The sequence below is a fragment of the Notamacropus eugenii genome, chromosome 2 (genome assembly GCF_028372415.1).
Source record: "Notamacropus eugenii isolate mMacEug1 chromosome 2, mMacEug1.pri_v2, whole genome shotgun sequence".
Taxonomy (NCBI): Eukaryota; Metazoa; Chordata; class Mammalia; order Diprotodontia; family Macropodidae; genus Notamacropus; species Notamacropus eugenii.
Window position 1 is genome coordinate 13,826,606 of NC_092873.1, and position 71,793 is coordinate 13,898,398.

The following is a 71,793-nucleotide window of genomic DNA, read 5'->3' on the forward strand; positions in this document are numbered from 1 at the left end:
GCTACTGAATAAATCGGTTTCAGGCTAGAGAAGGTACAGCAGAATCACTGTAACTCAACATCAAATCCATCCTATTTTACAGTGCTTGCAGATTTGCCGACTACTTTCCACACTCACAAGAGCCCTCTAAAGGAGGAAGTACCAATGTTAGCGTTTCTTTCTTATCGACTGGCTGACTGAGATTCAGAGAGGCTTCTTGCCAATGTGATAAGTCTGCAGTGAAGAGTGTTTTAGAGTAGATTCAAAACCACTTTTCCTGCCTCTGACTGCAGAACGTGTCCCTCCACATCAGGGAACAAAGAATGTGTTTGTTTGTTTCACTTCCAGGTACAAATGGCAGAATGTGAATCATGACCTGGCTTGCAGATTCTTTCGTCATGTTTTCTCCAAACTAATCCTTTGCAGTGAAATTTGACAAACCACAGAGAACCATGAAAGTTCACGCTATGAACTCAGGGACAGGGGGATCCAGTCTCTGTCCTTGCAATTCACTCTTTTGCTCCTTGGCTCCTTTTTCCTTTTGGGTTCGAAATCTACAAAACAGGTAAGATAACAGAGGCAGTAAGATGTGATGGAAAGATTCCTGGCTCTCAGGTCCAGAGCATGGGTTTAAATTTCACCCCTGGCTTAGAGATCAGTTTGACCTTACCAGACACTGAGGCTCCCCATACTTCCATTTAGTTATGTTAGATGTTGAGGATTGCATTAGATACTCTCTAGGGTCTCTTCCAATTTTTAAATCTAAGATCCTCAGAGAATTGTGGAACCTAGAACTGTTTGTTGTTCCTATATACCCAACAGAGAATCCTACCTGAGTCAGGATCTTGTGAAATCCTTCTGGGAATCCCATTAGAGAATAGAAACATCCAGAAAGAAAATGATGTATGCAGTTGGGGACAAATCACTGTTGTTCTGACACGAAAGTGAAGAGCATTTTTCTGTAACTGCGATTAAGCTTCACTACCCGTTGGGTGGTGATTCAGATGACTCTAAGGACATTTTGTAAATATACATGGTTAAATGGCAGAACTCTCCAGTTAGTAGAGGAGAAAATGGGACTTCGTTTGGTGTTGTGCAGCCTCTTCTACCTCGAAGTAGCATACGGGTAATTGCCTCAAACCCCCATTGCCATGAACTACCTGGCCTTAAACGTCCAAGGCAGAGACGTTTGCAGAACTAATACCATGAAAAGTCACTTGGATGTGAGCTGATTTCAGCCTGGGTTTCATGTCTGGAGGAGACACACTTCAATGAGCATGTCCCATGAAGTAAAGATCGAGAGGTTCCAATCTAGCGTGAAAGCTTTGAGGAAACTGAGAGTCTTAGGGATTAGTTCACTAAGAGATGTCAGGGATCGGGTTGGAGAGAGGTGGAAGGGGTGTGTGTGCAAGGCTTTATCATAACATCACATGACTCACTCCTAGGGGAGGCCTGGGCAGCCTTGCAGGGCACACATATCCCTGTGCTCTCCGGAAGTTCCAAAGCACTCCTAGCTTCCTGAAGCCCAGTACCTTAGAACCTCATTTTCTTATGGTGAGACCTTTCCTTTTTGTTTTGCTGCTAGCTAGCTTGGTAATTTACTACTGTGAAGGTGAGTCACCTTGCCTTACTTGATCCCTCCTGGGGAGGGTTGCATTCCCCACTCATTTGCCCCTGGCACCAGGGAACCTATCGGGCCATTCATTTTAGGTCTCAGGTTATTCATGCTCTGGATCACTCTACTTCAAGGAACTCCAAGTATAAGGTATGGAGAATCCATGAGAGGTCCTATAGCCCATTCCCCTGCCTCTCCAGGCCGACCTAACAAAAAAATGAGCTGCCATATTCTCTCCAATTTGTTCAGCCTTTGCTGTCTGTGCTATAGTGTCTTCAGTCAGGAATTATATCAAGGATGGAGAATGGATTAAAACCAACAATGAAAGATTTCTGTATTTCAGCCATTTCCATGGATATGGTGAGAAAGTTCACCTTGGACTTAATTGGTTTTCTGAGAGATCTCATGCTGACCATAATAGAGAAAAATGAATGTGTAAAACTACTAAGTGAGGAACAATTGAAATTCTTCAATGACTTTGTAGTAGTATCTCTTGATAATCTTGTCATAACTTGTTCATATTTAGCTGCTATTTTTGAGCGCAGTACCAGATGGAAGGAATAATGGAGTAGACGTCCTAGATTCTTAGACCAGTCCTTTTATTCCTTAGCTAGACTACAGAAACAAACACAATTTATTTTCTTGGATTCATTATCTGAGCCAGATTTTTTTCTGTGGGTTAGAAAGTTGAGCCTGGCCACTTTGTTTCAGCCAATGTTTAGAGTAGTTCCCTTTCCTGAGGCAAGATCTCTGAGCATGGCTCCTTTCCTTAGATGAGATCATGAGCTGTATTTACTTCCTTGGACCAGGACTGAGCCTGGATCCCCTTCATTACCAGTCTGACAATCAGCCTAATATGATTCCAGAGTTGGAAAAAATTATCCTGACTTCTCAAGATTTCTGTCCTTTAATCCTTGAGGTTGTCTTGGCAGGTAAACTGCCAGATAGTTGGGAGTGTCTACCCTATCTTTAAAGAGAATTTCTCTTTCTATCTCGTGCTATTGGGGTTTGTTACTGCTCTATAGAAATGCAGAAGATTTATGTGGGTTTATTTTGTAACTAGCAACTTTGCCAAACTTGTTTGTTATGTCAAGAAGTTTTTTGCTCGAATCTCTGGGATTTTCTACGTTTATCATCATATCATCTGCAAAGAGTGATAACGTAGTTTCTCCTTTGCCTATTTTTCTTCTCTTTTTAATCTGTTATTGCGATAGGTCATATTTCTAGTGTCATACTGAATAATAATGGTGATAACTGACAACCTTGTTTCACCCATTATCTTATTGGAAATGCATCTAGCTTATCTCCATTGCACTCAATGCTTACCGAAGATTTTAGGTAGATACTACTTATTGTTTTATGGAAAGTTCGCTTTGTTCATATGCTCTCCAATATTTTTAATAGGAATGGGTGTTGTATTTTGTCAAAAACTTTTTTCTGCATCTATTGAGATAATCCTGTGGTTTCTGTTATTTTTCTTGTTGATATGATGGATATTGCTAATAGTTTTTCTAATATTGAACCAGCCCTGCACTGCTGGTATGAATCCTACCTGATAATAATGTGTTATTCTCGAGATAAGTTGCTGTATTGTTTTTGTTAAATCTTATTTAACATTTTCGCATCTATATTCATGAAAGAAATTGGTCTGTATTTTTCTTTCTCTGATTTGTCTCTTCCTGGCTTAGGTATCAAAACCATATTTATATTATTAAAAGGATATTGGAGGACTCCTTCCTCTTTTTTCACAAATAGTCTATGTCGTATTGGAATTAACTGTTCTTTAGATGTTTGATAGAATTCACTGGTAAATCCGTTCAGCCCTGGAGACTTTTTCCTAGGGAGATCATTAATGGCTCTTCACTTTCTTTTTCTGAGTTGGAGTTAAGTATACGAACATATCTGCAAGACACTTTTCGCACAAATAAAGTCAGATTCTGAGTAAGAGGCAAAACATCACTTGCTTGTGGGAGGCCAAAGCAATGTAATAAAAGGGACAATTTTGCCTAGATTGGTTTACTTATTTAGTGCCATATCAATTAAAGTATGAGATAATTATTTTCTAAAGCTGGAAAAATAGTATCAAAATTCATCTGGAAAACAAAAGTTCCAGAATATCCATGACAAGAAATCCTAGGGTATGTGGCCTAGCGCTTCCAGATCTCCAAGTGTATTTGAAAGTAGCAATTATGAAAACCACTCGGTACTTAGTAAGAAAGAGAAGGGTAGAGAAGCGGAATGAGCTAGGTACTCAAGGCAGAGTAGACAGTGAATATAGCAATGTACTGTTTGATAAACCCAAGGACCCAGCTTCTGGGATAAGAAGCCACTGTTTGTCAAAAACTGCTGGGACAACTGGATAACAGTATGGACGAAACTAGGCATAGACCCATGCGTGACATCATATAGAAGAGTAAAATCCAAATGGGTACACAATCCAGGTATAAAGATTGATCCTATGGACAAGTTGATGGAGCAAGGAATAGAGTATTTCCCTGACTAAAGAAGAGATAGATAGTAGTATGAAGTGCAAGATGGGTAATTTTGATTACCTTCAACTGACAAGGTTTTGCACAACCAAACCCAATGCAACCAAAAATCGGAGAGATGTCGAAAATCGGGAAAGAATTTTTACAGAATTTTGACAGAATGTCCAGGATAAATGTCTCATTACGAGAATATATAGAGATCTGAGTCAAATTTTTACAAAAATACAAGTCATTCCCCAGTTGATAAACGGTGTAAGGATATGAACAGATAGTTTTCAGAGGAAGCAATTAAAGGTGTCTATAGCCATATGAAAAAATGTTCTAAATCACTTTTCATTAGAGAGATGCAAATCAAAACAGCTCTGAGGTACGACATCACATCTATCAGATTGGCAAAAATGACAGAACAAGGAGGCAGTAAATGTTGGAGAGGATGTAGGAGAGTTGGAACACCAATACTTTGGTGGTGGAGCTGTGAGCTCATCCAACCATTCTGCAGAGCAATTTGGAACTATGCCCAAAGGGCTACAAAAATGTGCACACCCTTTGACTCAACAATATCGCTACTAGGACTGTATCCCCAAAACATCATAAAAATGGGAAAGGGTCCCACATGTACCAAAATATTTCTAGCAATGCTCCTTGAAGTTGCCAAGAACTGGAAATCAAGGTGATGCTCCTCAATTTGGGAATGGCTGAATAAGTTGTGGTATATAAATGTCATGTAGTACGATTGTGCCATAAGAAATGATGAACAAGAAGACTTCAGAGAGGGCTGGTAGGACTTATATGATCTGATGATGGGAGAAAGGAGGAGAACCAGGAGAACTTTGTGCACAGCAACATCCACAGTGTGTGAGAGCTTTTCTGGTAGACTTGGAACTTCATAATAAAGCAAGAACTTAAAAAAAAAATAATTCTCCGTGGTTTTCTAAGACAAAATGCATTCCACACTCAGAGAAAGAACTACGAAATGCATTTACAGAATGTAGCAGATCATGTTTGTATATGTGTCTGTGTGTGTATTATATTTTGATTTGCTATATGATTTCTTCCATTTATTGTAGTTCGTCTACACAGCATGACTATAGTGAAAACGGATTCAATAAGAAAGTATATGTATATGTAGATCCTATATAGAATTGTATGACGTCTTGGGGAGGGAGGGGAGTGGTGAGGGATAGGTGGCGGTTTAAACATCTAATTTTTTTGTAGTGATTATAGAACATGAAAAAATTAAATAATTTAATTTAAAAAAAAAGAAAAATATGCTCTAAATCACTTTCGAATGGAGAGATGCAAACGAAAATAACTCTGAGATACCACATCACATCTCTCAGATTGGCAAACATGACAGAACAAGGGGACGATAAATGTTGGTGAGGATGTGGGAGAGTTGGAACACCAATGTAATGAAACACTATTGTGCTATAAGAAATGATGAACAGGAAGACTTCAGAGAGACCTGGAAAGACTTATGTGATCTGATGCTGAGTGAAAGGAGCAGAACCAGGAGAACTTTATGCACACCAATGACCACAGTGGGAGAGAGATTTTTCTGGTACGCTTGCAACTTCGTAGCAATGCGAGGACTTAAAAAAAATTCCCAATCATCTTCTAAGGAAAAATGCCTTCCATATCAGAGAAAGAACTAGGGAATTCAATAGCAGAATATAGCAGATCATTTTTTTCTGTGTATTACGTTTTGGTTTGTTCTGTGGTTTCTCCCATTCGTTATAATTCTTCTACACAGCACGACTTTAATGAAAATGTGTTTAATAGGATTGTATGTATACATCCTATATAAAATTGTTTGCCGTCTGAGGGAGGGAGGAGGGACGTAGAGGTGAGGTAGGAGAAAGAAATCTAAGTTCTATGGTAGTGAATAGAAAGTTAATAAAATTAGTATAAAAAGAAAAAAAAAAAGATGTGTCCTTTGTTCTTGGATTTTGCCAAATTCTCCTTCCTTCCTCCTCTCCCTGAACACTGAATATTGAATTAACGTTGGATCCGTAATCTCTGGCTGCTCAGATCCCTGTTTTCTGTGGAAAGGCTGGAGTAACAAGGATGTAAGCATTTGTGCTAACTCAATTCTCAAAGAAAGGGCTGAACCACAGTCACATATTTCTGTCTCTTTTTAGGAAAAATGGAAGACCACTAAAAAAAATGTTGCCCCCTAGAAGCTTGTTGGAACCAAATGCACATCTTGTCAACCAAGGGCCCACTCACTGTGGAACCTAAGCCTCAACATTGCCTGTGATCCTGAGCATCCACTGCAAAGCTTCCCCTCGATAAAGCAAATGCAGTTCGTTCCTGAATGTGTCCTCATACTTAGTTAGCTCTGTCTGAGATTAGGTGGTGGTACTTAATAGAATCAAAAAGGACCAAGTGAGTGAAAGGGTACAATTGTTGGAATGACGTTTATAGCATGCCACTTGATTGTTCTCTAAGGCCTGGAGGCTGCAAACAATGAGCATTCATAATGGGCTACGTGGTGGGTAGAAGTCACTTTAGCTGTCTGTACCTCAGGTTTCTCATTGGCAAACCACGGGAATATTCTGGCAGTCATATCTATATTTCCTGGGCTTCTTCCTCCAAGGGTCCAACTGAATGACCAGACAAATTCCTAGGTTTGGGGATGAGACTGAAATCCATAAAAGATCCATTTTTTTCAATGAGTATTGGTCCAACTACAGGGCTGTGCAGGGCACAGTCTTGTGCTTTGAGGAAAATAGAAAATCTAGCAAAGAACTGGCTCCAGCATTCATAGAAATATCAATTTATTAAATGCTTAAGACAATAGCATAGGTGACTATCATACAAATGCTCACACGACAGGTATTTTACAGCTAATAAGTCTAATAGAAGCATTAAAAATGCCAAATTGAGTACAGGGGGCCATGAAGGATTTGTGGCATGTGAAGCTATGTGTAAGCGTGGGATAATCAAAAAATTATCATTTATTAAGCACCTTCTGTTTATCAGGCACTGTGCTAAGCTGTGAGGTCACAAAAAGTGCAAAAGACTTAAGAAGGCAAGAGGAAGGAAAAGACTGAAGAATCATAAGGAAAAAAGACACGACTATTGGACGGTGGATACAGGGGAGAATGCAAACAACTCACAAGAGTAGTTTTAGGAACAACTCAAGATATATTTTGTTCCAAGATTATGGCAAGGCAAAGATAATAAGGCAACAAGTATTTATTAAGTGCTGACTGTATATCAGGCACTCTAAGTACTGAGGTACAAAGGAAAGAAAAGAGTCCTTGTAAGGAGAATGAATGAATGAATGAATGAATGAATGAATGAATAACATTTATTAAGCTCTTGCTAGGTACAAAGTTCTGTGCCAAGTAGTCCCTGATCTCAAGGAACTCCTATTCTGAATGGAGAGAGTAATGTATAGGTTTCAACTGTCAGTCAGATGAAACATTGCCAGCATTCTTAGGGTGCAGAAGGAAAACACAAGGTAACCAGCATCCCTTAATGTAATTCCTTCGGGCAATTCTTATGTTTCCAATTTGGAAGCATTTGGCGTATTGAAGCAAGAACTTTGGTGGCAAGAAAGTTGTTTTCGGGGTATTTTATAAATTGAATGCCTGAGGAGGTTGGGGCTCTAGCACCTGCAGGAGGAGTTATCCTTTCCCTTTGCTTTACAGATGAGGAAAATGAGGCACAGGGATGGGGAAACGATTTCCCTGAGGCACATTTGTCGTAAAATGGCCAAAGGAGCCGGATTGAATGCCTCAGTTGTCTAGCTCCAAAGACATCCCTCTAGACCTCAGTGCCCCACCCATCCCCTCCCCCACTGGTCCTTCTCTCCCTAACTGCCATGGAATTCTGCAACTCCAACAGGCTGCGTTACTTCACAAGGGACAGTTGCTGTGGAAGTTTGCTTGGTGACTCCGGTCGTGAAGAAATGGGCCAAACCTGGGGCGCAGGTGTCCAAAGGGTGACTCGCTGGTGTGGCTGCAGACCCCTAGGTAAGCAGGAGTGGGGGTGAGGGGAAACATCAGTCTGACTTGGGGTTCATCTCGTAGGGGAGGCAAGGCTGGGACTGTGGATTCTTGGCTGCTTTTCTTTTCTTCTGATCAAAAGCCTCCCATAGAAGGCACTTGGACAACCCCTTTGTCCCAGGGACCTCTCAGTTGGATAAGAGATCCCAAAGTCTGAGACGACTCTCTGTCCCCCAAATCTCCCTGACTGGCCTGGCTCCTTGCACTGTCGTGTGGGTTACACTGCTCTGTGTGTCTGTCTCAGAGCTCCCCTGGTGGACCATGAGCTATGTTCTGGTGAAGGCAATGGTCAGGTTGGCTCTTTCATCTTTGTACCTTGAGGGCTTTGAATACCTGACGCTGCCTCAGCTTCGAACGCACTGGGGCAGCCAGCACCGCAAAGGCTTGACCTCTTTCCTCATCACCCGTCACGGTGTTTGTGACCCTCCGTAGGGGAAGACTCTAGGTCCCATGTTGGTGCTTTCTCCTCTGGGGAGCCTGGTAGCATATTTCCTCAGCTGGTGGCTTAGTGGCTGGAACTCTGGACCTGGGCACTTACTGGCTGTGTGAGCCCGGGCTAATCACTGAACTTCTGTGTGCCTCATTTTCCGCAACTGTCAAATGGGAACAGTCATAGCACCTGATTCCCAAGGTGGTGAGGATTAAGGGAAATAGTATAGGTAAGGCACTTTGCAGAAGTGAAAGCACTTTTGAAAATGATTATTCCCATCAATAGTAATGGACCTGAGATCCCAAAGCCTCTTTGCCAGGCAGGGATTTTGTTCCCAGTGGAGCTTGGAGTGGGTGTATGGGCCTGGCTCTTCCTATCTGTACTCCCCAATTTCTGCCTGGCTGTCCTGTTCCCTTCTGGAATTCAGGGCTCACTTGGCTGAGGAGACCTGAAGACCTGCAGTTGGGGCTTGTGTTGATGTGAGTCATGAGGGACAGGTCTTGGTTGCCTTGCCTGCCTTCATCCTACTTTATCCCTTTCCTCTGGTTTCCTCCTTGGGATATGGATTCTTCCTGTGGGGAATGGATCTGCTGGGGATTTGCATCCCCTCTAGCTCCCAGGGTGTTGAATTGAAGGGAACTGATCAACATGAAGAGGGGTCATGTTGACATTGGTGAGCAGTGGGGTGCTGGCCCGAGGTTGCTTTGCGGAATGGTTAGCCATCAGAGGGAGGATGTTGGGTTCCTGGGGCTTCTGCATCCTCAGGACAGCAGTATGAAATGAGCATGCGAGCTCCTTCTGATGCCCCATGGCCTCCCTGGGCTGGGTTGCCTGAGTCCCCAACCAATTCCTTACTTCATTTGGGGTGTAAAGCATCTGAGGGAGAAGAATGCCAGGTAGTTGCTGGGCCAGCACTCCACCTTCCTTCCCTGGTTGCCCCTGCCTCCCGATCCTGGCTCAGTTTAAGGGGCAGCAGCCTGTGATGTCTGACCCATGTCTGAGAGAGGTTTGGCTTCTGGGCCTCTCTCTCCAAGTCAGTTCTCTCTTCCTTGCCTCACCCTGGGACCACAGATGTACACTCACTGGTCCCTGTGACCCGCCAGCCAGTCGCCAGGCTCCTATTAATCACTTTCTTCCTGCCCAGCGTGCTGCTAGGTGCTGACCTCCCAGCTTGCTGCCAAGACACAAAGATCAAATGGCACTTGTTGGATCTTCTAACAGCTTGAGAATATTCAGATGACAATTAGGAAGGAAGGGAATGCTTTCTCTGTGCCTGGCCCTGGGCTTAGCGTGGCAGATACAAGCAAGCCAAGCTGGTGCCAGCCTTCATGGGGCATTTAGGTTCTTACATGGTAGATAACACAAGGAAGTGGTAACCAGTGTGGGGCATGGACTGAAACATAGTACCCAGAATGAGAACACTTAACTTGGAACTGTTGATTTGATTCCTTGCAACCATTTAGAATTTCTGAGATCACTGCTGCCTTTCCAATGTCGTCGAAACACCTACGACCTCCAGAGAGATGGAGTGCAGAGACTGGAAAGGGAGCCAGTGAGATGCATCAGCATCAGAAAATACGAAGGTATCCAGATTGCTCCTGCAGTGAAGACATTCTTGGCATCTGAAGATGCTCCCAATGGCTAGTGCATTCAGGGTGGAGGGATGGGAGTGATCTTAGAGCCTGGACCTGCTCCCCTTTCCCTGAGCAACCCTGGAGCCTGCTTCAGATGATTTTTCTCAGCAGGTGACCTGGGAATTCTCATTTTGACCTTCCCTTCTGCTCTGAAATTGCAGATGGCACCATGGGGACCACCATAGGTTCTGGGAGAGTCCTGGAGGCCCACAGAAATGAGACGGTGTGGCTGCAGCAGATGCAGAAGGAGGAGGGTTTGAGCACTTTTTCCAGGTTAGTCTGGGGCCAAGGGACCCCAGAGTGGTGATAGAATGTGGAATGTGGAATATAAGGGCTGGGAAGGATCTTTTTAAAGAAATAATTCTTAAAATTGATTTTTCTTCTGTATTTATAATCTTCCCTTCCATTCATCCCCCTAGTCCCAAACAAATGAAAAGAAAAATTCTCTCCTCATAAACATGCACAGTGCAGCAAAACAAATCCTCAGTCTTGATCCTGCCCAAAAATATACATCCTTCTTGGCACTGGGAGTTCATCAGCCTCCCATCAAAGTGAGATGGCGGTGTCCTTTTGAGTTTTCTGGACTCACAATTTTCCCCTGCTTGCTTGGACATCTGGACGTTGGTTTTCCCTACAATGTGTTCCCTATACAAACTGTTCTGGTTCTGCTCACTTTGCTCTCTGTGTGTTTATTGAGGTCTTTCCAGGATCCTCTGAAACTGGCCATTTAGTCATTTCTTGGGACACAATATTCCATCACACTCATACAGCACAATTTGTCCAGCCGCTCCCCAGTAGGAGAGCAGCCCCTTAGATTCCATCTTCAAGCTACCATGAAAAGAGATGCTCTAAGTATCTTGGGATATAGCAATCTTTTTCCTCTTTCTTTAGTCTCCTGACCTTGGGGTACGTCTTGAATACTGGTCCAGCTATTGGGAAGAATTTTAGAAACCAAAAGGTCAAACCTGGGATGGAGTAACCTTGTAATAGGGAAGATAGGATGTCAGAGCAGGACCTTAGCGGAAATGGTTTAAAGACTGTCAAGTTAGTGGACTAGTCAACAAGCTTGATTAAGCAGCTACTTAGTGCCAGACACTGTGCTGGGGATAGGAGGAGAGGCAAAAGACATTCCCTGCCCTCAAGGAGCTCCCCGTCTGGTGGGGACCATGACCAATGTCAACCCTCCACAACCATGTCAAGGTAATCACTAATATCCACACACCTTGTTGGGCTCACCACTTACTGTAACCTGGGTGACCTTGGGCAGGATACGACACACCAAAGTGGTTCAGAACATCGAATGTCAGAGCTGGGAAGGACTGTGAAGAAACTGAGACCCACAGAGATTTGGGTCAAAATTCCCCAGCTAAGACCTTGATTTCTGGCCTCGCTGATTCTGAGGCCAGAGTTTTTTCCACCTGGCCTGAGAAGCAGAGACGTCCTTCCTTCAAGAACCAGAAACCAAGACTCATGTTCTCTTTGATTATAGATGGAAGGGAATTCAAGAGAATTCAAATAGAAATCCAGCTAAGCCAAAGTGAGGGAAGCAACTCAATCTGCTAAGATTCATGGGGTTCTCACACACACACACACAGACACATACACACACATGCACACATATTCACACACATGCTCACATGTGCATGCACACACATGAATGTATACCTTGATTTAAGCCTCTTCCTATTAGTGAAAAGCTGTGTTTTGTAACTTATTCCTAGTCTAGTGCTCATCTAGATGCCAACATTAATTTTCAGAGTCAGTTATTATTTCTCTTTTCCTTTGACAATCTGTGTTTCTTTGGTCTAGAGGACACCCTGATTTGACAGAGTTTCTACTAAATTTTCAGCATTCATCTCCACAAAATCTTGACTACCATATTTTCTCCCCCTCTCTCCCCTCCCCCCCAAAACGCCAAGCATTCTGATTACCCCTACCACCAATCTGCCCTCCCTTCTAACATTCCTCCACTTCCCTTGAACCTATCTTCTCTTTTGTCCTGTAGGGCAAGATAAATTTCTATACCCCACCTGTAGTTCTTATTTTCCAGTTGTGTGCAAGCATAATACTCAACATTTTGTCCTCCAACTTTCAGTTCCAACTTTTCTTCCTTCCTCCCTCCCTACCCATCAGCACTGAGAAGGCAAGCAATTGAAAATATGCTATATATGTGCAGTTTGGCAAATGACCTACATAATGCCAGTGTGTGTGTGTGTGTGTGTGTGTGTGTGTGTCTTCATCCTTCATTGCCAAAGAACAGCATGCCATCAGAGAAATGATGACATGACTTGCACTTGACTTTGTTTTGAGTGAGGGAGGGCTGTGCAGGTCACCAGCCTCACTTTTCCTCCAGAGTCCCCTGAATCCAGGGACCAGATATTCATCGGGATGCCTGGAGATGACCCAGCATGAGGTCTTTGGGATTAAGTGATTTACCCAAGGTAACACAGCTAGTGAGTGTCACGTGTCTGAGGTGAAATTTGAACTCACTTCCTCCTGACTCCTGCACTGGTTCTCTATTCACTAGCTGCCCCTCTTCCATAATAGTTATGTTGTGGAACACTAACTCTATTTCCTTCCATCCTATCCTGCCTCCCATTTCTTCTATTCTCTCTTTTGACCTTGTTCCTCCCCAAGTGTTTACTTCTAATTACTCCCTCCTTCCATTTGCCCTCCCTTCCATCATTCCCCCACCCTGCTTATCCCCTTCTCCCCTACTTTGCTATGATGTAAAATATCTTTTCATACCAAATTGAACATGCATTTTATTCCTTCCTTGAGCCAAATGTGATGAGAGCAAGCTTCACTTTTTCCCTCTCATATGCTCACTTTTCCCCTCCTTTGAAAAGGCTTTTCTTGCCTCTTTTATGAGAGATAATTTTCCCCATTCCATTTCTCCCTTTCTTCTTCCAGTATATTTCTCTCTCACCCCTTAATTTTACTTTTTTCAGATATGACCTCTTCCTCTTTAACTCAAGCTGTGTTCTCTGTCTGTGTGTGTGTGTGTCTGTGTGTGATTGTGTGTGTGTAATCCATCCAAGTACCCAGATGCTGAGAAAAGCTTCAAGGGTCACAAATATTGTCTTTCCATGTAGGAATGTAAAAAGATCAGCTTTAGGAAGCCCCTTATGATTTCTCTTTCCTGTTTATCTTTTCATACTTCTCCTGATTCTTGTATTTGAAAGTCAAATTTTCTTTACAGCAAGAATATCTGAAAGTCCTCTACTTCACTGGAAGGCCATTTTCCTCTTAAGGTATTATACTCAGTTTTTCTGGGTAGATGATTCTTGGATGTAATCCTAGTTCCTTTGACGTCTGGAATATCCTTTCCACGCTCTTCACTCCCTTAATGTAGAAAATGCTAACTCTTCTGTTATGCTGATCATATTTCCACAGTACTTGAATTGTTTCTTTCTCCTTGCCTGCAATATTTTCTCCTTCACCTGCAAACTCTGAATTTAGGTTACAATGTTCCTAGGAGTTGCTCTTTATCGATCTCTTTCAGGAGGTGATCAGTAGATTCTTTCCGTATGTATTTTGCCCTCTGCTTCTAGAGTATCAGGTCAGTTATCTTGGATAATGTCATGAAAAAGGATGTCTAGGCTCATTCTTTGACCATGGCTTTCAGGTCGTCCAACGATTTTTAAATTGACTCTCCTGGATTTATGTTCCAGGTCACTTGTTTTTCCAGTGAAATATTTCACATTGTCTTCCACGTTTTCATTCTTTTGGTTTTGATTTGCGATTTCTTGGTCTCTCATAAAGTCAATAGCTTCCATCTGTTCCATTCTAATTTTCAAGAATTATTTTTTCAGTGAGCTTTTGAACCTTCTTTTCCATTTTTCTAATTCTGTGTTGTTCAAGCATTCTTCTCCTCATTGGGTTTCTGAACCTCCTTTGCCAATTGAGTTAGCACCCTGTTTTAAAAGATGATATTTTTCTCAGCACTTTTGTGTCTCTTTTGGCAAGCTGTTGACTGGCTTCTCATGATTTTCTTGCATCTCTATCATTTCTCTTTCCAATTTTTTCTCCACCTCTCTTACTTGATTTTGAAAATCCTTTCTGAGCTCTTCTATGGCCTGAGACCATTAAAAATTTATTCTGGATGTTTGGGATGCAGAAGCCTTGACTTTTATGTCTTTCCCTGATGGTAGGCATTGTTATTCCTCATCCAAACAGATGAGAGAAGATATCTGTTCACCAAGGATGTCACCTTCTATAGATTCATTTTTCTTCCCTTTCAGAGACAAGTTCAGAGCCAGATACTTGACTTTTGGGTTTTTTCTCAAGAGTAGGGTGTACTGTGGGACCCTGTAAGATCTTAGTTCCTCCAAGGTGGCCCAAGCAAGCCTGCACACTGGTCTGGGAGCAACCAGAAAAGTTTTGTGCCCAGAATCTGTGAGTGGTAGAATTTCCTCTCCACATATACCTCGCTTCCGGTTACACCATGCCAGCCCTGGGGGCCGAGTTTCAGATGAGATGCTCAATTCCCCGAGGAGCTTGAGGTGAGGGTAGGGTCCCACTAAGGCCTGAAGTTCAAATCAACTGGTCAGTGCCCCCAGAGGCTTTACAATGGGTCCTCCTGCAACAGATGCCAGCTGCTGCCTGCCGTGAGAGCTGCAGGCTGCGGGCTCTCTTGCCTCAGCCTGGCACAAGAGCTGTGAGGGGACTGTGCTCCCTTCTCAGACAGCTGAAAAAGCCCTCTCACTGGCCTTTGGCGCCTGTGGGTTGAGGGATTTGGGCTGTCCCTGGGGATTGCTCCCCCGAGGCCTCCGCCAGCTCTGCTCCTCCTGGCAACTAGTGACCAGGACTGGGCTGCACTGTCCCCTGAGTCTGGCGAGACAGACCTTTTCCCATAGGCCTTGCAGGTCACCCTGGGCTGAAAGTCTCCTCTACTCTATCGTTCTGTGGCTTCTGGTGCTCTAGAATTTGTCGAGTCATTCCTGACAAGTGCTTTTATGGGCTGTGGGGGAAGAGCTAGAGTATGTTTGTCTTTCTACTCTGCCATCGTGCTTCCATGTCCCGACAGTGTTTTTAATCTTTTTTTTCCCTTCTAACATTTTTGCCTGTCTAGATATATCATGAACGCCAGGGGTGTCAGTCAGTCAGTTGACTGGCTTTGAATAAGCACCTACTACACACCAAGCCTTGTGCTGAACCCTGATGTCAACAGTGTGGTAGAGAAAGGTACAGGATGGAGTGAAAGGAGAAATAAGTTTGGGGTAAAGTGACCTGGATTTCACCAGCTGCATGACCTTCAGCAAGTCACTCATTTTCCTGGCGCATCAGCTTTCTTACCCATACAATTCTGGGGTTAGAGAGTTTCTGGTGTGTGACCTGGTGACTGCTTTTGAGCAATCCTCGAGAGCCCAGAATCAGGGGTCATGAAGACCTGACTTCAAACGCTGTCTCAAACAATCATTGATATGTCAGAACCTCACCTTCCTCATTGGTGAAACAGGGATAATAAAAGCTCCTACCCCAAAGACTGCATCTCAGGAGGATCACCTAGGGAAAATGTCACACAAACCTTTCAGTGTCATCTCAATCTTGGCTGTAATTGTAATGATGATTAATGGATCATCATTGAACAGTCACTGGAAAACCACTAAGAATCCCGGATGCTTTTCAGAAAACCTGCTGTTTAATGAAAAGCTAACCTTTATATTCTACTTTAATATTTGTGCAAAACACTTTACAAATACTATCTCACATTTTCCTCATACCAATTCAAAACCTGTGGGTTATTGTTATTCCTGTTCTGAAGATGAGAAAAGTGACTTTTGATCCACAAAAATTTAATCAGATGTATCCTGTGCAGGAGGTTCCAGAGAGCACCAGGCTGGTTCTTGAACATTCTTGATTCAATGTCCCCAAAGTCTCTCTATGATTATCTATTCTAGAATTGTCCCAGGAAACCAAAATTACCTTCACTCACCTAGAGTTTCAAGATATACATCTGCTTCCCTTATTTTAAAAAATTTCTCAACATTGGCTTTTCTCCATTCATAGAGGACATCTCTCCCATTCCTCATGATCAATAAATGGGTGCATTGCTGAGATTACCTCTAGGGGTCTGATGGCACTAAGTCTGTCATACCCAAATAAGGCACTAATCCTTCCTAGTTCCTAGTACCTGTAAGGATAGAAGTCATGGCTCTCGTCCTAGAACACAGTGTCACTAGATTTAGAGCAAGGACAGCCAGGGTCGAAGTGTAGGCTATATCATTTCCTGGCTCTATTTCCGTATGACTCAGTTTCCTCATCTGTAAAAGAGTCCACATGACCCTTCTAGTTGCAGGATTCTCTGTCCTGGGGTGCCTAACTGCTCTGACATGATGGAATAATGTTCCTTCCAGCTTTCAGTATCATAAGTGCCCACTGGAGGGAACTGAGCACATATATTTACACCATTCCTTCCTCCCACTACCTGGAGTTTCCTGAACTCCTGATGCTTGGCAGCTGCTGTTGGCCTCAATATCTTTCTGGCATGTACTCTGCTCTCCAGTCTCCACCCCATACCTGGGACATTTGCTCTCTTGATCAACATTATTCATAAAACACAGTATGAGTTTGAGTTTTCAGAAACAAATAAGGGAAGGAACTGCAGATTTGTACAACCCTGAGATTGGGTCAGCAAGCGATTGGAGGAAGAGGGAAGAGCCATGGCTCATAACTCCAGCCCACCGGCTCTCCTTGTGTCTGAGTGGTTTTGCTGGACCTGCTCCATCAGTCTACTCTTGCTCGAATTTAAACCTCAGTGAGCAGTGCAGTCCCACTGACTCCATGTTGTGCCAGGTCCCTGCCTTCAGATTCCCATTCTGAGCAACTTTGGCCCCAATGAAGTGATAGGGGAAGGCACCTGCTTCAGTCCTTTACAAAGGAGGGAGACTATGGGGGTGAACATTGCTTATATCAGACTTGTTGTATGAACTCTTGTTTTTATTCTTTCTTTTCATAAGGGATGGCTCTCTGAAAAAGGAAAAGAAAGGGGAAGGGATACCTTGGGAAATGTCAAGGATGTCAAAACAATCTATATCAATACATGTTTAAAATGCAATATGGAAAAAGTTCTCTCATTTAAAAAAAGAAAAACGTGGAGGAGGAGAATCCAGATGATTATAGATAGATAAAGATTGATGGATGGATGGATGGATGGATGGATGGATGGATGGATATTTGAATAGTAGATAGTTGGCTAGATAGGCAAGAGATGATATAGATGGAGGAATAGGTCAGTGGATGAGTAGATGATAGAGATATATAGATGCATGGATAGTTGATAAAGATGGATGGATGGATAGATGGATAGAGAGACAGAAAATTGATTAAGCTCTCCATCTCTGCTAGGCATTAGGACAAAGGAAATATCCCAACACCCCTGGGGAAAGAGGATGGAGTCACCTGGTATTGTTTTGGAAGCTTGGAAATTTGCAGCAAATGGATTACAGTCTTTTTTAATTAGGACACTTCCGGATTTGTCCACAAAGAATTTCTTGAAATGCATAACATGTGAGCTGTTAAGTCTGTGTGTGCTCAGCAAAGCTTGTTTACCTAGGGACAGCAGTCCTAAAGTAGAACTGCACAAATCTGGGTCATATCCAAGTTCATGGAGAGATATCACAAGGTCACAGCCTGTTTAACTCGTTGCTGGTGAGTCCTTCCCTACAAACAGCTTCCTGCAGATTTCCCCCTTTAGCTGCTAAGTCAGTCCCTTCAGTTGCTGCTTTCTTCCCCTTTCCTACACCCCCAGCACCTCGTCTGCATCAGTGGGAGGCACCCACACACTCTGGGTGCATAAGATGTGCCAAGAAGCTGATCGCCCCTCAGCAAAGAAGCCTGGGAATCTCATAAATGTGAAGGCTTGGCTCAGAGGCAAACAAACCTCTCTGTATCTTTGAATAAATAAAAAGATCTTGCCAAGGCACAGGTCTGACCAAAACACTCTTCGCGCCAAAAAATCTTCGGTGGCTGCTTCTTGTCTCCATTGAATGTGAGACCCTCCATATCCATGCTGGTCTAGTTTTCTAGCCATGTTTCACACCATTCCCCTTTACCTGCTCTGAATTTCTACCATGCTAGACTGTTGCCTGCAACCTGGTCATATTCAGCCTTAGCCTGACAACCTGTGTGGGGTGATATTACCTCTCCCTACCACCAACTCTCTTTCTCCTCCATTTTTTCTTAAAATCTTTATCTAAATTTCTCCTCTGCGCTTCCATGGATCCGCAACTATCTTGAGGACGAGTTCTCTAAAACAGCGTCTCTTTGGCTCATTTCCCTCACTCAGGAGTTTCTCTTGGGAAATTTCAGAATAGAGATCAAATAGAGCCAGTATCTAGACACTATCACGTGGTATCTCATTCTAGGGAAAGACCCCAATAGGAAAAAATATGGAGATTCCCTGCCTTTGGGCTCCAACTACGGAATCAAGGGGAGAGGGCTAGGTCCTGAGGATTTATCCAGTGTCCCGTGTCTTTGGTGGAAGAGAGAGCAATGGCCTGAGGTCTGGACACTCAGAACCTTGTCCTCACCATCTGGAGACTGCTGAGATTCTGGGTAAAGAATTCTGAGCACTAAAGGAAGGATGGAAGGCAGAACACAGACCTGAACTGCAGAAGTACAGGTAGGTGCAGAGAGGCCGGATATCATAGTGAAAAAGAATACTTCCTTGGGAGTGAGTAGAGCTGAGTTCAAATATTGGCCTTGCAAATTTCTGGGCATGGGCAAGGGACAGAACCTTTGTAGGCTGCCTCATTTGTCAAATGATTGAAGGTGGGTGAATGAGGTGGATGGCACATGAGTGAGTGTGTCAGGTACTTCTGAGATGGGTCCCATTCATTCCTCTTTAGGACTTTGAAGCTGGACTTGCCTACTCACAGATTTCCAGAGGCTCACTTCTTTGGCCTTTGAAAATCCACAAGATTGCAGTCTCAAAGTCATCTCTTTCACCTCAATGACAAAATAAACAAACACCAAGACAGACAGAGAATGAAGGCCGTATTCATGGACCCACATGTCAACGTTAAAGAGAGAGAAGGTCCAAGGCCTCCCCCTGATGACATTATCTCTTAGTAGCTACTAACAAAAGAGAGAGAAGAGAAACACTGAGACAGAGAGAGACAGGGGGAGAAAGAGACAGAGATGGACCAAGGAAGAACTGCCAAGGAGAATGGTCAAGGCTCTGGTTTGGTAGCACCTTCTGAAGGAACCCCAAGTTCCTTAAGATGCCATCATCTACCATGTCCTTTGCAGAATGAAACCAGGAATAGAATGACTACACATGATCCCAAGTCTCTCCAAGCCACATTGATGACCCTTCATTGTGACTCTCCCCAGCCTCCTCTACCAGGTGAGTTACATGAGTGGAAATCTCGGAATGTGCCATTCCCAATTCTGCCTATTTTACCAAACCGAGGCTCAGAGAGTTTCAGTAAATGTATTATCATCCAGCTGCCTCCTAATCCATCTCCTTACCTCCAGTCTTTCCTTTTCTTTATCAAGTTACCAACTAAGATTTCCTAAAGCCGTTCTTCCACAAGCATTAGGAAGTACCTCTTACATACCAGTTGTTGAGATGAACACAGAGGCTGGAAGGGGAAACAAAACCAAACCAAGAAGCAACCCCTGCTCTCAAGGAGCTCATGGTGTAAGGAGGATTGCTGTCTGATTGATATTGGTAAATCACACATCTGACTGTGTCAGTGTTCAACTCCAAAACTTTGTGACTTTATTTTATCGAAGACAGAATACACATTTCTCTTTCTGGCATACAGCGTCCTTCACCATCATGATCTTTCCAACCTTTCTGACCTTTCCTGACTCATCTCACTTTGCTGCCCCTCACAGATGCTCCCTTCCAGCTGTTCCTTCTACAAGACATTCCATATCCTGCCTCCAGGCCTTTGTAGACAGGTAGTGTTGTGTGCTGAGAATGCTCTCTTCACCTGTGGTTCAGAGAATCCTCATATTCCTTCAAAGCAGAACTTAGATACCACCCCAGAGAGGATGTTATTCCCACACTGTTAGTGTGCTCTGTCTCCGTCTCTCTGTCTCTGTCTCTCTCCCCTCGCTCTATGTTTCTCTGTGTTTCTCTCTTTCTCTCTTTTCATGAAAGTAAAAATTTTGCATTAAAATGAAGATTATATTTAGCATTTATACCCTGATTGCCTCAGTTTCCTCCTCTGTAAAATGAGCTGGAAAAGAAAACGGCAAACCACACTAATATCTTTGCCAGGAAAACCCCAAACAGGGTCATGAAGAGTGCGATATGACTGAACAATTTCTTTGTATATGTTGTTTCTGCCCAGTAGAATGTAAGTTCCTTGAGGGCAGGGGCTTATTTGTTTTTGTCTTCATATTCCCAGCACCTTGTGTAGGATCTGGCAAGTAACAGACAATAAGTCAATGCTTGTTGAGTTCATTGGCTGTGAGAGCAACTTCTTGGACCCTGAATCTAATGCTTCATCTGTGCCAGTCTCCAAGGGCTCCTTTTCCCCTTTCCCTCCCAGTCACCAAGGGTAAAATATAGATCAGAAACTGTATTCTCAGACTTCCTTGTTTCCCTAGGACTCAGTTTTCCCACCTGCCCTCGCCTCCCCACCTCCACACCACCGCCTGGGAGGTGCTAGATTCTTGGATCGATTTTGAATATGCCTGTGTGTGAATGCGTTTTTGTTGTCAGACAGAATGGAAGTTCCTCGAAGATGGATACTATTGCCTTTGTGTCTTTGAACAGCCAGCACAGTGCCTGGCATGTAATATAGGTTTAATAAGGGCTTGTTAATTGCTTTCTCGTGTTGACAATTCTCAAACCATTGGAAAGCATGTGAGGTCACACTGTAAATTTAGGAGTTGGGGATTCTTTACCTGAAGGGCGGTGCAATGGGATTGAGTCCCTTAGTTGTGTTCCTACAGGCTCCATTTTGACAAAACAGGGGTGAAGATGCTACCCATGGCACAAGAAGTCAATAATAATAATAACAATACTAGCTCGTGTTCAGACATTACCTTATGATTTAGAGAGCCCTTATCTCCTTGGAATCACACACAAATCCCATGAGGTGACCGCAAAAAGTATCATTATTTTGAAAGTGAGGCTCAGTGAGATCAAATGACACTCCATGGACAGATAGCTGCTCTTAGAATTGACATTCAAACCCAGATCTCCCCTGAATCCAAGGCTTGCCTTCTATCCATCATGCCATCTGGTCTCTCAATGGAATCTCCTAGTCACTGGCAATATGGATTTTGGTCTCCACCTTCCTGTGCCCCTTAAAGAAAGCCACCCATGTTAGGATATTTCCATGATCCCTGTGGATGGAAGAATCAGTGAGAAATGTACCCAAAATGGTCAGCGAAATATCACATGCTGTCAAAGTCAGAGGAACTGGAGCAGGTGTTGATGTCTCCCAGAGTGGCTTTGTGAATGTCCCTTGTAAAGTGCTTAGAAGCTGCAGTCAGCTCTTCTTCTAACCCTAGGACTTCCCATCAGGTTTAGTTCTGTCTCCAAGCACCCAAACTCTGAAAAGGCGTCCAAGGCACCCAGTTTCCCACCACAACCACCAAATGGCAAGAAAGAGGAAGGACTGGATCTCACAGAGCTGGGGCTCCAGCTGCCAGGGCTCCATGCCCTGAGGATACGCCCTTCCCTGCCAGTGAGGAGATGCTAGGGAACATGGGAGAGGTTTCATGCCAGGTTGGAGGCCCTGGGGAGGGGTTTCATTGAGAGACGCCAGGAGAGGGTATGGGGACAGGGGTAGAAATGGAAGGTGTGCCAAGATTTGCCATGATATCACTTGACTGACTTTTGGGGAGGGAGTGGGCAGCCTTGAAGGACACAAAGATCCCTGTGAACTCTGCTAATCCCAAAGCACTCTGAGCCTCTTTAAACTCACGGGCCAACATCTCCACCAGGAGACCTTTCCTTGATGCTCTGCTGAGGATCACCCCAGCCATCTCCTGCTGTGAAAGTGAGTAATCTTGCACCAGCTGAGCTCTCCTTAGGAAGAGGGTCATGATTTACATCTACTTCCCCCAAGAAATAGGAGAACTAAAATAGGAAACATGAGGCTATCAGTTTATCATCCAACAAACAGCTCAAAGCTTAGGGCATTGGTGCATAAGTGAGAGAGAAAGCCATCAGGATGGCTGAGTTCATGTGTCATTTTCTTTAAAAGAATGATTGTTCATCTTCTCTTGCACATTTTAATTCCTACGTGTAGTACACAATTATTCTCTAAATGAATAATGCTTTGGGACATCCCCATTCATATTAGGAAAGGAACAGATGAAAACTTCAGCCCAAACCAACTTACACATCTACGTGGGATTTGTTAAAGAACATTATTGACATTCACCTGAGGGTTCAGGTTGGCTGGAGCCAGAGAATGAGGCAATTGTCTGTCTTCACTGGGCTGATTCATGAGGAGTGGGGAGGTGAAGTCTTCAAACGTTATTTGGCATTTTCCCCTTTCATTATTTGACTTGTATACCAGTCCTCCTCACTTTGCAGAGGCTCCACGGCAGTGATTGGTGGGGAAGTGAGGTGTCATCTGATCTCAGCATTCCCAGATCTGTTATGCGATATGTTTAAAAACTGTAATCAATTGCGGGGGGGAGAGGGGAGCAGTTCTCAACTTTCCCGAGCCAGGATCCAGATTCGAAAGCTTGCTATAAAATGATTAATATTCATTCAGGACTTTTTGTCCACTGTTTCCTACATTCAAGTTCTTGTAGCTCTAAGATGGAGCAGCAGGCAATTACTAATATGTGTCAATATCAATTGCCCAGCAGCAATGTGAATTCATTCCCGTTCACTCTCTCACGCACAAAAGTCTTAAATAGTAAATATATCCTTATGGACAGGGTCAGAGGTACCAAAATTAGACCTGAAAGGGAAGAACTAACATTTGTATAACCCCTACTATGTGCCTTACAATGATCTAAGCACGTGATAAATATCTCATTTAATCCTCATAACAACCGTAGGAGGTAGATGCTATTATCTCTGCTCTACATTTAAGGAAACTGAGGCTCAGTCGCACTGATAGCAAGTGTCTGAGGCTAGAGTCCAGAAGGCCTGAATTCCAAGCTGGCCTCAGATCCTGACTAGCAATGTGACCTTGGACCAGTCACTTCACCTCTATTTGCTTCAGTTCCTCAGCTGTAAAATGGGCATCATAATAATGCCTAATTCTTAGGGTTATTGTGAGTATCAAACAAGATGAGATGGTATTTGTGAAGTGCTGACCAGAGAATCTGGCACATAGTAGGCCGTTGGTAAGTGCACGTACTCTCACACCCACACATACAGAGAGAGAGAGAGAGAGAGAGAGAGAGAGAGAGAGAGAAGAATGCATCGTTGCTCCAGTAGCCTCTCCCTTCCCTACCTACGTGTTTTTATTGGGGAATCATGCCAAAGAGGAGCACAGCATCATGGCTAAGTAGAGGTCAATTTGGGACTTATCCAAAAGCAGACCCTCCCTATATGGTCGTTCTTTTTCTGTATTTCAGATAATGCCTCCTAAGGGCTTATCATCCAAATCCATTCATGTTGTGCAGAAGTAAGATGTTCATTTGAGGACTAAAAATAGTGTGTGTGCAAAAGTGTGTGATATTTCTGCATGAGTTTTAAAGGTTTTTTTCCCATTATCGTTAAGGAAGTCTTTTGAGTTCAACTCCAGATGCAAAAATACAGTCCTCAAAACAGTCTAATCTTCTCCTATACATAGAACCAACCTTTGGGTATTCAATGGGACTCTTCTATTTTAAAATGAAGTTTATATTTATGGGATTGCTTGGAGATCGCAGTGAGGTATTTTGGGAGACTGTGGTCAGGAATGAGAGTATTGACTCAAGGTTCAGAGGTGGAAAAAAGAGTCTGAGAAGGGAAATCATTTACCCATTTGTCACAGACTTAATAATGACTGTGTAAAGGCTAAAGCCTGTGCTCTTGATTTATTTACTCACTGATTTCTTCATTTATTTACTCACTGAAGATAAAGCCGTCTCCACCCTTAAGAAACTGTTGCTCTCTTGGTGTGAAAACAATTAAATTAAAAAATGATTTGGAAATTAAATAAAGAGTAAGCATCAGGGACAGTGCACTTGTACGAGAGTAGGCAAGATAGAATTCTCGTAGGAGGTGACACTGCCCACTTTCCTCCTTGACTTAACACAATGTTGTGTTCTGGTGGCAAGTTTAAAAAGAAAGGAAAAGGAAGAAAGGCAGGAAGATAAAAGCAGGAAGGCAGAAAGGCAGGGGGGCAGGGGGGCAAGGGGGAAGGAGGGAGGGAGGGAAGGAAGCGAGAATTAAACAAAGAAATAGACAAAGAAGTTTTGCTAAATTACAGTCACTAGGAATACAAAGGCAAAACAGCTGGACAATAAAGATGATCTATCTCACTGGGATATGAAACACTAAGTGCTCAGCAGGAAGGGGATTGGAGTTTAGGGAAAATGAATGAAAAACTTTTCAGACAGCAACTCGAAGGGAAGCAATGAAATCAGGCTTCAATATGCTTTAGACTGGCCACAGAAAAGGTGTTTATTCCAGGAAAGCTTCATACCTCAGCATTCAGAACAGGAGAATATAGACTATGCAGAGCAGGAGAAGCTGGGAGAAGAGGTAAACTACTCAGATAAGCTGGTTATAGACCATTGAAAGCAGGGTGAAGGAGAAAATATGGAACAGGGATGTACATGCCCTATAAGGTTGAGAATAAGAATTTGTGCAATTTTTGCTGCGTTGATGTACTACATATCTGACCCTTCTGCCTTCAGGTTAGAAAATGATATGGTCAGATTGATATCATGCTGCAATTCTCAAAGTGTAGTCTGGAGACCCCCAAGTGTGCCCAAGGCTCTTTCAGTAGGTTGTTCTCTTCAAGATTACTTTCATAATAACACCAGGGCACTTTAATTTCTTTCCTCCATGTTCCTTATTAATTATTATTAACATTTATTTTTCAAATTTTGGCTTCCACATTCTCTCTCTCTCCCTTCCTCCATACTCACCCTCACTGAGGAGGCAAGCAGTTTGATATAGGTGATCCATGTGTACTCATGCAAAATATTTCCATAACCATCATGTTGGGAAAGGCTAACTGTATTTCCCTCCATCCTATTCCACTCACATTTATTCTCTTCCTTCCTTTGACCCTGTCCTTCCTCTACAGTGTTCCCTTCTGATTAACATTTCCTCCCATTTCCTCACTTCTATCATCCTCTCCTGTTATCCACGTCCACCCTACTGTCCTGTAAAGTAAGATAGATTTTCATACCCAACTGAGTGTGCCAATACCCAATTATTACCTCCCTAAGCTAAATCTGATGAGAGTAAGGGACACTCATTCCTTTTCACCTCCCCCTTCTTGCCCTCCATTGTAAGAGTTGTTTCTTTCCTCTCTTTGTGAGATAGTTTACCCCATTTTACCTCTACCTTTCTCCCTCTCCCAGTACATTCTTCTCTTACCCCTTAGTTTTATTTTGCAGATACGATACCTTCATATGCAACTCATTCATTGTCGGGTTTGTGTGTGAGTGTGTGTGCGAGTGTGTGAGTGTGTGTATGTGTATGGATGGATGGATTTACGGATGGATGTATATTTCATCCAGCTACCCTAATATTAAGAAAGGTCTCCTGAGTTACCAATAGCGTCTCTCCATGTGGGAGTGTAAACGGTTGAACTTTTAATAAGCCCCTTATGATTTCTCTTTCCTGCTTACCTTTTCATGCTTCTCTTGATTCTTGTATTTGAAAGTGAAAGTTTCTCCTCACCTCTGGTCTTTTTATCAAGAATGTTTGAAAGTGCTCTATTTCGCCTAAATCGTATTGTATGCCATCTTTGGGAGGGAAGAGAGCAGAGAGGGGGAGAAAATTTAAAATTGATGGAAGTGAATGTTGAGAACTAAAAATAAATAAATAAAGTCCTCTATTTCATTGAAAGCCCATTTCCCCGCTGAAGTGTTATATTCAGTTTTGCGAAGTAGGTAATTCTTGATTTTTATCCTGGTTCCTTTGACCTCTGCAATATCGTATTCCAAGTCCTCCAATCTCTTTTTGTAGAAGCTACTAAATCTTGTCTTATCCTACATGTGTTTCCACAATTTTTGAAGTGTTTCTTTCTGGCTGCTTGCAATATTTTCTCCTCGATATGGGAACTCTGGAATTTGGTTGCAATATTCCTAGGACTTTTCCTTTGGGGATCTCAGGATGTGATTAGAAGACTCTTTCAATATCTATGCTCTCCTCTGATTCTAGAGTGTCAGGGTAGTTATCCTTAATAATTTCTTACAACTAGGTTCCTTTTTGATCACGTCTTTCAGGTACTGCAACAATTTTAAAATGATCTGTCCTAAATCTAATTTCCAGGCTAGTTATTTTTCCAGTGACGTGTTTCACATTCTCTTCTATTTTCACATTCTTTTCTATTTGTTCATAATTTCTTGATCTCCCACAAAGTCATTAGCTTTGATCTACTCCGTTTTAATTTTGAAGGAATTATTTTCCTCAGTGAGCTTTTGGACTTCCTTTTCTATTTGGCAATTTCTGTTTTTTAGTGCCTTTTCCTCGTTGGTATTTTCGACTTCTTTTGATATTTTGTTTAGTCTATTTGTTAAAGTGTTATATTCTTCATTATTTTTTGGGTCTCCTTTAGCAAGCTGTTGATTTGTTTTTCATTATTTTCTTGCATCACTCTCATTTCTTTTCCCTTTTCCATCTACTTCTCTTATTTGACTTGAAATATTCTTTGTGAGTTGTTCCACATGCTGTGGCCAATTCATACTTTCCTTGGAGACTTTAGGTCTAGGAGGTTTGATTTTGTTTCCTTCTTCAGGTTGTATATTTTGATGTTTCTTGTTACCTAAGTGAGATTTCATATTCCGATTTTTCCCCATTATTTGCTTATTTTCCCAGCCACTTCCTTGACTTTGAGGCTCTTTGTTAAATTAGGTCTCTGCTTCCAGTGTGAAGGGTGTCCTGGCCCACACTTCAGGGGTGTTGTGCAGCTGTTTTCAGAGATATTTCTGGGCACCTGTAAATTTTCAGTTCTTCCAAGCTTTGATGATCCAAGAAAAGATGTTCATTCCTCTCCTGGTCTGTGCTTTGATCTGTGAGCAATCCCAAACATTCTTTTCTGCCCTGGAACTGTGAGGAGGACTTCCTCTCCATTATTGCCACAAACACCACCAGAGCAGTGCTCCTCCTTACTCCAGGGCCACCACCCAGCACTGCAACCCAGATCTTCTTTGCTGAAACCAGGTAATGGGACTTCATAATCCCTAAGTTCCCTTCTAAATGGAAAGGCATGACTCTGAGGGTCCAGGATTTCACCTCCTTTGGTTTGAATGGAGTAGAACTGTGCACCTTAGAATTTGAAGAGGAAAATTGGTCACAGATATTGTACCAGTCACCACGTGCAAGGGAGGGCAGGCAAGACTCAGATGCTAACAAGCTCCAAGGACAGAGGCTGGGGCAGGGGAGCAGCATCAGGGAGTCTGAAAACCCATGCGCAGGCCTTGGAATCCAGAAGAGTGGCATGAAGGTGTCAGAATGATGCTAAGTCTCTATGGCTCAAGGAGCCATTGACTTTTCCCAAGTCGTGCAAGCTACTGAATAAATTGGTTTCAGGCTAGAGAAGGTACAGCAGAATCACTGTAATTCAACATCAAATCCATCCTATTTGATAGTGCTTGCAGATTTCCAACACACTTTTCACACTCACAGGAGCCCTCTAAAGGAGGAAGTACCAATATTCGTGTTTCTTTCTTACAGATTGACTGACTGAGGTTCAGAGAGGCTTCTTGCCAGTGTGATAAGTCTGCAGTGAAGAGTGTTTTAGAGTAGATTCAAAACCACTTTTCCTGCCTCTGAGTGCAGAACGTGTCCCTCAACATCAGGGAACAAAGAATGTGTTTCTTTGTTTCACTTCCAGGTACAAATGGCAGAATGTGAATCATGACCTGGCTTATAGATTCTTTTCTCGTGTTATCTCCAACCTTGAATTCTTTGTAGTGAAATTTGATAAACCACAGAGAACCATGAAAGTTAACACTATGAAATCAGGGACAGGGGAATCCAGTCTGTTCTTGCACTTCACTCTTTCATTCCTTGGCTCCCTTATCCTTTTGGGTTCCAAATCTATAAAGCAGGTAAGATAATCGAGGCAGTAAGATGTAATGGAAAGTTTACTGGCTCTCAGGTCCAGAGCATGGGTTCAATTTTCCCCCCTGACTTGCAGATCGATTTGACCTTACCAATCTTTGAGGCCCTGTGTACTTCCAATTACTTATGTTAGATGTTGAGGATTGGATTGGACATTCTCTAGGTTCTCTTCCAGTTCTTGAATCTACTTTCCTCAGAGAATTATGGAAGCTAGAACCATTTGTTGTTCCTATATATGCAACAGAGGATGCTACCTGAGTCAGGATCTTGTGAAATCCTTCTGGGAATCCCATTAGAGAAAAGAAACATCCAGAAAGTCAGTGATGTATGCAGTTGGGGACAAATTAGTGGTGCTCTGATAGAAAAGTGACGAGCATTTTTCCGGAACTGGGATTAAGCTTCACTACCCGTTGGATGGTGATTCAGATGACTCTAAGGACATTTTGTAAATATACATGGTTAAATGGCAGAACTCTCCAGTTAGCAGAGGAGAAGCTGGGACTTCGTTTGGTGTTGTGCAGCCTCTTCTACCTTGAAGTAGCATACGGGTAATTGCCTCAAACCCCCATTGCCAGGAACTACCTGGCCTCCAACGTCCAAGAAAGAGACGTTTGCAGAACTGATACCATAAGAAGTCATTTGGATGTAAGCTGACTTCAACCTGGGTTTCATGTCTGGAGGAGACACAGTCTCATGAGCAAGTCCCGTGAAGTAAAGATGGGGAGGTTGCCATCTAGCCTGAAGACTTTGAGGAAACTGAGAGTCTCAGGGATTACTTCACTAAGAGAAGTCAGGAGTCTTGTTGGAGAGAGGTGGAAGGGGTGTGTGTGTGCTCCAGGCTTTATCATAACATCACATGACTCACTCCTAGGGGAGGTCTGGGCAGCCTTGCAGGGCACACATATCCCTGTGCTCTCTGGAAGTTCCAAAGCACTCCCAGCCTCCTGAAGCCCAGTACCTTAGAACCTTATTTTCTTATGATGAGACCTTTCCTTGTCGTTTTGCTGCTTGCTAGCTTGGTGATTTACTACTGTGAAGGTGAGTCACCTTGCCCTGCCTGATCCCTCCCTGCGAGGGTTGCATTCCCCACTCATCTGGCCCTGACAGCAGGGAACCTATTGGGTCATTCATTTTAGGTCTCAGGGTATTCATGCTCTGGATCACTCTACTTCAAGGAACTCAAAGTATAAGGTATGGAGAATCCATGAGAGGTCCTGTAGTTCATTTCCCTGCCTCTCCAGGCTGAATTAACAAAAAAATGAGTTGCCATATTCTCTCCAGTTTCTTCAGCCTTTGCTGTCTGTGCTGGAGTGTCTTCAGTCAGGAATTATATCAAGGATGGGGAAAGGATCAAAAGGCAGCAAAGAAAGATTATATAACAGCCCAAAGCAGTGTCTCTAACTGTCATAATTTCTCTTTGTGTATTTCATCCACTTCCATGAATATGACGAGAAAGTTCACCTTGGACCGCGTTAGTTTTCTGAGAGATCTCATGCTGACCATAATAGATAAGAATGAATGTGTCAAACAACTAAGTGAGGAAAAATGGAAATTCTTCAGTGAGTTTGTAGTCATATCTTTTGCTAATCCTCTTAGAACTTGTTCATGTTTAGCTGCTATTTTTGAGCCCAGTACCAGATGTAAGGAATAACAGAGTACATGTCCTAGATTCTTAGACCAGTCCTTTTATTTCTTAGCTAGCCTAGAGAACCAAACCCAGTTGATTTTCTTGGATTCATAAGCTGAGCCAGACTCTCTACTGTGGGTTAGAGAGCTGAGCCTGGCCACTTTGTCTCAGCCAATGTTTAGAGTAGTTCCCTTTCCTGAGGTAAGATCCCTGAGCATGGCTCCTTTCCTTAGATGAGATCTTGAGCTGTATTTCCTTCCCTGGACCAGGACTGAGCCTGGATCCCCTTCTTTCCCAGCCTGATAATCAGCCTAATGTGATTCTATAGCTGAAAAAAATTATCCTGACTTCTCAAGATTTGTGTCCTTTAGTCCCTGAGTTTGTTTACGTTGGTAAGCTGCCAGAGAGTTGGTCGTATCTACTCCAGCTTGAGAGGGGATTTCTCTTTCTATGTCCTGTTGTTGGGCTTTCTTATTACTCTATAGAAATGCAGAAGATTTGTGTGGGTTTATTTTGTAACCTGCAACTTTGCCAAACTTGTTTATTATGTCCAGAAGTTTTTTGCTTGAATCTCTGGGATTTTCGGCCTGTATCTTGGTATCATCTGCAAAGAGGGATAACTTAGTGTCTCGTTTGCCCATTTGGCTTCTCTTTTTCTTCTGTTATTGCTACAGGTAATATTTGTAGTGTCATACTGAATAATAATGGTGATAACTGACAACCTTGTTTCACCCCTGATCTTATGGGAAATACATCTAGCTTATCTCCATTGCACACAATGCTTACTGAAGACTTTGGGGAGATACTACTTATTGTTTTATGGAAAGTTCCCTTTATTCTTATGCTCTCCAATATTTTTAATAGGAATGGGTGTTGTATTTTGTCAAAAACTTTTTTCAGCATCTATTGAGATAATCCTGTGGTATCTGTTGGTTTTCTTGTTGATATGATGGATAATGCTAATAGTTTTTCTAATACTCAACCAGTCCTTCACTCCTGGTATGAATCCCACCTGATCATAATGTATTATTCTCATGATAACCTGCTCTATTCTTTTTGCTAAAATCTTATTTAAAATTTTCGCATCTATATTCATGAGAGAAATTGGTCTATATTTTTCCTTGTCTGTTTTGCCTCTTCCTGGGTTAGGTATGAAAGCCATATTAGTATCATTAAGAGGGTTTGGGAAGACTCCTTCCTCTGTTTTCACAAAGAGTCTACATAGTGTTGGAATTAACTGTTCTTTAAACGTTTGATGGAATTCACTGGTACATCCGTCCAGCCCTGGCAATATTTTTTTCTAGGGAAATCATTGAGACTTATTCAATGTCTTTTTCTGAGATGGAGTTGAGTATATGCACACCTCTGCAAGACACTTTTCACACAAATGAAGTCAGATCTAAGGAAGAGGCAAAACATCAGTTGCTTGTGGGTAGGCCAAAGCAATATAATAAAAATGACAATTTTCCCTCAATTAGTTTACTTATTTAGTGCCATATCAATCAAAGTGTGTGATAATTATTTTCTAGAGCTGGAAAAATAGTATCAAAATTCATCTGGAAGAACAAAAGGTCCAGAACATCCATGACAAGAAATCCCAGGGAATGTGGCCTAGCGCTACCAGATCTCCAGTTGTCTTTCAAAGCAGCAAATATGAAAATCACTCGATACGTAGTAAGAAAGAGAAGGGTAGAGTAGTGGAATGAGCTAGGTACTCAAGACAGAGTGGACAACGAATATAGCAATGTACTGTTTGATAAACCCAAGGACCCAGCTTCTGGGATAAGAAGTCACTGTTTGGCAAAAATGGTTGGGACAACTGGAAAAGACTATGGCAGAAACTAGGCATAGACCCATGCCTGACATCATATAGAAGAGTAAAATCCAAATTTGTGCACAATCTAGGCGTAAAGATTGATCCTATGGAGAAATTCATGGAGGAAGGAATAGTGTATTTCTCTGACTAAAGAAGAGATAGATAGTAGTATGAAGTGCAAGATGGGTAATTTTGATTACCTTCCACTGACAAGGTTTGGCACAACCAAACCCAATGCACCAAAAATCGGAGAGATGTAGAAAACTGGGAAAGGATTTTGACAGAATGTCGGGGATAAATGCGTCATTTCAAGAATATATACAGAAGTGAGTCAAATTGACAAAATTACAAGTCATTCCCCAATTGATAAATGGTCAAAGGATGTGAACAGATAGTTTTCAGAGGAAGAAATTAAAGCTTTCTATAGCCATATGAAAAAAATGCTCTAAATCACTTTTGATTAGAGAGATGCAAATCAAAGCAACTCTGAGGTACAGCATCACACCTGTAGGATTGGCAAACATGACAGAACAGGGAAATGATAAATGTTGCAGAGTATGTGGGAGAGTTGGAACACTAATTCATTGTTGGTGGAGCTGCGAGCGCATCCAACCATTCTGGAGAGAGGTTTGGAAGTATGCCCAAAGGGCTACAAGAATGTGCATACCCTTTGACCCAGCAATATCGCTACTAGGACTGTATCCAAAAACATCATAAAAAAGGAAAGGGTCCGACATGTACCAAAATATTTCTAGCAGCGCTCCTTGAAGTTGCCAAAAAGTGGAAATCAAGGTGATGCCCCTCAATTTGCGAATGGCTGAATAAGTTGTGGTATAGAAATGTCATGGAGTACTATTGCACCAGAAGAAATGATGAACAGGAAGACTTCAGAGAGGCCTGGAAGGACTTTTATGATCTGAGGCTGAGCGAAAGGAGCAGAACCAGGAGAATTTTGTGCACAGCAATGACCACAGTGGGAGAGAGATTTTTCTGGTAGACTTGGAATTTTGTAGTAATGCAAAGACTTAAAAAATATTCCCAATGATCTTCTAAGGCAAAATGCCTTTCATATCACAGAAAGAACTAGGGAATTCAAAAGCAAAATATAGCAGATAATTTTTTTCCTGTGTATTATGTTTTGGTTTGTCCTATGGTTTCTCCCATTCATTATAATTCTTCTACGCAGCGTGACTATAATGAAAATACGTTTAATAGGATTGTATGCATGCATCCTATATAAAACTGTTTGCCGTCTGAGGGCAGGAGGAGGGACGGAGGAGGGAGGGAGGCGAAAGAAATGTAAATTATACGGTCGGGATTGTAGAACACCCAAAATGAAGAAAATTAATATTAAAAAAATGTGTCACTTATTCCTGGATTTTCCAAATTCTCCTTTCTTCCTCCTCTCCCTGAACGTGCTCATGCCAACACTGAACACCGAATCAACGTTGAATCCCTAACCTCTGGCTGCTGGGATCCCTGTTTTCTGTGGAATGACTGGAGTAACAGGGATGTAAGAATTTGTGCTTACTCAATTCTCAAAGAAAGGGCTGAGCCACAGTCACATATTTCTGTCTTTTTTTGAGGAAAAATGGAAGATTATTTTTAGAAAAGGTGTTTGTTCCTGAATCTGTCCTCATACTTACTTAGCTGTGTCTGAGATTGGGTGGTGGGACTTCATGGAATCAAAAAGGACCAAGCGGGTGAAAGAGTACAATTGTTGGAATGACATTCATAGCATTTATAGCATTATAGCATATGTAGCTGAACTACAGTCACATATTTCTGTCTTTTTTAGGAAAAATGGCAGACTATTAAAAAAGGTGTTGCCTCCTAGAAGCTTTTGTGGAACCAAATGGACATCTTGTCAACGAAGGGCCCACTCATTGTAGAATGTAAACCTCAACGTTGCCTGTGATCCTGAGGATCCACCGCAAAGCCTCCCCTCAATAAAGCGAAGGCAGTTCCTTCCTGAATCTGTCCTCATACTTAGTTAGCTGTGTCTGAGATTAGGTGGTAGAACTTAATCGAATCAAAAAACAAAACACCAAGTTGGTGAAAGGGTACAATTGTTTGAATGATGTTTATAGCACACCAATTGATTGTTCTCTGAGGCCTGGAGGCTCCAAACAATGAGCTTTCATGATGGGCTATGTGGTGGGTAGAAGTCACTTAAGCTGTCTGTACCTCAGGTTTCTCATTGTCAAACCAGGAGAATATTCTGGCAGGCATATCTATATTTCCTGGGTTGCTTCTTTGAAGGGTCCAATTGAATGACCAGCCATACTCCTAGGTTTGAGGGTAACACTGAAATCCATGAAAGATCCAATTTTTCTCAATGAGCATTGAATGAACTACAGGTATGTGCAGGGCACAGTCTTGTGCTTTGAAGGAGATAGAAAATCTAGAAAAGAACTGGCTCCAGTATTAATATAAATTACAATTTTTTAAATGCATACGAGAATAGCATGGGTGGTTATCACACAAATGCTCACATGTCAAGTGTGCTAGAGGTACTACATCTAATAGAAGTGTAGACCACCTTCTTCAAAATGTCAAATTGAGAACAGGGGGTCATGAAGCATCTGTGGCAAGTGAGGCTATTTCTAAGCATGGGATAATCAATCAAAAAACATTTATTAAGCACCTTCTCCTTATCAGGCACTGTGCTAAGCTCTGAGGATACAAAAAAGGCAAAAGACTTAAGAAGTCAATAGAAAGGAAAAGACTGAAGAATCATAAGGAAAAAAGACATGACGATTGGATCGTGAACACAGGGGAGAATGGGAACAAATCAGAAGAACAGTCTTGGGAACAAATCAGAAGAACAGTCTTAGGAACAACTCAAGATACGTTTTGTTCCAAGATCATGGCAAGGCAAAGATAATAAGGCAATAAGTATTTTTTAAGATCTGGCTCTATATCAGGCACTCTACGACTGGGGTACAAAGGAAAGAAAAGAGAGTGTCCTTGTAAGGAGAATGAATGAATGACTGAATGGATAACAACATTTATTAAGCTCTTACTAGGTACAAAGTACGGTGCCAAGTAGTCCCTGCTCTCAAGGAACTCCTATTCTAAATGGAGAGGGCAATGTGTAGGTTTCAAATGTCAGTCAGATGACATGTTCCCATCATTCTTATGGTGCAGGAGGAAAACATAAGGTAACCAGCATCCTTTAATGTAATTCCTTCAGACCATTCTTATGTTTCCAATTTGGAAGTTTTTGTGATTTTGAACCAAGAACTTTGGTGGCAAGAACATTATTTTCGGGGTATTTCATAAATTCAGTGTCTTAGGAGGTTGGGGCACTAGCAGGAGTAGTTACCCTTGCCCTTTGTTTTACAGATGAGAAAACTGAGGTACAGGGATGGGGACACAATTTGCCTGAGCCACATTTGTAGTAAAGTGGCCAAAGCATCTGGATTCAGCCCCTCAGGTTTCTAGCTCCAAAGACATCCCTCTAGCCAGACCTTAGTGCCCCACCCCGTCCCTCCCCCACTGGTCCTTCTGTCCCTAACTGCCATGGAATTCTGTAACCCCAACAGTCTGCATAACTGCAAAAGGGACAGTTGGTTTGGAGGGTTGCTTGTTGACTCTGGAGATCAAGAAATGGCCCCAAACTGGGGAGTAGGAGACCAAGGTGTGACCAGGTCTCGCTGGTGTGGCTGCAGACCCCTAGGTAAGCAGGAGTGGGGGAGAGGGGGAGCATCAGTCTGGCTTGAGGTTCATTTCGTGGGGGGAGGCAAGGCTGGGGCTGTGGATTCTTGGCTCCATTTTTCTTCTTCTGTTCAAAAGCTTCCCATAGAAGGCACTTGGACAACCTCTTTGTCCCAGGGGCCTCTCAGTTTGATAAGAGATCCCAAAGTCTGAGACGACTCTCTGTCCCCCACATCTTCCTGACTGGCCCGGCTCCATGCACTGTCATGTGGGTTACACTGCTGTGTGTGTCTGTCTCAGAGCTCCCCTGGTGGACCATAAGCTAAGGTCTAGTCAAGACAATGGTTAGGTTGTCTCTTTCATCTTTGTGCCTTGAGGGCCTTGAACACCTGACATTGGCTCAGCTTCAGATACACTGGGGCAGCCAGCACTGCAAAGGCCTGACCTCTTTCCTCGTCACCTGTCACAGTGTTTGTGGCCCTCCATAGTGGGAGACTGCGGGTCCAATATTGGTGATTCTCCTCTGGACCTGGTCACTTACTGGCTGTGTCACCTTGGGCTAGTCACTGAACTTCTGTCCACCTCAGTTTCCGCAACTGTCAAATGGGAAGAGTCATAGCACCTGTTTCCCAGGGTGGTGAGGATCAAGGGAGATAGTATAGGTAAGGCACTTGGCAGAATTGAAAGCACTTTTAAAAAACGATTATTCCCATCAATTATAATGGACTTAAGATCTCAAAACTCCTTTCCCAGCCAGGGATTTTGTTCCCAGTGGAGCTTGGAGTGGGTGTACGGGCCTGGCTCTCCCTGTCTGTACTTCCCAATTTCTACCTGGCTGCCCTGTTCCCTTCTGGAATTCAGGGCTCACTTAGCTGAGGAGACCTGAAGACCTGCAGTTGGGGCTTGGATTGATATGAGTCATCAGGGACAGGTCTTGGTTGCCTTTTCTGCCTTCATCCTACTTTGGCCCTTTTTTCTGGATTCATCCTTGGGCTATAGGTTCTTCCTGTGGGGAATGGATCTGCTGGGGATTTGCATCCCCTCTAGTTCCCAGGGTGTTGAATTGAAGGGAACTAATCAACGTGAAGAGGGGTCATGTTGACACTGGTGAGCAGTGGGGTGCTGGGCCCGAGGTTGCTTTGCAGAATAGTAAGCCATCAGAGGGAGGATTTTGGGTTCCTGGGGATTCTCTTTCCTCAGGGCAGCAGTATGAAATGAGCATGTGAGCTCCTTCTGATGCCCCATGGCCTCCATGGGCAGGGTTGCCTGAGTCCCCAACCAACTGCTTACTGCATTTGGGGTGTAAAGCATCTGAGGGAGAAGAATGCCAGCTTGTTGCTGGGCCGGCACTCCACCTTAATTACAGGGTTGCCCCTGCCTCTGGGTCCTGGCTTATTTTAAGGGGCAGCAGCCAGTGATGTCTGACCCATGTCACTTCTCTCGAAGGGAGAGGAATGCTTCCTTTGTGCCTGGCCCTGGGCTTAGCATGGCAGATACAAGTAATCCAAGCTGGTGTCAGCCTTCATGAGTCACTAATGTTCTTATGTGGTAGATAACACAGGGAAGTGGTAACCAGTCTGGGGCACTGATTGAAACATACCACCCAGAACGAGTACACTTGACTTTTAACTGTTCATTTGATTCCTTGGAACCATTTAGCCGTTCTGAGATCTCTGGTCTGTTGGAAGAGTTGAAGGAAACCATATGACCTAGGCCAACGTGCAGAATTGTGACTTGAAATGGAAAAAGTGAAATGCATCCACATGCGCAGATAAGAAGGTAACCAGAGTGCTGCTGTAGTGAAGACATTCTTCGCATCTGAGGACGCTACTACTGGGTAGTGGGCTCAGGGTGGAGGGATGGGACTGACCTTAAAGACTGGGCCTGGTCCCTTTCACCTGAGCAACGCTGGAGCCTGCTTCAGACGGTTTTCCTCAGCAGGTGACCTGGGAATTCTCATTTCGACCTTCCCTTCTGCTCTGAAATTGCAGATGGCACCATGGGGACCAGCAAAGGCTCTGTGAGCATCAGGGAGGCAGACAACACCACAGTGAGGGAGTTCAGGCAAAATGTGGAGAAGGAGGACATGGTGTGGCTGCAGAAGATTAAGAAGGAGGCTGTGACAACGTTTTCCAGGTAAGCCTGGGGCCAAGGGACACACGTAGGTGCAGCAGCCCAGGGCATGGGGTATTGGGCAAAAACTGAGTGACCTGAGGGATTGGTGACAGAAACCATTATGGAAAATGGGGGAAATGTGTGGGAAATCTGGCCCCTGATGCAAGGCAGAGCCAAAGGAACTGAGAAAGCACAAACAAGGACGAGCGCGTGTCCCATTACCCTCCTGCTCAAAGCTCTGCCATTTTGGGCTGTTTTCATTCCTTCCTTCCCCTCCTCTTTCTTTTCTTCTTTTGCTTTCTTTCTCCTTCCATCCTTCTCTCCCTTCTTGCCTCCCTCTATGCCAGGCATTGTATGGAGCCCAGAGAATGAGACACTCTCTTCTCTGTGGACTGGATCTTGTGTTCTAAAGGGATCTGACCAGTCTTCTGGACCTGCCCTTCCTATGCTCCATCAGTATCTGGCTTCCCCAGGGCTAGGTGGGCAAGGCAGGACAATGGAGAAAGGCCTGGGTTGGGAGTCAGCATTCATCTCCAGACCCCTTAGTCTGTGCTACCTCCCTAGGCCTCTGTAAATAGTGGGAGCTGGGCCAGAAGGCTTCCAAGGTCCCATCCATTCAAATGGTGGTCCAGTGATGATGGTAGAACTCTCAACACTGTGCTTGGTGCTGTGGGAAACATGGAGGGAAGAAGGAGATGTTGAGGGGAGAGGAGACCCAGGCAAGCAGCAAGAGCAGGGCAGGGGAGAGTTTGGTGCTGACGTGCAGGCCCTCCAGAGCATCCAGGACCCAGATTTGGAGCCAGAAGGGACCTTGGAGGTCCTGGAGTTCAAGACTCTCATTTTTACACATGAAGGAACTGAGGTAAAAGGTAAAATGCCTTGCACATGGTCACCTAGCTAGTCAGTGTCTGGGGCTGGATTTGAATTCGGGCCTTCCTGACTCCAAGCCAGTACTCTATCCACTGTGAGTTCCTTAAGGGCAGGGAACATATTTTGGACTTTGTTCGATTGCCAGGCACATGCTTGTAGACTGAGAGACAGAGCCTCTTAGATAGGTGATGCCTAGGGCCGTGGTCTCAAGACCCTACTTTCTGTTTCCTGCAGGGGTTCTGGCCATGGTAGCCCCAAGAGCAGTCAGTACAGCTGCCAGCTACTTCAGAACAAAGACAACTTGGAGAAGCTGGTCCCGGTGGTGGCTGAGAACGCTCCGTCCCTTGTGGGACCCAAAGCCAAGCAGCAGTGGTTCCCTCGGTGCCTGCATCACCCACGTTGTTCCCCAAAATGTCCGGGAATCTGCCATCCTCAGGTAAGCTCGTACCCATCATGGAGAGCTTCGTTCAGAGAGCAGCAGAGTGCTGAGAAGTGCCTGGTGGCGAGCAAGGCTAGGACAGCCAGCCAGAAGCTCTCCTTTGTCCACGCTTTGGAGTATGAGGAGACATCTGTGCCAAAGGAGCAGGTGGAAAGCCTAGCCGATCCAGCATCTGGGACCTCCTCAATGGGACTCCCTGAGGCACCCAAGGTGAAAGATATGAGACCTGCTCAGTCTGTGGCCAAACTCTGGATGGCCCAGCCAGCTTCTCCAGAAGATGTAGCGCCTGTGCTGACCGAGTCAGGTGATGCCTCCTCTTCTCTAAGAACACTGCCTCAGCCAGAGACTGAGCTCCTCTTGGACTTGCCAGAAAGCCCCTGGACTCGAAGGGGCTCCCGCTGTGACCTGTGCTCTGTGTGTAGGATCCACGTGCACAAGTCCTCACAGGCCCAACCAGAGTCTAGAAGCCAAGCAGATAGTGACAGTGGTAAGGCCTTGTCGGGGTGATCTGCTGTAGGAAGGAAGGGGAAGCTCTGGGGCTGGTGGTTGTCTGCCTGCTGCCTCCTTGTCCAACCTGCTCTGACTTTGTGTTTACTGGAGGAGCACCTCCCTCTATTCCTCCATTTCCTCATTTCTAGAGTAAGGGCTGTCAGAACAGATGATCTCCTGGGGGCCATCCCTTTAGAGGCTGTCCCAGGCAGGGGCAGACCTATTAGGTCAGCAGACAATCACCAGTAACGTCTCAGACTCCACAGAAAAAGCTTGACTTTTCTCTAAGGCAATTGGGATGTCAGGAGGTGGGGAAACTGTGCTTCAGAGAAGAAATTGTGGAAGAGTGGGATGGCAATGCCAGCCTGAACCTGGATAGGGCAGTCCTACTCCACAAGGGTTGGCAGACTGGTCCAGACTGGCTGCCAGATCCTGGCTGACAGTTCAGTCCTAGAGTCGCATGCCAAGTGTGGGTGTGGGCTCTAGCGTCTTGCTGTAGCATTGGGGGCAGATGAAGGAAAGGTTCATGGGACAGGACTGAGGAGGAGGAGGTCACGTGGGACGGTTGCTGGCGGTTGTTGGGGTATTTTTGTTTTAGGGAATTCAGCAGCCCAGTGGTCAACCCAGGCTGGCCACTTAATTGAATCTGTGGTTTGGCTTGTACTTCAGATGGTGACTTGGCTCCTCAGTGGACTACCCCCACCTGCTCACCTAGGCAGGGTGGAGAATTGAGGGGGAACCACTTGGCAGCCTGGTGCCCTCGGAGTCAGTGCAACCTTGGGCAGGTCCCCTTTTTGGGTCAGTTCTACTACTGTGACTTGGTTCCCTGTGTGCCCTAAGTCTCTGACGAGGATCTCACAAGATAGTGGGGGTGAAAAGCTCTGAGTAAGGGTGGGTCTCCATTGTCTTCTTCTCTCTGTAGAGAGCAAGGAGGCCAGGAAGCTTCCTCAGAGCATCAGGTAGGGTGACCCGAGAGTATCCATGAGCACAAGTGGCAGGGAGAGACCACTCATGATGGCCCCCAGAGCTGGCCAAGGGACACAAGGATTCAGTGATGCTAAAGCGCCACTGTGTGCCTCAGTCAGGAAAACATCCTGGCACTGGGCTGAAGGTCTGCCCTCCAGGTGGTTAGACTCAGCCCTTCTCAAAACCCCCAACTACATATACAAAGGCAAGCTAGGCTGTTGGGGAAAACCACTTTCCAGATGAGCTTGGGGTCCCAGAGGCACTCCAGAGAGCCTTGATCTGGTCTCTGCCTAACCCATCCTGACACACAGCTGTCATGTCCAAAATAACTTCATTCTCAGAATCACCGTTTAAGAAGAGTCTGGTTAGTGGGGCAGGTGAAAGGAAAGGAAGAAGTCACTCTCTAAGTTCTCTGGATGATAAGACCTCAGACTTATTGGTGTGACTTTGGGCAGATGACTCTTCTGTGCCTCAGTTTCCTTCTCTGTCAAATGGGTGAATTGGAAGGCCTCTCAAGCTTTCTTGATGTTCTGTTGCTGGCAAAGTGCTGGTGGACCTTGAGTAAACCCTCCCTGTGGCCTTGGTGTGTGGCTCCAGGAGGAGTTGTGGCCTCCAATGGAGACGGAAGTGTCCTCTCTCCCTCCCTCCCCTAATAAACTCATGCACCATGTATGGGTGACCTACACACACACACACACACACACACACACACACACACACACACACACACACACACACACACACCTAACTGTAGACATTCCTAACAGGATGTGAGACTTTGAAGGCAGAACTTGTTCCCTCTTTACTGCTGGAGCCTCAGAACCTAGAACAAGGCTTTTTAATACAGGAGGTGCTTAGAGAAGTTCTATTTGGTTTAATCAAACACTTATGATTACACAGTAGTGGGTGTGTTATTCTCACCCTGGCTGTTGTCATCTGGTCTTCCTGTTAGATTGTGAGTTGCCTGAGGGCAGGTGGGGGGACTTGACCTTTGTCCCTCCCCAGGTCTACCTAGAGCCCTCTAGGAGTGAGCCACTACGTCTGTGATTTTTGAAGTGTGCCAGGGTCAGGACATGGAGGGAGGGGGAAGGCTGAGACCCCACCTGTCAGGGCCTGGCTGCCTGGGCTGTGGCAGGGGGCTGCTGTCATCCCTGTCAGGGCCCCCATGGGCGCTGCTTCTGACCCCACGGAAAGAAGAGGAACTACAAGCAGGCTGTCAGTGAGCTGGGTGAGAACTGTGACCACATGGATGACGAGGCTCTCACTCCTCCTTGCATCCATCAACGTCTGCCCTGGCAGAAAGGTAAGGCAGGTGTGCATAGCTCTCATCCTGGCTGCTGCTATGCTGGCACCATGCCCACGCCTTCATGCTTGTCTCCCTGGGCAGGCGGTGCAGCCCCTATGAACATTCCTACACACACTGCAGAAGACCCAGACGCTCATGACGCTGACCTCAGCCAGCCGCCCCAGTGTCATTAAATCATTCTTCAAGTGCAACACTTCGCACTATCTCGATGCCAAGAGCAGCACCAGGGCCCAGGATAGGCACGAGACAGCCTTCTTTGCTTGTCCTGTTCCTGGGCCTTTCACGGGACCGCTGGGAGTGCAGTTTTGGGTTGGTGACCTTCTCAGAGAACTGGGGTCCAAATAGTCCAAGCAGTGCCTGTAGGTGAGTCAAAGGTTTGGTCTGAGTGTACCCAAGAGGCACCTTTGACCCTGGCACTCTAGGTTCTGACTAAGAGCTGAGGCTCAATTTAATGTTCCATATGGGTTGTGTACAGTATAGCTGTAGGAGTTTAGCTTGCTTAAATATTGTGTTGGCCCAAATATTGTGCAAGACCATCAGGGGAAACTCAGCCTACTATGGTTAGCTTGTCCGAGACTTTAGAGGAAATGGCTGGGTCAGAGGTTGGGAGGGCAGGCAGCCCCCTGCCCTGGAGCAGCCTGGAGGACTGGCCTTCAAGGGTAGGTTGGTCAAGTCCTCTGGCTGTGTGCCTGGCTGGGGTGTCTGAGGCAGCCAGAGGAGTTAATGCCAGGTTTTTCTCCTTTCCTCTTTTCACAGGGCAGTTTTCTCCTGAGTAATCCACCCACCGATCACCTTAGTAGCATAGCCACCCATCCCCACCCTCCCTACTGCAACACTACTTCCTGAAGTACTAGAATCACTTGTTTTGAACACCAAATTTGTGAGTGTGTCAGCAGAGTAATTCCCTGGGGAAGGGAACCCCAGGAGGTCGAGTTGCTGGTTCAGGGTCACCCAGCAAGTCCCTGCAGGGCTTGTCCCGGGTTGCTGGCCTGGCACAGATGACCCAACACGGGCATGCTTTTTGCTGTGTTAGCAGCCACGACCCAGTGCCTGACCCTCCTTGATCCTGAGGCCTCAAACCTGAGGTCTTGCCCACAAAGAAACAAGTGGCCGCTTGGCCTGTCTTGCCCCCGATTTTCCCCGTACCCTGGCTCCATGGTACTGCTCCCCACATTAGAATGGTAGGGTTGACCTTTTCAGCTACTGTTAGTGAGAAGAACTACGTTTTCAAAGTCTCATTCCTAATTCCCAAAGTCTCTGAGATCCTTGCTTAAGGAGGTTGGAACTTTCCTTTGAGTTTGATGTAAGGAGCACACTACTGTTGAGGCTGGTTCCTGCCCTGAGGAATATTCCACAAAACCTTCTAGCCAGTTGATTTTAAAGTTGTGGAAGTGATTTGCCTTTTGGAATTGAAGAGGGGGAAGAGCCATGAGACAGACCTGGAGTGATGAAAGTGAAGGGAACCTGAGTCTTGGGCAGAGACAGGTCTATCACCATCACCAGCCTCTGGGAATCAGAAAAGGACCCTGGGGGAGCAGGACAGCTGTCTCCATAACTTTTGGCTGCTGTCGGCACAGTCTCGCCTACTTTCCTGTGCCCAGCCAGGGGTACTGCCTCCGGGATCCCCACATGCTAAGGCAGGGGGTTGTTGTCTGTAGGGTGTCTGTGCGAGGTTTGGGGGAGGTCTCTCACTTACCTAAATCTGGGTTCCTGGGGTGAGATTCCTGCTGACCTTCTTGGATACTTCGTAAGAAACTTCAGGGCCATGCCCAAGGTCCAGGCCAAGCAGCTGATTCTATCTTGAAATATTTGCATGCTTCTTCCAGGGGGAGCAGCCTTTTCCTTTTATGTTCTAGAGACCAGAAAGAGCCCAGCAGATGATTAGGAGTCAATGAAACCATATTTTTCTCCCTCTGGGAATGGGGAGTTCCTTGCGTTGGAGCGTTGGGGCACGGGGTAGCATTTCTGGCCAGGGTTGTGGTGTCTTGGCTCTCCTCTGAGGAGAGCTTTGTCCCATGATGACTCACTGAACTTGAGAGTCAGAAGGCCTTGGAGTCCCAGGGAAGGCTGTTCACCCCAAAGTCTCTGTTTAGGGAGGGATCCGAGTGCTTTGACCTTCAAGAGATTGTGGACTAAAGGGCAGGTCACGGGAACTTCAGTGCTCCGGGCCCTTTCTTTAGCTTGTCCAGAGATGTAGATAGTGAATGGTGGAGGGAATTTACAAACTGGGAATTCTCCTGAGACGTGGCTCCCCCCCAAAGCCCCCTAGTTTGTCAGTTAAATGTGCTGCAAGAAGGTGCTGCTTAAAGCATTTCTGGTTTAATTTCTTTCAGAAAGGACTTTTGTTTCATCAGTTGGAAGGGTTTTGGTATATTCGATTTGATGAACATTGGTTGACACCTGAATTATTGAACAGGCAAACCCAGTTGTACCAGTCATCCCTAAAATGTTGTCTCCCACTATCTTCCCCATTGTTATGCTTCCCACTCTCCCACTTCTTAGTCCAAGCTGAAGCACTTGCCGGAATCGGGAGATTTTACCTCTGGATGATGGCAGAAAGGGCAGTGCGAGGAGGGAGCTGGAGCTGAGTGGGGATAGATCCCTTGAGTAGCGTCTGTGTGGTGAGCTTGGGAGGTTATGTCAACTCTAGCTCTGTGAGAGGGAGGTGTACCCTCCACAGCATCCTGACGGGGTCATCTGTCTAGCCTTTACTGGAATACCTCAGAGCAGCAGGGAGCTCCCTAGTTCACAAGGCATGGCCTGTGTCTATGGTTGTCAGCATGATGCTTGAGTGCAGTGGACCTCAAAGTCCTGTGCATTGGGTCGAGTTAGAAGGCTCCATTCTGTTCTCCCGTTGGTTTCTTCCAGATTTTGACTCCTTCTGGGTGTGCAGTCTGAGGCCAGGCAGAGCAGAGGTAGTCTCTGTCCTCCTCTGTTCTCCTTTTTCTTCAGCCCCCATGTGATAGGTTTCTCAAGCCTTACTCAGTCTTTCCCCTGGAGGGGTACCCAGAGCTGACAGGCCAAGAAGGCCCTCGGGGGTCTCTCCCAGCACACTAGGTCCACGACTTCTTTCCAGACAGGTGGCCAAGGGGTGTGTGAGGCGTTCTTGTGGGGGCTGCACTCTCCTCGAGCTAGTGGGCTCAGTTATCCTAGGGTCCAATGGCATTGATCATTTGGCTGCACCTCACAGCTTTTGATGGGTGTGAAGCCCAGCTCGCCGTGTCTTGTATGTGCAGCCTTGGATGAGCCCCTTGCCCATCTGGATCAGTGGCCCCCTGACATTGACTATCAAGAGGAGTCAGGACAGCCTCCGAGCCTTGGTTTCTATACTGCCTCCATGGAAGGGAAGGGCAATGAGCCAATTTAACAGATGATGACTTTTGGATCTAAGAGAGGGGAAGCAATGGTGTACAGCCACCTGGCCAGTTAGTGGCTGAGCAAGCCATGGGAGGCTGCACTGGCAGGACACCAGCCACCCCCCATGCCCTCAGCTTCCCTTCCTTTGACCCATTGATGTCAAGAATGGTTGCTAGAGCATGTGGAAAAAAGAGACAGGTGCCTTCAGAACCTGGTTCAGGTCCTGCCCGTGACATACTCTCTGCAGGTGGAATGGGGGGAAGGTGGGCCTCCCAGGGAAAGGGGGTGGGGAGAAGGGAGTCTGGGGATTCTGACCTGTCTTGGTGCCTGGTGGTCTCCCCATCTGCCTCACAGCTGCAGTCCCCTTCCTGTCCTCAGGAGAAGGAACTTCAGCGGCTGGAAAACCTGAAAAAGAAGGAGGAGGCTGAGCTCCTAAGAAAGCAGAAGGTGGAGGAGGACCAGCGCCAGCACCTGGAGGAAATAAAGATGTGAGTGACCACCTTCCGGAGGCTTGGACGGGTGGGGTGCTGGGGAGGACTGAGGGGGCTTGCCAAGCCCAAGAATGTGTCCATTCCTCCTTGTGCCCCACTGAAATGGGAACAGTGCCTGTGGAAGGCCCTGCAGGCCCACAAGCAGGCAGAACAGCTGCAGGTAGAGAAGAAGAAATGCACTGAACAGAAGCTGGAGGTCAGAGACAGCCCCAAACCCTGGGCCCCTGGCGAGATGCTGTGTGGGACAGGGCAGGGTCTTGACCCCTGACCTGCTTGGTCAGGGTCTCACAGGAGAAGCAGAAGCTGCTGGCTGAGAAAGCCAAGAAGAAAGCTGCCAAGAAGCTAGAGGAGGCTGAGATGAGGCTGAAGCAGGAGGAAGAAGCCTGGAGGCAGAAGAGACTCCAGCAGGTGAGTGCAGATGGGCCACCATGGAGGGAGGAGTGGAGCTGGCCAGCCTCTGGTCCTTAGGTCCCACTTACTTGTGGGCAGCCAACTGTGTGCCCCTGTGTGCTGAGCCTTGAGGCAAGAGGACCTTAGTTCAGATCCAGCTGTGCCACCTTGGGCAGCTGCTTTAACTGCTGCCTGCCTCAGTTTCCTCTTCTGCAAAGTTATATTTGCCTCCTAGAAGTGTTGGTAAGGACCAGATGAGACAACCCAAGCCAAGCACTTTTGAAATGTTGTGATCTGCATCATTCTTCCTGGTGTCAGAGAGGAATCTGAGAGAGACAGACTGGGGACAGTTCTTCACCGTCCATTCTGGGATACGTGATGCCCCTCACTGCCTTGTGTCTTACTGGGGCAAGGAGGAGGATGATGCCAAGTGCAGAATATTCACTCTGCAGTCAGTCAGAAGCATGGGCCCATTCTGGAGACACTATGGATGATTCTTGTACAACCACTGATTTTAGAGCTGAGGAGATCTTAGACTGTTGAGAGCAGGGGGGATACTGAGGGCGAGCTAGAGCAGCCTGGTCCGTGCCCATACCAGTCCTCCTCCTGCTCAGTGAGTTGTCTGAGCTCAAGGGCCCATCTGGCTTATCCCTCCGCACCTCCCTGATGGGATCCCTCTCCTTTCCACCTGCAGCAGGAGGAGGAGTGGGAGCAGAAGTGGCAGAGGAAGGTGGCAGAAGCCCTAAGGAACACGGTGCAGCAGGGGCAGTGGGAGAGGCAGCTGGCGCTGGAGAGGAAGGTGCAGAGGAAGAGGGAGGAGGAGAGGCTCCAAGCTAAGTGGTGAGGGCCTGTCTGCCTCTTGAACAGCTGTTCCTTCCCTGCCTCTGTGTTCATGTCTGTGTGTGTGTGTGTGTTTGTGTGCATGAGTGTGTGCGTGTGACAGGGCATGTGACAGTGTGTGTGCATGTGTGGGTGCATGCAGGTGTGTGTGTTTGCATGTGTGTGACTGTGCGTTTGTGTGACAGTGTGTTACTGTGTATGTGCATGAGTGTGTGTCTGTGCGTGTATAGATGCATGCATGTGTGCCAGTGTGCATGTTTGTGACTGTGTGCCTGTGTGTGACTGTGTGCCTTTGTGTGTGTTCATGTGTGAGACTGTTTCTGTGTCTAAGATTGTCTGTGTGTGACTATGTGTCTGAGACGCTGTTTGAGACTGAGTGTGTGAGATTGAAATGTGTGTGAGATTGTGTGTGTCTGTGAGAGATTGTGTGACTGTGTGTGTGAGTGGTAGTGAGACTGTCTGAGTGTGTGTGTGTGACGTGCGTGTCTGTGAGAGATTGTGTGTGTGTGACTGTGTGAGGCTGAGTGTGAGAATGAGTGTGTGAGAGATTGTATATGTGTGTGTGAGAGAGAGGCTGTGAGTGAGTGAGCTCCCTGCAGATACCCCACATCTGTGAGAAGGCCTCTTGGGCAGGGAGGTGCGTGGGGTTACCCCAGGCCACATGCTGACTCCATTATTTGCTTTCCACGTGGCATTGAGAATGTCCCTTGCCCTCTCCAAAACTCAGTTTCTTTTCCCAAAACGTGTGGGTGGTAAATGGGCTCTGTCGTTAGGCTCACAGGGTCATGCTGGGCCCTCCTTGTAGTTTCCCGCCTCCTTAGGGGGAGTCTGAGATCGTGGTGTCATCTCTGGCAGACAGGGCTATGGAGAGGATGAGTTTTCAGATTGGGGAGCTTGGGGTCATGGAGCATGATTCCCCATGCACATCCTGCTTTTCTCTCTTTGTCTTTTGCCGTTCTGGGACTCGCTGTTCTCCTTCCCTTGGATGGGCCATTTCTCATGAGTTCTTAGAACATGAGCAAGCACTTTGATCCCTCGCACTCAGCCCAGAGCAGAAGGCAAGGTCTTTTTCCTCCCTTGGGTTGACTGTCCAGCTGTGCGGGACAAACTCCCTCGCTTCTGCCAAATCTGACAACAATTCTGAGAGTTGTGTATTTGCAGGGATCATCCCCATTTTGCAGAAGAGAAACCTGAGGCTTAGACAACTTGAGACACAAGTTGAATTTGTTGGAAGCAGATTTCAGCGTGAGCAACGGTTTATTTTTATTTCTGTATTTTAAAAATAGGATTTATTAATGTCTTTGACAGACATTGTTTGCTCTCCCATAGTATTCCTTCTTGTGTAAAGGAGAGCTGGGCTGCCCTGACCTCATGTGGGCAGCATTGCGCCCTCCACCTCCCTACAGCAAATGGGCTGAGGTCCAGGAAGAAGAGGGGCTGGGGCGGCTGTTCAGTTCATCTCCCCTTCCGTACGATTCTTGGCTCACACTCTTCTGTCCTTGTGCCTGCTCTTCTCCTTGGTCTTTTCTCAGTACCAGAGCTTCATTTCTTGCTGCATAATAATATTCTTGTTATACCCATAGATCAGTTTGATCGGCCCCTCCCCAGTTGGTGTGTTCCTTCTTTGGTAGAGATACTTCCTCCACGCTGGTGGGGTTCCAGCTCTGCCCAGGGAGCTGCGGCCTCTCAGTGTTGCTGAGAGCCCTTCTATATCCTCAGGTAGCATAGCAGGGACTGGGAACTTAAAGAATGAAGAGCAACCCAGCTCCCCAGAGAAATCGGCAGACCTTTTCCATGTTTTCATCTCTTTGACATCCTACTTGCATCCTTTGATGCTTTCAGGACAGTGGGCTTACTTCGACACTCCAGCCACATCCGATATCAGCTTGTTTTCCCGCAGTTGTCTGAGGCAGCCCTGCTCCTAATTAATCTCTGTCCTGGTCCTTCGTGGCACTTTACGGATCACTCTGTATTTTGAGCTGGTGCCTTTCCATTTCCTGAGCACATCAAGTGTTGACTGGGCTTTTGGGTTCCCTTTACAGTGAAACTTCCGTAGGGTAATTATGGTCTGGTACTGATTCTTCTGTGTACTTTTCACTTTTTCTGACTTACTAGCGTACTTCAGTGAGAATTGCCCCAATTGTCTGCCATCTCCACTCCTTTCAACTTTTCTGCCTGGGCGCTAGTCTTGGCCTTCCCTGTAATAGTGGCTCTCTTGGTAGAGGCATCCCCAGGCCTGTCAAACACATCAGTAGACAACCACTTGTTCCTTACCTTTCTTGGTTTCCCTTGACTCCCGTGTTTGAATTTCAAAGTTTCTCCTCAACTCTGAGCTTTTCATCAGGGCATTTGAAAGTGCTCTATTCTGTTAAAAGCGCATTTGTTCCTGCTGCAGGATTACTGTATTCATTCTTGGAGCCAATCTCTTGACTGATCCTTTGGCTCACTGCATTCTGGGATTTGATGGCAGCTGCTAATCCTTTTTACATTTTGGACCATAACAGGTCGAGAATTCAAGGTGGAGAGTTGTAAGGGAAAGAGGGTGGATGCGGCAAAGACAGGTTATGTAGATGGGCTTTACATACACTCATTTAACACACTTCATTTGTGATGTATGGCTCTGTCTCCAGGATGGGGCAGTTTCTGCATCAGGTTCCCTGCTTTGGTGAAACTACTGGTCCAGATATGAAATCACATCCGGATACTTACATGTATAGTTACGCATCTCTCACATTCATCATTCCATTTCTTTCAAAGCACTTGACTCAGAGTGCTATGGTGGGGGTGTTCTGGTGGGAGGCAGTACTGATTGCTGGCTCCTGCATCAGTGTTTGGGAATGTCCTTGGATAAAGTGGAACAGAAAATAGAATTCAATTCATTGAGCATTTATTAAGTAGATACTATATGTACAAGACACTGTATCTCAGGTCTGGGGGTACAAAGACAGAAACAAACCAGGCCCTGGCATCTGGGACCTTACGCTTCCCTGACTTTCATCCTGATTCAGTTTCTCCTGTCTCATTGTCATCAGTAGGTGAAGAGTAGTTAAGCCCTGGGCAAAGTGACAGGAGGTGGCGCCCCGCCGTGCTGGTGACTGATAAGGACGGACACTTGGTTTGCAAGGAGCGAGCCCTGCAGCTACACAAGGAGAGATTTCAGAGGGAAGTGGAGGAGAAGCAGTAGAGGGTGAGGCACTGGGTGGGACCTGGGATGGTCCTTGGTCTTGGCTACAGCCCTACCCCTTACCCTCTCCTCCATTGGTTCCTTCAAATGCTACTGCCCCTGGTCTCTTTGGGTTTTCCTGGGACAGGGCAGGGGTGAGGGGCAGCACCTTGATGATTCCGGGCTGGCACTCAGCAGAGAGGAGAGGGCTACATGCATGCATAGCTCTGGGAGTGATCCACTTCACCAGAGGAGACAGTATAGAGAGAAAGAAGGGGGCCCAGGAGGGAGCCTAGATACAGACGGCTGAGGAGCAGTCAGTTAGGAAAGAGGAGAAACAGGCAAGGGGCAGGTGGCCTGGAGTCCATCGGCTGCAGAGACAAGACTGTTCCATTTGGTACTGAGGAGATTGCTGGGGACAGTTACACTTGAAGGGAGTGATGAGCATCTGACTTTTGAAAGGAGTTCAGTGGAGGGAGGGAGGGCAAGGGAAGAGACGTGCTGCAGGACGGGCTCTCAGGAGGCTCCTTCAGGGACAAGAGAGGAAGGGATTGGATTGAGGTGCTGGGAGAGGACTTTGGCTTACTGAGAGCCTGGGGCCTGAGGTCAGGGGAGGAAGGTTCTCAGCTGCGAGGACTGGCGTTACATGGGATGATGAGAAGGGAAGTATTGGAGCAGCCTTGATGGGGGGAGCCATTAGGACTTGGATGGCATCTCCTTGTGAGTGCCCTGCTCTGCTGTGACCCCTGACTCTCCTGCCCCAGGGTTCCAGCTCAGGCAGGCCGTCATTCATCAGTACTACCTTCCTCCTGACATTGACCACCTCTTTGGCACCATCCTCAACCTGGACCTCCAGGACATATTCCAAAAGACTAAACCGTGTTGCCACACTCGCACCAGCTCTGCCTTCTGGCATTCTCCACCCCTGCCAGTGTCCCTGCGCTTGAGGGGGTCTGTCGAATGGCCTGAAGACGCCTTGAGAAGGGAGAAGGGAAGTGCCTCTTGTCCATCCTATGCAGTCAAAGCCAGGCCTGGGGGTAGCAGAGATGGAGACCCCCAGAAGCTGTGGGCGAGCTCCAGGGAAAATGGCGCACACACGGCCCACATGGCTAAGCCAGCAGTCCCTCACCTGTACATAAGTGCTAGTTTGCTACATAGCTAGTTTGAGGCTGATGTCAAGCTCCAGCGTTATAAGGTTAGGTAAAGAAAAGGTTAGGTTATGAGGTTAGGTTAACAAAGAAAAATTTTGAGGAAGCTTTGAGGAAACTTGCTGGGCTCCTCATCTTGGTCCATCTTGCTCTCTATGGAGAGAAGAACACAATGGAGAACCACCCTTACTCAGATCCTTTCACCTCTGCTATCTTGTTAGATCCTCGTCAGAGATTTAGGGCACAGAGGGAACCAAGTTACAGTAGTGGAAATGGACAAAAGAGGAGACCTGAACAAGGTCACACTGACTCCCAGGGCATCAGGCTGCCAAGTGACCCCCCAATTCTCCCCCCTGCCCAGGTGAACAGGAGGGGGTAGTCCACTGAGGAGCCAATCACCATCTGAAGTTCAAGCCAAACCTCGGATTCAATTAAGTGGCCAACCTGGACTGACCACTGGGCTGCTGAATTCTCTGAAAAAACAATGGCCCAACACCCCCCAGGAACCTTCCATGTGACCTCTTTATTCTCAGTCCTATCACATGAACCTTTCCTTCATCTGCCCCCAATGCTACAACAAGACGCTAGAGCCCATACCCACGTATTGCATGCTTTGCTAGTGCTGCTCCCATCCACCAGAGCCTGGCAGCCAGTCTGGACCAGGATGCCAACCCCTGTGGAGTTTGCCTGACTTATCCAGGTTTAATCTGGCATCACCAGCCTCCTCCTCCACAACTTTCTCTCTGAAGCACAATTCCGTGCCCTCCTGACATCTCAATTGCCTTAGAGAAAAGTCAAGCTTTTTCTGTGGAGTCTGAGACGTTACTGGTGATTGTCTGCTGACCTAATAGGTCTGCCCCTGCCTGGGTCAGCCTCTAAAGGGATGGCCCCCAGGAGATCATCTGTTCTGACAGCCCTTACTCAAGAAACGAGGAAATGGAGGAATAGAGGGAGGTGCTCCTCCAGTAAACACAAAGTCAGAGCAGGTTGGACAAGGAAGCAGCAGGCAGAAAACCACCAGCCCCAGAGCTTCCCCTTCCTTCCTATAGCCCATCACCCCGACAAGACCTTACCACTGTCACTATCTGCTTGGCTTCTAGACTCTGGTTGGGCCTGTGAGGACTTGTGCACCAGGCTCCTACAGACAGAACAGGGGTCACAGCGGGAGCCCCTTCAGGTCCGGGAGCTTTCTGGCAAGTCCAAGAGGAGCTCAGTCTCTGGCTGAGGCTGTGTTCCTAAAGAAGAGGAGGCATAATCTGACTTGGTCAGCACAGGTGCTACATCTTCTGGAGAAGCTGGCTGGGCTATCCAGAGTTTGGCCACAGACTGAGCAGGTCTCATATCTTTCACCTTGGGTGCCTCAGGGAGTCCCATTGAGGAGGTCCCAGATGCTGGATCGGCTAGGCTTTCCACCTGCTCCTTTGGCACAGATGTCTCTTCACACTCCAAAGCGTGGAAAAAGGAGAGCTTCTGGCTGGCTGTCCTAGCCTTGCTCGCCACTAGGCACTTCTCGGCACTCTGCTGCTCGCTAAGATCTTCATGATGGGTATGAGCTTACCTGAGGATGGCAGGTTCCCGGACATTTTGGGGAACAACGTGGGTGATGCAGGCACCGAGGGAACCACTGCTGCTTTGCTTTGGGTCTCACAAGGGACGGAGCCATTCTCAGCCACCACCTGGACCAGCTTCTCCAAGTTGTCTTTGTTCTGAAGTAGCTGGCAGCTGTACTGACTGCTCTTAGGGCAACCACGGCCAGAACCCCTGCAGGAAGTAGAAAGTAGGGTCTTGAGACCACGGCCCTAGGCATCACCTATGTAAGAGGCTCTGTGTCTCAGTCTAAAGCATATGCCTGGAAGTCAAAGAAAGTCCAAAATATGTTCCCTGCCCTTAAGGAACTCACAGTGGATAGAGCACTGGCTTGGAGTCAGGAAGGCCTGAGTTCAAATCCAGCCTCAGACACCGACTAGCTAGGGGACTATGGGCAAGTCATTTTGCCTGCGTACCTCAGTTTCTTCATCTGTAAAAATGAGAGTCTTGGACTCCAGGACCTCCAAGGTCCCTTCTGGTTTCCAATCTGGGTCCTAGACTCTCTGCAGGGCCTGCACGTCGGCACCAAACTCTCCCCTGCCCTGCTCTTGCTGCTTGCCTGGGTCTCCTCTCCCCTCAACATCTCCTACTTCCCTCCATGTTTCCCACAGCACCAAACACAGTGTTGAGAGTACTACCATCATCACTGGACCACCATTTGAATGGATGGGACCTTGGAAGCCTTCTGGCCCAGCTCCCACTATTTACAGAGGCCTAGGGAGCTAGCACAGACTAGGAGGGCTGGAGATAGATGCTGACACCAAACTCAGGCCTGTCTCCATTGTCCTGCCTTGCCCACTTAGCCTTGGGGAAGCCAGATACTGATGGAGCATAGGAAGGGCAAGTCCAGAAGACTGGTCACATCCCTTTAGAACATAAGATCCAGTCCACAGAGAAGAGAACGTCTCATTCTCTGGGCTCCATACAATGCCTGGCATAGAGGGAGGCAAGAAGAGAGAGAAGGATGGAAGGAGTAAGAAAGGAAAAGAAGAAAAGAAAGAGGAGGTGAGGGAAGGAAGGAAAACAGTCCAAAATGGCAGAGCTTGGAGCAGGAGTGTAATGGGACACATGCTTGTCCTTGTTTGTTTGTGCTTTCTCAGTTCGTGTGACTCTGCCTTGCAACAGGGGCCAGATTCCCCATACGGTTCCTAAATTATTTTAAATAATGGTTTCTGTCCCCAATCCCTCAGGTCACTCAGTTTTGCCCAATACCCCTTGCCCTGGGCTGCTGCACCCATGCGGGTCCCTTGGCCCCAGGCTAACCTGGAAAAAGTGCTCAAACCCTCCTCCTCCTGCATCTGCTGCAGCCACACCGTCTCATTTCTGTGGGCCTCCAGGACTCTCCTAGAGCCTATGGTGGTCCCCATGGTGCCATCTGCAATTTCAGAGCAGAAGGGAAGGTCAAAATGAGAATTCCCAGGTCACCTGCTGAGAAAAATCATCTGAAGCAGGCTCCAGGGTTGCTCAGGGGAAGGGGACCAGGCCCAGGCTTTAAGATCACTCCCATCCTTCCACCCTGAATGCACTAGCCATTGGGAGCATCTTCAGATGCCAAGAATGTCTTCACTGCAGCAGTAATCTGGATACCTTCATATTTTCAGATGCTGATGCATCACACTGGTTCCCATTCCAGTCTCCGTACTCCATCTTTCTCGAGGTCGTAGGTGTTTCGACGACATTGGAAAGGCAGCAGTGATCTCAGAAAGGCTAAATGGTTGCAAGGAATCAAATCAACAGTTCAAAGTCAAGTGTACTCATTCTGGGTACTGTGTTTCAGTCAGTGCCCCAGACTGGTTACCACTTCCCTGTGTTATCTACAACATAAGAACCTAAATGCTCAATGAAGGCTGGCACCAGCTTGGCTTGCTTGTATCTGCCACGCTAAGCCCAGGACCAGGCACAGAGAAATAATTCCCTTCCTTCCTATTTGTCCTCTGAATATTGTCAAGCTGTTAGAAGCCCCAACAAGTGCCATTAGATTTTTGTGTCTTGGCAGCAAACTGGGAGGTAGCAGCATACTGGGCAGGAAGAAGGTGATTAACAGGAGTCTTGGCGACTGGCTGGCGGACCACGGGGACCACTGAGTCTATATCTGGGATCCCAGGGTGAGGAAAGGAAGAGAGAAGTGACATGGGTCAGACATCACTGGCTGCTGACCCTTAAAATGAGCCAAGATCCAGAGGCAGGGGCAACCCTGTAACTAAGGTGGAGTGCTGGCTCAGCAACAAGTTCGCATTATTCTTCCTCAGATGATTTACACCCCAAATGCAGTAAGGAATTGGTTGGGGACTCAGGCAACCCTGCCCAGGGAGGCCATGGGGCATCAGAAGGAGCTCGCATGCTCGTTTCATACTGCTGCCCTGAGGAAATAGAATCCCCTGGAACCCAACATCCTCCCTCTGATGGCTTACTATTCTGCAAAGCAAATTCGTGCCCAGCACACCACTGCTCACCAATGTCAACACGCCCCCTTTTTCTGTTGCTGAGTTCCATTCAATTCAGCGCCCTGGGAGCTAGAGGGGATGCAAATCCCCAGCAGATCATTCCTCACAGACAGAACCCTTAGCCCAAGGAGAAAACCAGAGGAAAGGGACACAGTAGGATGAAGGCAGGCAAGGCAGCCAAGACTCGTCCCTCATTACTCACGTCAACACAAGCCCTACTGCAGGTCTTCAGGTCTCCTCAGAAAAGCGAGCTCTTAATTCCAGAAGGGAACAGGGCAGCCAGGCAGAAATTGGGAAGTATAGACAGGAAGAGCCAGGCCCGTACACCTACCCCAAGTTCTACTGGGAACAAAAGCCCTGACTGGGAAAGGGGTTTTGGGATCTCAGATCCATTATTATTGATGGGAATAATCATTTTTAGAAGTGCTTTCAATTCGCAAAGTGCCTTACCTATACTATGTCACTTGTTCCTCATCACCCTGGGAATCAGGTGCTATGACTGTTCCCATTTGACAGTTGAGGAAACTGAGGCACACAGAAGTTCAGTGACTAGCCCAGGGTCACAGAGCCAGTAAGTGACCAGGTGCAAAGTTCTACCCCCCGAGGCACCAGCTAAGGGAATATGGTACCAGTTTCCCCAGGGGAGAAAGTACCAATATCGGACCTGGAGTCTCCCTATGGAGGGCCAGAAACACTGTGACAGGTGCCAAGGAAAGAGGTCAGGCTTATGCAGGCTGGCTGCCCAAGGGCATCTGAAGCTGAGAGAATGTTAGATATTCAAGGCCCTCAAGGGACAAAAATGAAAGAGCCAACCTAACCATTGCCTTGACCAGACCTTAGCTCATGGTCCACCAGGTGAGCTCTGAAACAGACACACGCAGTAGTGTAACCCGCACGACAGTGCAAGAAGCCAGGTCAGTCAGGGAGATTTGGGGGACAGAGAGTCCTCTTAGCCTGTGGGATCTCTTATCAAACTTAGAGGTCCCTGGGACAAAGGGGTTGTCCAAGTGCCTTCTATGGGAGGCTTTTGAACAGAAGAAAAAACAGCTAAGAATCCATAGCCCCAGCTTTGCCTCCCCCGAGAGATGAATGCCAACCCAGACTGATACTTCCCCTCCCCTCCACTCCTGCTTACCTAGGCGTCTGCAGCCACACCAGCGAGACCTGGTCACTGTTTGGACTCCTACGCCCCAGTTCTGGGCCATTTCTTGACCACTAGAGCCAACAAGCAACCTTCCAAACCAATTGTCCCTTTTGGAGTTACGCAGACTTATTGGGGTTGCAGAATTCCATGGCAGTTAAGGGGAAGGAACGGGTGGGGCTCTAAGGTCTGGCTAGAGGGATGCGTTTGGAGCTAGACAACCGAGGCGTCGAATCCGGCTCCTTTGGCCACTTTACTACAAATGTGGCTCAGCCAAATCGTTTCCCCATCACCATGCCTGAGTTTCCTCATCTGTAAAAGAAAAGGAAAAGATAACTATTCCTGCAGGTGCTAGAGCCCCAACGTCGTCAGACATTCAATTTATGAAATACCCAGAAAATAACATGCTTGCCACCAAAGTTCTTGCTTCTATATCCCAAATGATTCCAAATTGGAAACATAAGAATTGTCAGTAGAAAATATATTAAAGGATGCTCGTTACCTTATGTTTTCCTCCTCCATCCTAAGAATGCTGGAAATGTTTCATCCGACTGACAGTTGAAACCTATACATTGCTCTCTCCATTTAGAATAGGAGTTCCTTGAGAGCAGGGACTACTTGGCACAGTAGTTTGCACCTTGTAAGAGCTGAATAAATGTTGTTATTCATTCTGCATAGAAGGACACTCTCTTTCCTTTGTACCCCAGGACTTACAGTGCCTGGTATACAGTCAGCACTTAATAAATGTTGCCTTACTGTGTTTGCCTTGCCATCATCTTGGAACAAAATGTATTTTGAGTTGTTTCTAAGACTATTCTTCTGATTTGCTCCCATTCTCCCCTGTGTCCATGATCCAATAGTCATGTCTTTTTTCCTTATGATTCTTCAGTCTTTTCCTTTCTATTGACTTCTTAAGTCTTTTGCCCTTTTTATATCCTCACAGCTTAGCACAGTGCCTGATAAGCAGAAGGTGCTTAATAAATGTTTATTGATTGATTATCCCATGCTTACACATAGCCTCACATGCCACAGATCCTTCATGACCCCCTGTACTTAATTTGACATTTTGAACAAGATGGTCTACACTTCTATTAGGCTTAGCACCACTAACACACCTGCCGTGTGTGCATCTGTGTGATAGTCACCTATGCTATTGTCTTATGCATTTAATTGTCATTTATATGAATCCTGGAGCCAGTTCTTTTCTAGATTTTCTATCTCCCTCAACGCCCAGGAACGTGCCATGTTCATACCTGTAGTTCGACCAATGCTCAATGGAAAAAGGGATCTTCTATGGATTTCAGTCTTATTCTTAAACCTAGGAGTTTGGCTGTTCATTGAATTGGACCTTGTGAGGAAGAAGCCCAGGAAACATAGATATGACTGCCAGAATATTCCCCTGGTTTGACAATGAGAAACCTGAGCTACGGACAGCTTAAGTGACTTCTACCCACCACATAGCCCATCAGGAAAGCTCATTGTTTGGAGCCTCCAGGCCTTAGAGAACATGCTGTAAATGTCATTTAAACAATTATACCCTTTCACCCACTTGGTCCTTTTTGATTCCATTATTCCCACCACCTAATCTCAGACATAGCTAAATAAGTATGAGGACAGATTCAGGAATGAAATGCATTTGCTTTATTGAGGGGAGGCTTTGCAGTGGATGCTCAGGATGACAGGCAATGTTGAGGTTTACATTCTACAGTGAGTGGGCCCTTCGTTGACAAGACGTCCATTTGGTTCCACAAAAGCTTCTAGGAGGCAACACCTTTTTTAATAGTCTGCCCTTTTTCCTGAAAAAAGACAGAAATATGTGACTGTGGCTCAGCCCATTCTTTGGGAATTTAGTTAGCACGAATTCTTATGTCCCTGTTACTGCAGTCATTCCACAGAAAACAGGGATCCCAGAGGCCAGACATTGGGGATTCAATGTTGATTCGGTATTCACTTTTGGTATGAGCATGTTCAGAAAGAGGAGGAAGGAAGGAGAATTTGGCAAAATCCAAGAACAAATGACACTTTTTTTCTTCTTTTTTTCTTTTATATTTGTGGTGTTCTGCAATCACTACCATAAATTTAGATCATTTTCACCTACCTCCCCCTTACCTCTCTCCTTGAGACAGCATAAAATTGTATACAGGATCTATACATACATTCCTATTAAATACATTTTTACTTTAGTCATGCTGTGTAGAAGAGTTATAATGAATGGGAGAAACCAAATAACAAACCAAAATGTAATACACACACAAAATAATGATTGCAGTATTCTGCAATTGAATTTCATAGTTCTTTCTCTAGATGTGGAAGGCATTTTGCCTTAGAAGATAATTGGTAATTTTTTTAAAGTCCTTGTATTGTTATGAAATTCCAAATCTACCGGAAAAACTGTAGCAAACTGTGGTCATTGCTTTGCACAAAATTCTCATGGCTCTGCTCCTTTCACTCAGCATCAGATCACATAAGTCTTTGCAGGTCTCTCTGAAGTCTTCCTGTTCATCATTTCTTATAGCACATTAGTATTCCATTATCTTCATGTATCACAATTTTTTCAGCCATTCCCCAATTGATGGGTACCTCTTGGATTTCCAGTTTCTGGCCATCACAAAGAGTGCTGCTGTAAATATTTTTGTACATGTGGGACCCTTTCCCATTTTTATGATCTTTTGGGGATATAGTCCTAGAAGTGTTCTTGCTGGGTTAAAAGGTACGCATATTTTGTAGCCATTTGGACATAGTTCCAAATTGCTCTCCAGAATGGTTGGATCAACTCACAGCTCCACCACCAATGTATTGGTGTTCCAACTCTCCCACATCCTCTCCAACATTTATCATCTTCCTGTTCTGTCATGTTTCCCAATCTTATAGGTGTGGTGCGGCACCTCCGAGTTGTTTTCATTTGCATCTCTCTCTATTCGAAAGGGATTTACAGCATTTTTTCATATGATTATAGATATCCTTAATTTCTTCCTCTGAAAATTGCTTGTTCATATCCTTTGACCATTTGTCAATTGGGGAATGACTTGTATTTTTGTAAATTTGACTCAGTTTTCCATATATTCTTGAAATGAGGCATTTATCCCTGACATCAGCTGTAAAAATTCTTTGCCAATTTTCTACATCTCTCCGAATTTTGGTTGCTTTGGGTTTGATTGTGCAAAAATTTTTCAGTTTAAGGTAATCAAAATTACCCATTTTGCACTTCATAAACTTTCTATCCCTTCTTTAGTTAAAAATTCATCCCTTCTCCTTAAATCTGATAAATACCCTATTTCTTGCTCACCCCATCTGTCCACAGAATCAACCTTAATATCTAGATTGTGTACCCATTTGGGTTTTATTCTTCTCTACGATGTCAGGCATGGGTCTATGTCTGGTTTGTGCCATACCGTTACCCAGTTTTCCTAGCAATTTTTGTCAAACAGTGACTTCTTATCCCAGAAGCTGGGTCCTTGGGTTCATCAAACAGCAAATTGCTATATTCATTGTCTACTCTGTTTTGAGTACTTAGCTCATTCCACTTCTCTACCCTTCTCTTTCTTACTAAGTACCAAGTGGTTTTCATAATTACTGCTTTCAAATACAACTGGAGATCTGGTAGTGCTGGGCCACATTCCCTAGCATTTCTTGTCATGGATATCCTGGACCGTTTTTTCTTCCAGATGAATTTTGATAGTATTTTTCCAGCTCTGGAAAATAATTATCCCACACTTTAATTGATGTGGTACTAAATAAGTAAACCTATCGAGGGAAAAATGTCATTTTTATTATATTGGTTTGTCCTACCCACGAGAAAGTGATCCTTTGCCTCTTACTTAGATCTGACTTTATTTGTGGGAAAAGTGTCTTGCAGTTGTGTTCATGTACTTAACCTCATTTCAGAGAAGGAAATTGAACTAGCCATCAATCATCTCCCTAGGAAAAAATCTCCAGGGCTGGATTGATTAACCAGTGAAGTCTATCAAACATTTAAAGAACAGTTAATTCCAACACTATATGGATTATTTGGGAAAATGGAGGAGGAAGGAGTCCTCCCAAATTCTTTTTTCAATACAAATATGTTTCTGATACCAAAAGCAAGAAGAGACAAAGCAGAGAAAAAATTACAGACCAATTTCTCTAATGAATATAGATGCAAAAATTTTAAATAAGATTTTAGCAAAAAGAATACAGCAACTTATCACGACAATGGCACATTGTGATCAAGCAGGATTCACACCAGGAATGCAGGGCTGTTTCAGTATTAGGAAAACTATTAGCCTTATCAATCATATCAACAAGAAAACTAATAGAAACCACAGGATTATCTCAATAGATGCAGAAAAAGCTTCTGACAAAATACAACACCCATTCCTACTAAACACATGGGAGAGCATAGGAATAAAGGGAATGTTCCACAAAACAATAAGCAGTTTCTATTTAAAGCCTTCAACAGGCATTTTGTGCAATGGAGATAAGCTAGATGCATTTCCAATAAGATCAGGGGTGAAACAAGGTTGTCAATTATCACCATTATTATTCAATAAGGTACTAGAAATATTAGCTATAGCAATAAGAGAAGAAAAAGCATTTGAAAGAATTGGAATAGGGAAAGAAGAAACTAAGTTATCATTCTTTGCAGAGGATATCAAAATATACTTAGAACATCCCAGAGATTCAACTAAAAAACTACTTGAAACAATAAGCAACTTTGGCAAACTAGCAGGTTACAAAATAAACCCACATAAATCTTCTGCATTTCTATAAAGTAGTAACAAAGCCCAACAGGAAGACACAGAAAGAGAAATCCCCTTTCAAGCTAGGGTAGACACTATAAACTACCTGGCAGTTTACCTGCCAAAACATACTCAGGGACTAAAGGACACAAATCTTTAAAACCCAGGAAAATTTTTTCCAAGTCTGGAATCATTCATATTAGGCTGATTATCAGAGTGGGAGAGAAGGGGATCCAGGCTCACTCCTGGTCCAGGGAAGGAAATACAGCTCAAGATCTCATCTAAAGAAAGGAACCATACTCAGGAATCTTACCTCAGGAAAGAGAACTACTCTCAACTTTGGCTGAGACAAAGTGGCCAGGCTTAGCTTTCTAACCCACAGAAGAAATCTGGCTCAGATTGTGAATCCAAGAAAGTGAACTTGGTTTGGTTCTCTAGTCTAGCTAAGGAATGAAAGGACTGGTCTAAGAATCTAGGACATCTACTCTGTTATTCCTTACATCTGGTGCTGGGCTCAAAAATAGCACTTAAAGAGGACCAAGTTATAACAGGATCAGCAGAAGATATTACTACAAACTCATTGACGAATTTAATTGTTTCTCACTTAGTTGTTTGACACATTCATTTTTGTCTCTTACAGTCAGCATGAGATCTCTCAGAAAACTAACGCGGTCCAAGGTGACCTTTCTCATCATATCCATGGAAATGGCTGAAATACACAAAGGGAAAATATGACAGAGATACTGCTTTGGCTTTTTATTTAATCTCTCCTTGTTGACTTTTGATCCATTCCCCATCCTTGATATAATTCCTGACTGAAGACACTCCAGCACAGAGAGTAAAAGCTGAAGAAACTGGAGAGAATATGGAAGCTCATTTTTTTTTAAGTCAGCCTGGAGAGGCAGGGGAATGGACTATATGACCCCTCATGGATTCTCTATACCTTATACTTGGAGTTCCTTGAAATAGAGTGATCTAGGGCATGAATACTCTGAGACCTAAAATGAATGACCTGATAGGTTCCCTGCTGTCAGGGGCAGATGAGTGGGGAATGCAACCCTCCCCAGGAGGGATCAGGAAGGGCAAGGTGACTCACCTTCACAATAGTAAATCACCAAGTTAGCTACCAGCAAAACAAGAAAGAAACATCTCACCATAAGAAAATGAGGTTCTGAGGTACTGGGCTTCAGGAGGCTGGGAGTGCTTTGGAACTTCCAGAGACCACAAGGACATTTGTGCCGTGCAAGGCTTCCCAGGCCTCCCCTAGGAGTGAGTCATGTGATGTTACAATAAAGCCTTGCACACACAGGCCCCTTCCACCTGTCTCCAAGTCAACTCCTGACATCTCTCAGTGAAGTAATCCTTGAGACTCTCAGTTTCCTCAAAGCTTTCAGGCTAGATTGGAACCTCTCCATTTTTATTTGATGGAACTTGCTCATTTGAGTGTGTCTCCTCCACACATGAAACCCAGGCTGAAGTCATCCAAGTGACTTCTTATGTTATCAGTTCCGCAAACGTCTCTGCCTTGGACGTTTGAGGCCAGATAGGTCCTGGCAATGGGGGTTTGAGGCATTTGCCTGTATGCTACTTCAAGGTAGAAGAGGCTGCACAACACCAAAAGAAGTCCCAGTTTCTCCTCTACTAACTGGAGAGTTCTGCCATTTAACGATGTACAATTACAAAATGTCCTTAGAGTCATCTGAATCACCATCCAACGAGTATTGAAACTTAATCCCACTTACAGAAAAATGTTCTTCACTTTTTTTGTATCAGAAAACCACTAATTTGTCCCCAACTGCATACATCACTGACTTCCTGGATGTTTCTTTTCTCTAATGGGATTCCAGGAAGGATTTCAAAAGATCCTGACTCAGGTAGCATTCTTTGTTGAGTACATAGGAATAACAAAGTATTCAAGGTTCCACAATTCTCTTAGGATAGTAGATTGAAGAATTGGAAGATACCTTAGAAAGTATCTAATCCAATCTTCAACATCTGACATAAGCAATTGGAAGCACAGGGAGCCTCAATGACTGGTAAGGTCAAATAGATATGTAAGCCAGGGCTAAGATTTGAACCCATGCTCTTGACTTGAGCATGCATTTCTGCCTTCCTGCTTTCCTTTCTTCCTTCCTTTTTCTTTCATTTAAAACTTGCCTCCAGAACACAGAACACAACATTGTGTCAAGTCAAGGAGGAAAGTGGGCAGTGTCACCTCCTATGAGAATTCTATCCTGCCTACTCTGGTCCAAGTGCACTGTCCCTGGTACTTACTCTATATTTCATTTCTACATCATTTTTAAATTTCATTGGTTTCACACCAAGAGAACAACAGTTTCTCAAGGGTGGGGACTGCTGTATCTTGTTTTTGTATCCCCAATGACTAGCACAAGGAATACAGTCTATGGGGACTTACGAAACTGACTTGAAGAGGTGGGCAAACTCTTTGCTCCAGTAGAGAAGTATCAATAATCAGTACCATGGACAGATCAAGGGGGCTAACTGTAAGGTATCTGAGGACAAGGACTGTTTGCATTCTGGCTCTCTGGTCCCAGTGCTTAGCACATCAGAGGTATTTTATAAATGTTTGTTGAATCAGTGAGTAAATACATCCAGAGAGCAGGTTTTAACCTTTACATGGTCATTATTAACTCTGTGACCAATGAGTAAATAATTTCCCTACTCAGACTCTTTGTTCCACCTCTGAACCTTGAGTCAATACTCTCATTCCTGACCACAGTCTCCCAAAATACCTCACTGAGATCTCCAAGCAATCCCATGAATATAAATTTCATTTTGAAATAGAATATTCCCATCGAATACCGAAAGGTTGATTCTATGTATAGGAGAAGGATAGACTGTTTTGAGCATTGTATTTTTGCATCTGGAGTTGAACACAAAAGACTTCCTTAAAAATAATGGGGAAAAGCCTTTAAAAGTCATGCAGAAATACCACACACTTTTTCATACATGCTATTTTTAGTCCTCGAATGCACAGTTTACTTCTGCAGAACATGAATGGATTTGGATGATAAGCCCTATGAGGCATTATCTGAAATACAGAAAAAGAAATACCATATAGGGAGCATTTGTTTTTGGATAGGTCCCAAATGGTTCTCTACTTAGTAATGATGCTGTCCTTATCTTTCGCATAATTCTCACATAAAAACATATAAGTAGAGAAGGGAGAGGCTAGTGGAGCAATGATGCACGGTTCTGTGTGTGTGTGTGTGTGTGTGTGTGTGTGAGTGTGTGTGTGTGAGAGTACATGCACTTACTAACCTCCTACTATGTGCCAGATTCTGTGCTAAGCACTTCACAAATATCATCTCATCTTGTTTGATACTCACAATTACCCTGAGAATTTGGCATTTTGCACGTGAGGAACTGAGGCAAATAGAGGTGAAGTGACTGGTCCAAGGTCACATTGCTAGTCAGAATCTGAGGCTAGACATGAATTCAGACCTTCTTGACTCTAGCCTCAGACACTTACTATCTGGGTGTCCCTCCCTCAGTTTCCTTAAATGTAGTGTACAGAAAATAGAATCTACCTCCTAGGTTTGTTAAGAGGATTAAATGAGAAATTTATAACGTGCTTAGCTCATTGTACTGCACGTAGTAGGGGCTATATGAATGTTAGTTCTTCTCTTTCAGGTCTAATTGTGGCACCTTTGACCCTGTCCATAAGGATATATTTACTATTTAGGATTTTTGTGCCTGAGAGAGTGAATGCAAATGAATTGATATTGCTGCTGGGCAATTTATATTGACACACATTAGTAAAGGCCTGCTGGTCTGTCTTACAGCTACAAGACCTCTGAATATCTGAAATACTGGACAAAAAGTCCTGAATGAATAATATCATTTCATAGCAAGATTTCGAATCTGGACACTGGCTCAGAAAAGTCGAGAACTGCCCCACCCACCCCCAATTGATTACAATGTTTAAACATCTCACTTGACAGATCTGGGAATGCTGAGATAAGATAACACCCCACTTCCCCACAAATTACTGCCCTGGAACCTCCCCAAAGTGAGGAAGACTGGTAGACAAGTCAAATAATGAAAGGGGAAAATGCAAAATAATATTTGAAGCCCCACTCCTCATAAATCAGCCCAGTGAAGACAGATAATTGCCTCGTTCTCTGACTCCACCCAACCTGAACAATCAGGTGAATGTCAATAATGTTTTTTAATAAATCCCACCTAGATGTGTAAGTTGGTTTGGGCTGAGGTTTTCATCCGTTCCTTTCCTAATATGAATGGGGATGTCCCAAAGCATTATTCATTTAGAGAATAATTGTCTGCCACATGTAGGAATTTTAATGGGCAAGAGAAGATGACCAATCCGTTTTTTTTTAATGAAAATGACATATGAACTCAGTCGTCCTGGTGGCTCTCTATATGACTTATGCACCCATGCCCTAAGCTTTGAGCTGTTTGTTGGATGATAAAATGATAGCCTCATGTTTCCTATTTTAGTTCATCTATATCTTGGGAGAAGTAGATGGAAATCATGACCCTCTTCCTAAGGAGAGCTAAGCTGGTGCAAGATTACTCACTTTCACAGCAGGAGATGGCTGGGGTGATCCTCAGCAGAGCATCAAGGGAAGGTCTCCTGGTGGAGATGTTGGCCCGTGAGTTTAAAGAGGCTCAGAGTGCTTGGGGGATTAGCAGAGTTCACAGGGATCTTTGTGTCCTTCAAGGCTGCCCACTCCCTCCCTAAAAGTCAATCAAGTGATATCATGGCAAATCTTGGCACACCTTCCATTTCTACCCGTGTCCCATATCCTCTCCTGGTGTCTCTCAATGAAACCCCTCCCCAGGGCCTCCAACCTGGAATGAAACCTCTCCCATGTTCCGTAGCATCTCTTCACTGGCAGGGAAGGGCATATCCTCAGGGCATGGAGCCCTGGCAGCTAGAGCCCCAGCTCTGTGAGATCCAGTCCTTCCTCTTTCTTGCCAGTTGGTGGTTGTGGTGGGAAACTGGGTGCCTTGGACGCCTTTTCAGAGTTTGGGTGCTTGGAGACAGAACTAAACCTGATGGGAAGTCCTAGGGTTAGAAGAAGAGCTGACTGCAGCTTCTAAGCACTTTACAAGGGACATTCACAAAGCCACTCTGGGAGACACCACCACCTGCTCCAGTTCCTCTGACTCTGACAGCATGTGATAGTTCCCTGACTATTTTGGGTATATTTCTCACTGATACTTCCATCCACAGGGATCATGGAAATATCCTAACCTGGGTGGCTTTCTTTAAGGGGCACAGGAAGGTGGAGACCAAAATCCATATTGCCAGTAACTAGGAGATTCCACTGAGAGACCAGGTGGCATGATGGATAGAAGGCAAGCTTTGGATTCAGGGGAGTTCTGGGTTTGGATGTCAACTCTAACAGCAGCTATGTGTCTTGGGAGTGTCATTTGACCTCACTGAGCCTAACGTTCCAGATAATGATACTTTTCACGGTCACTTCATGGGATTTGTGTGTCATTCCAAGGAGATAAGGGCTTTCTAAATCTTAAGGTAATGTATGAACACTAGCTAGTATTGTTATTGTTATTATTAACTTCCTGTGCCATGGGTAGCATCTTCACCCCCATTTTGTGAAAAGGGAGCCTGCAGGAACACAGCTAAGGGACTCAATCCCATTGTACAACCTTTCAGGTAAAGAGGCCCCAACTCCTAAATTTACAGAGTGAACTCGCATGCTTCCCAGTGGTTTGAGGACCGTCAACAAGAAAGATCAACATTTGTGGGAGAAAACAATTAACAAGCCCTTATTAATTATGTATTATGTACCAGGCACTGTGCTGGCTGTACAAAGACACAAAGGCATCACTATCCATCTTCAAGGAACTTCCATTGTCAGACAACACAAACACATTCATACATAGGCATATTCAAAATCGATCCATGAAGCTAGCAGCTCCCTGGCGGTGGTGTGGAGGTGGGGAGGTGGGGGCAGGTGGGAAAGCTGAGTCCTAGGGAAACAAGGAAGTCTGAGAATACAGTCTCTAGTTTCTGATCTATATTCTGCCTTTGGTGACTGGGAGGGAAAGGGAGAAAGGAGTCCTTGGAGACTGGCACAGATGAAGCATTAGATCTGAGAAGCTGATCTCACAGCCTTGTGACCCAAGCCAATGAACTCAACAAGCATTAACTTATTGTCTGTTACTTGCCAGATCCTACACAAGGTGCTGGGGATATGAAGACAAAAACAAATCAGCCCCTGCCCTCAAGGAACTTACATTCTACTTGGCAGTAACAACAGATACAAAGAAATTGTTCAGTCATATCACACTCTTCATGACCCCGTTTGGGGTTTTCCTGGCAAAGAGAGTAGCGTGGTTTGCCGTTTTCTTTTCCAGCTCATTTTACAGAGGAGGAAACTGAGACAATCAGGATATAAATGCTAAATATAGTCTTCATTTTAATGCAAAAGTTTTACTTCAATGAAAAGAGAGAGAAAGAGAAAGACAGAGAAACATAGAGCGAGGGGAGAGAGACAGAGACAGAGAGACAGGGAGGCAGAGCACACTACCAGTGTGGGAGTAACATCCTCTCTGGGGTGGTATCTAAGCTCTGCTTTGACGGAATATGAGGATTCTCTGAGCCACAGGTCAAGAGAGCATTCCCAGCACACAACATTACCTGTCTACAAAGGCCTGGAGGCAGGATATGGAATGTCTTGTAGATGGACCAGCTGGAAGGGAGCTTCTGTGAGGGGCAGCAAAGTGAGATCAGTCAGGAAAGGTCAGAAAGGTTGGAAAGATCCTGATGGTGAAGGACGCTGTATGGCAGAAAGAGAAATGTGTGCGGTGTCCTCGATGAAATAAAGTCACAAGGTTTTGGAGCTGGACACTGACATGGTCAGATGTGTGATTTACCAAAATCAATCAGACAGCAACCCTCCTTACACCATGAGCTTCTTGAGAGCAGAGATTGCTTCTTGGTTTAGTTTTGTTTCCCCTTCCAACCTCTGTGCTCATCTCAACAACTGGTAAGTAACAAGTACTTCCTAATGCTTGTTGAATGACACCTTTAGAAAAACCTAGTTGGAACCTGGATAAAGAAAAGGAAAGACTGGATGCAAGGAGATGCATTAGGAGGCAGCTGGATAATAATACATTTACTGAAACTCTCTGAGCCTCGGTTCCATAAAACAGGCATAATTCGGAATGGCACATTCCGAGACTTCCACTGATACAACTCACGTGGTAGAGGAGGCTGGGGAGAGTCATAATGATGTGTCATCAATGTGGCTTGGAGAGACTTGGGATCATGTGTAGTCATTCTATTCCTGGTTTCTTCCTGCAAACTACATGGTAGATGATGGCATCCTGAGCAACTTGGGGTTCCTTCAGAAGGTGCTACCAAACCAGAGCCTTGACCGTTCTTCTTGGCAGTTCTTCCTTGGTCCATCTCTGTCTCTTTCTCCCCCTGTCCCTGTCTCAATATTTCTCTTTTCTCTCCTTTGTTAGTAGCTAGTAAGAGATAATGTCATCAGGGGGAGGCCTTGGACCTTCTCTCCCTTTAAGGTTGACATGTGAGTCTATGAATACGGCCTTCATTCTCTGTCTGTCTTGGTGTTTGTTTGTTTTGTCTTTGAGTAGCAAGAGATTACTTTGAGGCACCAATCTTGTGGGTTTTGGAAGGCCAAAGAAATGAGCCTCTGGAAATCTTTGAGGAGACAAGTCTAGCTTCAAAGTCCTAAAGAGGAGTGAATGAGACCCATCTCAGAAGTACCTGAGACACTCACTCATGTGGCATCCACCTCATTCACCCACCTTCAATCATTTGACAAATGAGGCAACCTAAAAAGGTTCTGTCCCTTGCCCACGTCCAGATATTAGCAAGGCCAATATTTGAACTCAGCTCTACTCACTCCCAAGCAAGTAGTTTTTTCCACTATGATATCCGGCCTCTCTGCCCCTACCTGTACCTCTGCAGTTTAGGTCTGTGTTCTGCCTTCCATCCTTCCCTTAGTGCTCACAATTCTTTACCCAGAATCTCAGTAATCTCCAGGTGGTGAGGACAAGGTTCTAAGTATCCAGACCTCAGGCCATTGCTCTCTCTTCCACGAAAGTAACGGGACACTGGATAAATCCTCAGGACCCAGCCCTCTTGCCTTGATTCTCTAGTTGGAGCCCAAAGGCAGGGAATCTCCATATTTTGTCCTTTTGGGGTCTTTCCCTAGAATGAGATCCCAGGTGATAGTGTAGTTCTGACATTGCCTCCATTCCACTACCTGAACCTTGAATGGAGCCAGAACATTTGACATTTTAGAAGCTCCGCCGTGACCCTCTCCTCCTCGGGGCCTTAGGCTGGATTGCAAGTTCTCTATGTCCATGGGCCCTACTCAATGGGGCGTATGTCCTCAGGGCATGAATACCTGGTTCAAGTCAGCTGGGACCTCAGGTCTCCCTCTCATAGAATGGTACTGTGAGTCTGGGATTTTTTTTTATAACCAAATTCCATTCTCACCCAGGGACAAGGTAGGACTCACAGAGGAGGGAGGAGAGTCATCCTGATCATCTGTGAACTATTTATCCTCAATGAGAGGTACAGAGCAGAGTAGACAGAGGGTCAGCCATATCCGAAAAGACCTGGATTCAAGTTCCCCTGCTTCCCCAAACTGATTGCATCACCCTAGACAAGCAATTTAACGTCTTAGAGCAAAAAGTAGCTCAATAAGTTGAGACAAGGTCATAACTTGCAGTGGTAGAGGGACTTCCTCACCTGGGGGTTGGCAGTACTAATACAATCCCAGATTCCTATTCCTATTCGTGGGCCATGGTGAATCTTTGACGTGTTTTCTGCATTTTCTGTAGGTTGTATCATTACTCTGAACATTGTTTCAAGAGCCATGGGGACCCCTTTATTGCCATTTATGAAGACCTAGATACTGCCTCTATTTGATCTCTGTTGTGAAATTTTACAAGGGAAACTCCTGAGTGAGGGAAATGAGTCAAAGAGATGCTGTTTTAGAGAACTAGTCCTCAAGATTGTTGCAGATCCATGGAAGCCCAGAGGAGAAATTGAGATAAAGATTTCCAGAAAAAATGGAGGAGAAAGAGAGTTGGTGGTAGGGAGAGCTAGCATCACTCCACACAGGTTGTCAGGCTAAGGTTGAATGTGACCAGGTTGCAGGCAATAGTCTAGTTTGGTAGAAATGTAGAGCATGTAAAGGGGAATGATGTGAAATATGGCTAGAAAAGTAGACCAGCGTGGAGTAATGGAGGGTCTTACATTCCCTGGAGACAAAAAGCAGCCAATGAAGATTTTTTGGCCTGAAGAGTGTTTTGGTCAGACTTGTGCCTTGGCAAGATTTTTTATTTATTCAAAGAGACAGAGAGGTTTGTTTGCCTCTGAGCCAAGCCTTCACATTTACGAGATTCCCAGGCTTCTTTGCTGAGGGGCGATCAGCTTCTTGGCACATGGCTTGCACCAGAGGTTTGTGGGTCGTGTGTGGGTGCCTCCCACTGATGCAGTCGAGGTGCTGGGGGTGTAGGAAAGGGGAAGAAAATAGCAACTGATGGGACTGACTTGGCAGCTTTAGAGGTAAATCTGGAGGAAGCTGTTTGTAGGGAAGGACTCACCAGCAACGAGTTAAACAGGCTGTGACCTTGTGATTTCTCTCCATGAACTTGGATATGGCCCAGATTTGTGCAGTTCAACTTCAGGAGTGTTGTCCCTAGGTAAGCAAGGCTCGCTGAGCACACACAGAGACTTAACAGTTCTCATGTTGTGCACTTCAAGAAATTCTTTCTGTACAAATCTGGAAGTGTCCTAATTAAAAATGATTCTAATCCATTTGCTGCAAATTTCCAAGCCTCCAAAACAAACAAGATGACTCCATTTTCTTTCCTCAGGAGTGCTGGGGCATTTCCTTAGGCCTAATGCCTAGAAGAGACGAGAGCTTAATCAGTTTTCTGTCTGTCTCTTCATCTATCCATCCATCCATCTCTATCAACCCCCTTGCGTCTATATATCTCTATCATCTATACATCCATTGAACTATTCCTCCATCTCTATCATCTCTTGCCTATCTAGCCAACTATCTTATCTATCCATCCATCCATCCATCTGTGTCTATCTATCATCATCTCACACAAGTCAGGATTCTCCTCCTCCATGTTTTTCTTTTTTTATATGAGAATTTTTTCCATATTGCATTTTAAACATTTATTGATATAGATTGTTTTGACATCCCTGACATTTCCCAAGGTATCCCTTTCCCTTTCTTTTCCTTTTTCAGAGAGCTATCCCTTATGAAAAAGAAGAATAAAAACAAGAGTTCATACAACAAGACTGACATAGGCAATAATCACCCCCAACGTCTCCCTCCTTTGTAAAGGACTGGAGCAGGTGCCTTCTCCTATCACTTCATCGGTGCCAAAGTTGGTCAAAATGGGGATCTGAAGGCAGGGACCTGGCACAACATGGAGTCAGTGGGAATGCACTGCTCATTGAGGTTAACTCTGAGAAAAAGTAGACAGATGGAGCAGGTCCAGCAAAACTACTCAGACACAAGGAGAGCTGGTGGGCTGGAGTTCTGAGGCATGGCTCTTCCCTCTTCCTCCAATTGCTTGCTGACCCAATCTCAGGGATGTACAAATCTGCAGTTCCTTCCTTTATTTATTTCTACAATTCAAACTTACACATTTTAAGAATAATGTTGATCAAGTGAGCAGATGACCCTGGGATGGGGTGGAGACTGGAGAGCAGAGTACGTGCCAGAGAGATGTTGAAGCCAACAGCAGCTGCCAAGCATCAGGAGTTCAGGAAACTCCAGGAAGTGAGAGGGAGGAATGGTGTAAGTATGTGTGCTCAGTTCCCTCCAGTGGGTACTCATGATACTGAAAGCTGGAAGGAGCATTATTCCATCATGTC

At 45.2% G+C, this 71,793-nt stretch overlaps 1 protein-coding gene across 1 annotated transcript; it reads left to right on the forward strand.

Moving 5' to 3' along the window:
• The first annotated feature begins 9,653 nt into the window (after positions 1-9,653).
• Positions 9,654-45,469, forward strand: LOC140522128 (uncharacterized). The gene is made up of 6 exons (XM_072637206.1): positions 9,654-10,112; positions 10,325-10,436; positions 33,574-35,457; positions 37,427-37,571; positions 38,655-39,346; positions 45,332-45,469. Exons 3-6 carry the CDS (start codon positions 35,301-35,303, stop codon positions 45,403-45,405), a joined length of 1,068 nt encoding a protein of 355 aa, XP_072493307.1. The 5' UTR covers positions 9,654-10,112; positions 10,325-10,436; positions 33,574-35,300; the 3' UTR covers positions 45,406-45,469.
• Positions 45,470-71,793: the final 26,324 nt, after the last annotated feature.

What these genes read in the sequence shown, in the direction of transcription:
- LOC140522128 (XM_072637206.1), top strand. Translation starts at nt 35,301, where the DNA reads ATGGAATTCTGTAACCCCAACAGTCTGCATAACTGCAAAAGGGACAGT. An exon ending in GTGTGGCTGCAGACCCCTAG is followed by an intron (nt 35,458 to 37,426) that starts GTAAGCAGGAGT and finishes CTGAAATTGCAG; the next exon opens with ATGGCACCATGGGGACCAGC. An exon ending in GCTGTGACAACGTTTTCCAG is followed by an intron (nt 37,572 to 38,654) that starts GTAAGCCTGGGG and finishes TGTTTCCTGCAG; the next exon opens with GGGTTCTGGCCATGGTAGCC.